A 72089-nucleotide genomic window follows, 5' to 3' on the forward strand; every position below is an offset into this window, starting at 1 on the left:
AGTCTGGGCATTATGTTGTCTGTTTTATGAATTCCCAAGCTGAATATGAAAATTTATCTTTCATTATCTGAAAAATTAGCTTGAGCTTTCCCAATGTTCCTTCCCATTTATGACAGAACTAATAATATCTGTATACCGAACTGTAGATTTTACAAGTAGCATGATTCTAATTGGCAAGTAAAATATAATGAAAAAAATCTGTTCATTTCTTGGTATTGCTCATAACTTGGCTTTCTTGAATAAAAATGTTCATATTTTATTTAATCTGATTTTTTTTTCAAATGGATGAAACTAAAAAGGAAAAGAGACAGAGATCTCAAGCTGTTGGACTTTGAAATTTTGGCAGAGAATTATTTTTTATGAAAAAAATTGTTGGATGAAAATTCAAAACATCCGCCTCTTTAGCCCTATTCAGGCTTCCATAATGCTGTCTCAGAGAACACAAAACAATGAAGGATCTAGCTTATCTTACTGGGAAAATTATTTGAAATGTTGGTATGCAAGCAGAAAGAATTTTAGCAACCTTTGTATACATCCAAGCCCCTCACTTTCCTTCTTAGACCTTAGTCACTATTATTTCTATGAAACTAACAGAATTATCTTCATTGAAATGCAAATGAGTGCACCAGCAGTAGCCACACTATTTATTTTCCATGTGCTTTGCAAGCCAGAATTCTGAAAGGTTTCAGTCATTTAATACACAAAACCATCAACAAATTTTACTAAAAACAGTCCAGGAGCTTCACATATGCTACTGTAGTTTGTGGAGACCTTGACACTTTCCTGATGCTTGTTTTAAGTTTGTTGAATGCCACTGAGGGTTTTTCCATTTTTTTAATGGATAAAATGATAGTGAGGAAGAATGGAATGTTTAAACTCTTTGTTTCCATTTTTGTTCTTTCAAGTCACATAAAACGTATGGCATAGTTGACATTTGAGCTGTAAGATCAAATGGAAAAGGTTGGCCCTGTTTCGTGTGAGTTGAATTTCATTTTTAGAAGAGCAATTAAATTGTCTTTCCAATCCAGACGACTCTCATTCCCTATCAGCTTGTTGTACTCTTCCGAGAGTAATGAAAATTGAAATGGGATACAGATTATGATAATGGAGCTTAAAAGGAGGGGAAGCAGAAGGAATTTACTCCTCTTCTTTTCTATTTTCTTTCTCTTAATTCTTAAGGTAATTACAAGACTCTGGAGATGCAAACATCTTTATTATCTATGCAAAACGCCATCTGCTGGAAGCATATTTTGCAAACCTGCAGGGCCCGAATAGGATATTTAGTAGAACTGATGCTTTGTTGTACTCTTCCTTTACTCCACTGCCAGACTTTCCTTAGGTATCTCAAGAGCTCTGTTTCTAGGAAACTCAAAGGGAAGTGGGAAGCATCCAGAGATTTGACTTCATCCAAACCCTACTGTCATATTCTCTTTTTACTAGTGTTTTAGAGCACAGTATAATTTCTAGATTAGTAGATCATTTCAGTTATCTCATTAAGAACCTGTCATAGTCTGTTTGTGTGGCTGTAACAGAATACCTGAGCCTGAGTAACTTATAAAGGAAAAAAAGTGTATTTAGCTCAAGGTTCTGCAGGCTGAGAAGTTTAAAGGGCATGGCACTGTCATCTGCTCAGCTTCTGGTGAGGGCTTTTGTGCTAGGGCAAAATATGATAGAAGATCAAAGGGGAAGCAGACACATGGGAAGAGGGACCAGACAGGAGGAGGAACCTTGCTTTATAACAGCCAGAGTGCAACACACACACACACACACACACACATACACACACACACTTTCTCTCTCTCTGTCTCTCTCTCTCTCTCTCTCCTCTCTAATTCATTCCCAAGAGAACTAATACAATCTTGGGAGAGTGCAAGAGAATTCACTACAAAGAGAATGTCACTAAGATATTCATGAGGGATACACTTCCACAGGGCCCTGCCAAATACCTCCACAGGACCCTGCTTTCCAATACCACCATATTGGGAATCACATTTAAACATGAGTTTTGGTGGGAACAAACCATATCCAAACCACAGCAGAACATTTCTTTCAATAATTTGCAAATTATCACAACGTTAATAACTATAAATGCCTAGCCAAAAATCACTCATTCAACAAGCATTTATTAAGCACTTACTATTTGCCAGGCAAATTGCCTAAGTGTTGAGGGTACAGAGAAGAAGTAACACACAGATTCACACATGCATCTGTATGTGCACTGTCTCCTCCCTACCCCACCTCCACCTCCACCCCCATCCCAAATACTCCTCTGTCCAAGAACTCACCAATTAATCAGCAGAGAGTATACAATAATTTCCAGAAATTTACAACCAGACTGATAATAGGTTGTCCTTTTATACTTAGCTCGACTGGTTTTTAGGTAATTGCACTTCTTTTCCACTTAAGTGACCTATATTATCCCTTCCTGCAAACTCTTCCATTTTTTTTCTTTGTTCTCTGAGTGCTTTACCCCCTCACAGTCTCTCTCTCCTCCATGTGCTATCAGTTTTCTTTCTTTTCCTCCTTTCTCTTTTTCATTATTTCATATATTTTTCCATCTTCATCATATATGAAACCACACATTTCTACATCACGCTTGATTAAAATTTGAAAGCCTAATCGGAGTCAACTGTTACTTCTGGTTTATAATTTATCTTTATAGGAATCCTTAAGATTTACCAGATTTGAATTTTGAAGATTTTCCATTTCAGGCAAGGTTCTCTGTCTTCCTTTTGACCAGTCTGGGGAGTATTTTGTCAGGTAGATGACTAGCAGCCCCAAGCCCTCCTGATAAGCATATTACAGACCCAAAGGAATCTCAAGTAGGTAAGATTCTCAGTAATCTGCCAATGTATGTGACAGCCTAGAGTTATTAACATAAATATGTAAAACAAACTTTAAACACTAGAAGCACTCTGATCCAAACAAGTAATAACTTAAGTAAATAAATACATATAAGTAACAATAGTAGAGAACTGAAACCTTCTGTTATAGGTTGGTATGCATATTGAAAATGGTTTTATGTCCTGTGCCTTAACTTAAAAGCAAAAGCAAAGATGAACAAACAAAAAAATTGGATGAAACTTCAAGAACAACCACAAAATTTTAATTTGGGTTTCAAAGCTGAAATGACTAAGTGGCTTCACTTAGTGTTTAGGGCATATTACAAAGAAGGAAAACAGGTGTAAACCTCAGGGACCAAGGAACCACAAATACCATTCCCTGATCTCTGTGCTAGATAAATAAATACATAGATGATTGATAGATAGATAGATAGATAGATAGATAGATAGATACATACATACATACATACATACATAGGTAGATACATAGATACATAGATACATAAGTAGATACATGGATAGATACATAGATACATAGGTAGACACATAGATAGATACACAGATACATAGACAGCTGTTTTGGTAAGAAAAGACTAAGATCAGGGAGATCTCAAGGATACACATTATATTAGTTTGTTACAGCTTCCACAACAAAGTCCCATAAATGGAATGGCTTACACAAAAGCAATGTATTGTCTCAGAGTTCTGGAAATCTGGAAGTGAAAGATGAAGATGTTGGTAGGACTGATTCTTTCCAAGGACTGCAAGGGATGGATTTGTTCCAACCTTTTCTCCTATCATTTGATGATTGACTGGCAATCTTTGACATTCAGCTGATGCTGAATATACTGACTATCCTCACCTCAAAAGTATTACCAATGAGGTCTCTGACTAATGCACCAGCTTATACATGAAAGGTATTAACATCAAGAGCCTAACCTGGGAATTGAAATGTGTTACACATGCACACAACACTTTGCCATTCCCAAATATACACCAGTGTATTAATTATATATGTAATAATTGTTCTTTAGTATAAGCTTGTGAAGTGCAATTAAAAATGATCTCTGTCTTATTTCTTATATCACAGTCATTGCTTACAACTGGCTGATGTTGATCTCATATACCTGCAAAATATCAAGCTTTGTTCTTGGTGCTTCTGAAATACCAACAACTGAGGAATTAAGAAGCAATGCCTTATTTAGTGTTTTTACACTCCCACAGTAGACACTATTTTGCAATTACAGTTTGAAAATATTCTGATGTTAACGAAAAGCTAGCAGCATTTTAATTTAGAAATATCTATAAGTGGAGATAAACTTTTATATCTATATAAAGTTACATATGAATAATATATATTATAATTATATATCATATATGTATACATATAATATATGAAATTATGTTATATGTTATGTAATATATAATATGTAATTTATACATAGAATATGTATATTCTATCAATAGCTTTATTTACTTTTACTTTTTAAAAAAATTACCCTCTTTTTATCATAAAGAAATACAGAAATGATAATAGAGCAGGTGAAAAAAATATACCTTTACAAGAATCATGAGGAGTAGGTAGCTGATAGCAAATATTTACTGTGTTCTAGGGGTAGCTCTAATGGATTTTCTTACATTTGGAAAGTCACTTTCTACCTAACACATGCTTTATGGTTAGAGCTAATTATAGTTGATAGAGTTCTATGACAAGCAATAGGTTAATGTCCATTATTATCTAGATAGCAATCAATATTAACCTGAAAGGCTGGTTAATGCTAAGTGTTTAAAATGCACAAAATATTCCGGTGGATGTGGGAACACACCTTCTCAATGTTAAATGTGCCTTTTCTAATTGACTTAAGCAAACAAAATGTGAAAACAAAATATTCAAATATTAACAGGAAAGCTTCCTTGAGGTATAATGTTGGACATAAGCCCGTTACAGTACAGTAATTTCTACAGATGCAAAGATCTCTTCCCTTCCTTTTAAATGAGTTGTGTTCCAAGATTTTATCTGAAAACAAAGTATCTAGAACTTTGGATATTTTATCTCTATAAAAAAAGTTTTAAGTAACTAAATTTTGAGGTATCCAAACCCTCATTTAATCATAATGGGCCTAAAATGTATAACAAGTGACCACCTATATTACAGCCAGAATTTTTACTTTAGCCTTTCTGTGGTTATATTAACATGAACAATTTATAGGCCTTTCTGAATGACTGAAAGAGTTTTCAGTATTTATAGATTGTGAGGATCTGATGATGTGTAAGGAAACGTCTTGCCAGTCCTCAGCCAGGTAGGGCCAGACAGAGCAAATAGTAACTCTGGTCTCAGGTAGAAAACATAGGCCCATTCTCTCATTCACTCTTTCATTCATTCGGTGTTGAAGGAATGTTTTCTATTTTCTGGACACACTGATAAACACAGATGATACAAAACAAACAAGCAAGCAAATAAATGAAATACATAGATCTATGTTTTTCCTGAAGTTGCTGAGAATCAGAAGTAAGATAGAGCATTATGAACAATTACAGCATCACTTGCTAAGGATGGATGAAAAATGCACCCAGGACTAAAGGCAACATTGGGAAGGATCACCTTATCTAGCCTGGAAGTAGAGAAAAACAGGCAATGCAAATAAGGAAAGTGATTTTTGAGCCAAATCTTGGATAGCTGAACCCCAGAGAGATTGTATAGTAAAGTTTCATGGGAAAGAATAATATTTTTAAGTTGAATTAGTCAGTCGAAGTTATTTAAATTATTTCTGCCATGCCTCTCTGAAGAATACCTGACCATTGATTTGTGTATTTGTGTAATCCTTTACAGTATGTTTTTAATCCAACTTCATTCTTGACTTTTCATTATTTTAATGGCTTTGTAGAAGTTATAACTCTCAACTTCCCTTACCGTTTTCATATAGAGTAATTTTCAACATGCAATTTCACATCCTCTCACACTAGACCAGAGATGATGGTAATAGTAAACAAGTCTGAACAAATGAAGACCACATGAAAAATACTGTGGCTTTGACAAGCTGCAATATTAGCTTCCATTTTATAACTTTTTCTATAAATTTTTTGTGTGGTAGTCAATATTGAGGTTGAGAACATGAAATTATGTACAGATGTTGTCATCACCTATTGTTGATGGGGCAGAGTTTTGATAATTTTGCTAAGGATATTTATATTTCATTAGTCCTCTATAAAACTTTATATTCCCTGTATCTATTTCTTGTTCTAATTCTATATTTACCCGCTAAATAGTTGAAAAATAAGGAGTATATTATAAAATATTTTCCATTAATTTAATGAGTGGTAAATATATACAGGCAATTAGACATAGTAGAGAAAAACGTAAGTGAGAGTTTAAACCATTGATCTATCCCTGTTCCCTGGTCAGTTCCTACAACACATACACACAGATTTTATCTCATGCTCACAAACAGACTTTGGACAATGTTATCATTTGTAAAATGGGAAAAGGGCTAGCTTCATGGGCAAGTGAACAGTATGGTTACATAGGGCCCAGAGCTTAGTACTTTGGATTTAATGCTCTTTGGTTCTCATCTTGAAACCCATATTGATTTTATCTTTAAATTCTTGTGTAGCAAGTTGAGCTTTTTGGGAAATGGAGTATGCTTTGAGTGCTTGGAGTCTCATTCCTGCACTGCTTCACCTCACGCAGCCTCTCTGAATCTGGGAGAGTTTCTCAGATGCCTCCTTCATGCTCAGCCTCTTTTTCTCTGTCTTTTTCTGTGGTTGTTGCCACCCTCCACCTGGGGAGGAAACCGGAGGGAGGCCTATATTCCGTTGCTGTTCTCCACTCTCATTGGGAACATAGACATGGTCACAGGGCAAGGAGGCATTGGACATGAGCTCCACAGTATTTTGGAACAGAGCTAAGTTGTGGCCATCCAATCCATTGGCTGGTAGCCACACTGTACATTCAGTAGGTGAGTCAACAGAAGTCTCTTACCCACCCTTATCCAGATACTAAGTGCATCCCAACAGGAGTTGTAATTTTTTGGGAGTCATGCATCCACCATTCATTGGGGCGGCTGGTCACTGGAAAATGGACATTGACTTGCACATCCCAGCTGAGGTCCTATGTCTTAATTTTGCTCTGGAATCTACACATTATGTAGCAGGCCTTGAATGGAAATTGTGCAAACCTTAAACTGCAGTAGGAATTAAATAAGATCCATGCATTGGGCTTAGCATAAGGTCTGGCATAAAATAAAATAAGTTCTCAATAAAGTTGTTATTCTTCTCAAGCCCCATTTCTTTTCTTGTTTGCTCTCATTGGCTAAATTAACTGGATCTGTATTGATGAATTAAGATCTCTTAATCCAATCCACCTTAATTCATTCTCATTGAGAACCATGACCGTTAGCTCTTCAAAAGGAAATGGCATTATTTATGGGATTCATTTAATACTTAAGTAATGTTCTTGCAATGGAGGCATGTATCCACAGTATGGATATGACAGTTAATGAATAAGATGTTGTTCCTCTTAGAGCAGATTTTTCTTGTTCCTAGACTGGCATATTCCAACACTTTTGCAAAAGAGAAAGGCAAGGAATTGAATCAAGTCTCAGTGCAACCAACCAAATAAGCAGGTAGCACACCACAGCAGCTTCTGTTCATGGTGATACTTAGTTTTCTCATGCTCCATTGTCTAGCCAATAAAAGCAGTGCCTACTTTTCATCCTTATATCACTTCTATGATGTTACATTAGAAACACAGGCTAACTTGTGATTAGTTTAATGTCTCTGAAAATAAAATAAGTGGACTGTTAATTAATATCAGCTCGTTTATCTTGCTTAAGAAGCTACATACATTAAACTTAGGAAACAGATTATGGTGTTTAGCACTTCAGACTTGTATAAAATAGTTTGTTTTGCTTTATCAATGTACTTAACATTTATAATTATAGTAACCATAAGATCTAAATATTATTCTATTTTTTAAATACAAATGTCTATTTATTATAAACTACTAAAATTCAACTGTAAATGACTGTATTCATCTCTTTTGATAATAAAAATACAAATTTTAAGTAAAAATTTTATGAAATGGTGCTATAGATTAATGTTATAGAACAGCAACATAGCTGACCTCTGAACAATGTGGAGGTTAGAAGTGCTGTCCCTCATAGAGTCAGAAATCTATGTATAACTTTTGATTCCCCAAAAGCTTAACTATTAACAGCCTACATTTGACTGGAAGCCTTACTGATAACATAAACAGTTAATTAACACATATTTTGTATGTAATCAGTATTATGTACTGTATTCTTACATAGGCCAAGGAAAATAAAATGTTATTAAGAAAGTCATAAGGAATAGAAAATATATTTACTAGCTGTTAAGTACAAGTGGATCATCATAAAGGTCTTCATCTTCATGTTCATATTGAATTGGCTAAACAGGAGGAGGAACAGGAGAGTTGGTCTTCCTGTCTCAGGGGTGACAGAGGTGGAAGAAAATGTATGTGTCAGTGGACCAGCGCATTTCAAACCCATGATGTTCAAGGGTCAACTGCACATTATTTTTTTCTAAGAAAAAACTATCAACATTATACTTAAAAACATGGTTAAATGACTTCAGATTTTAAAATATCACAAAAGGATAGGCATCGCAGAATTTTGACAATACCTTAAGTGTTTAAGTAGAGAAAAATCATATGATAATTTAAACAAGTACTACCATATAGAGTTTTAAAAATCAACATTTTTTCCATTTAAGAATAGACAACAGCAAGTTCTAGAATTAATCTGACATAATTCTAATACATACAAATCTCTGCACATTTTATAAACTATTTGAATAATCTATGTATGTGTAATATCTGTCTCATATGGTAGATATTATTAGGGTAAATACTATCTTATTTTAAATAGGATAATTTATAGAGTGGTTTGCACAATGGTTTGAATGTAAGCATTCAACAAGTAGGATGGATTCTATGATTATCCTTCTTAATATTTGTATTGGTGTTATTATTCTCAAGAGGCAACTAAAATTATCTTCATAGATTTAATATTATATGAAGATTTGTCACTTATTGTTGTTTTATTTTAGAATAGATGATTTAACCTGCAATAATTTTCAGATCAACCTAATCATATGCTATTTACTAATAGAATTCTGCAGTAAGAAGTTTTTGGCCTACACAAAGCCATTGGAAAATCTAAACAAGTATGCATTTACTGTGATGAAGGATAGTGTGTATGGATTAAGTTGTTTATTTTTTTCTTATAGCACTTTTCCAGGATTTGCAAAAATATGTTTTGTGTATATGGAAGCTATTATTAGAAATAAATTACAATTTTCTTTTGCTTCTATTACACAGAGGTTTTATTGTTTGTTTTAAAGGAATACAGTGTTTTAACTACTCTATTTTATTATTATTATTATTATTATTATTATTATTATTATTATTATTTGATACAGAATCTCATTCTGTCACCCAGGCTAGAGTGCAGTGGCATGATTCTGATCTCAGCTCAATGCAACCTCCATCTCCCAGGTTCAAGCAATTCTCTCACCTAAGCTTCTCGAGTAGATGGGATGACAGGCCCACACCACCACACCCAGATACTTTTCCTATTTTTAGTAGAGACAGGGTTTGGCCACGTTGGCCAGACTGGTCCTGAACTCCTGGCCTCAAGTGATCCGCCTGCCTCAGCCTCCCAAAATACTGGGATTACAGGTGTGAGCCACTGCATCCTGCTGGGCTAACTACTTTAATAACCAGGACATCCTACTTAAGCAAACCAGGAGGTTCTGACTTTCAATCTAGTATAAGTTTAGTGCCAGGACAAGGGCATAAAACGGACAAAGGCAATGGAAAATACGGTAAAAGGTATAGAAGAAGCAGAAGTAGAAGGAGGAAGAGGAAGGGGAGAAGGGGGAGAGGGAAAGAGAGGGGAAGGAGGAGAAAGAAACAAACTAGCAAGAGAAGAGACACATTAGGAAAATGCATGAGGAAAAGAAGGAACAAAACAAAAAGAAAGTAATTGAATAGAGCAGAAACAACAAAAAGAGAGGATGAAAATTTTTAAGAAAATCAGCCTCTTTATTTTCTAAAATTGTTGCTAATTTTTACTCTTCATTCTCTGTCTTTTACTTCTTTCCCTCTGGCTTGACATAGAACTGCAACACCTCTTCTGACCCCACTACCACTGCCCTCCACCAAACACAAACAGAGACACGCAACACATTTTCATATTTCTTTGAGATTTTCCAAAGCTTTGGTTAATAAGAATCTAGTGGAATGGAGTAAGTATCCTTCCTTTTCTTTCTTTCCAAAATTGTTATATTGTCATTTCAGATCCCAAAATTACTACCTATTTTCATATACTTAAGAAAAATACCCATTAGGAATTGCATAATCATTTGATCATGGCTTTTTAGGCTCATGTCTGTATTTACCTCGATGAGCCACTGATAGTTTACCTCTATGAGCATTTAGGGTTTCTGTTGCCTGGGCTACTCCCGAATAAGTTAAGGATATTTATACATTATTGGTAAGGATGGTACATAATAGTGAATAGGAAAAATATATTCTACATTGTAAGATGTTTTCAAATGTCCACTCATATTAAGTCACTGCATAATATGGCTTGACAGCCAGTTTGGTGGAATTAAAAATGAGAACTGACAATAAAGACATAGAATGCTATTAAGAATGTTTAGAAAACTGAGGTAAAGTTGACCCAAAGTATTGCTTGGTTTGTTTTTGTTTAAGAAACAGTGGTCAAATTCTATTTATTTTCTCTTTTACACAGATTCATGGTTATTGTATTTTCCTTAAAAAGCAACAGATGAACAGAGCAAACAACTGTAGTGGATACCTCTATATAAGACTATTCTTGCATGAAATATGAACTCTCACAGCAGGAAAAGTTGTCACAGATGAGAGGAAAAAATCTGAGTTAAAAATAATTTTATACAAATATATTTTCATCTATTCAACTCTGAAAACTTTCAATTTCAGTAATAAATGAAAACTAGACAATTTTGCAAACTGTGACTTTATACATTGTGATAATGGGTAATTTACACTTCTGTAACCTGAAAGTTTTGCTGGCATTTTTTTTTTTTTTTTCTCACAGTTTTCTATTTCTGATATAACTAACAAGTTTGGTCTGCTGAAGAGCAATGTTGTTAGCCTATCTAATTGTGTTTGCTATAAGATTTGTTTCAAGTTTAATAATTATAAAAATACCATTTTTAGATCAAGGTAATGCAAAGCATTTATGGTCTACTACTCAATGTTTGCATTCACAAGTGCTCGTATTATAATGATATAGCTGGTAAGAAGTGAGATGGAAAAAAAAATTTTAGCTATGAACACTAGTTTAATAATTTAGTTGCTATACATTGTATTTTAAAAGTGAGAAACATTGGTAAAAAAATTGTAGATGTGCTTAATGCTTATTAAAAATGCATCTATTTATACACACCAGAAGGGAGAAATCCCTCAACTCTAGTATAAAGACATTGTATGCAGTATTATTTTTAATGTATTCATAAAAATAAATACATTCCTATTGGCTCAGGGACTCTAAGGAATAGTGGATAAATAATAATTTTTTTTTTTTTTTTTTTTTTTTTTTGAGACGGAGTCTCGCTCTGCCGCCCAGGCTGGAGTGCAGTGGCCGGATCTCAGCTCACTGCAGGCTCCGCCTCCCGGGTTCACGCCATTCTCCTGCCTCAGCCTCCCCAGTAGCTGGGACTACAGGCGCCCGCCACCTCGCCCGGCTAGTTTTTTGTATTTTTTAGTAGAGACGGGGTTTCACCGTGTCAGCCAGGATGGTCTCGATCTCCTGACCTCGTGATCCGCCCGCCTCGGCCTCCCAAAGTGCTGGGATTACAGGCTTGAGCCACCGCGCCCGGCCAATAATAAATTTTATATTACTATTTCACATCTGCAGAGAACCTTAAAAATTGTTGTGTTCAATATATACATTTTTATTGACGATATAAATGAAAATTGGAAGCTTAAAAAATCTCTTAGGAAAAAGGATAGTTTTAGAATCCATGTTGTTTAGATTTTAGTCTAAGTTTTTCTGCATTATATAAAAATTATATTGAGTATGCAGAAGTGTGTGTCTGTGTGTGTGTATATGTGTGTGTGCATGTGGGCGTGAATATGCTTGTATCTGAGCTCCCATTCAGTACCCAAATTCTGTGATTGATTTCTGCACACCAACGACTGGAGACAATAACAAAAGGAAAATACTTTTCAGCCTTGCGTGTTTATGTTCTATGTAGGAAGACATTGATAGGGAAATATTTCACCAACCTCTTTTCCCGGTGAGGATGGACTCTATGATAACATAGGCTTATACATCTTACTGAAACAGTATGGAAGAAAAGAAAACAGCATCTCAAACAGCTAGTAAAACCCTTCTTCCTCTGGGGATTCTTCCTGCTATTCACAGTGACCTTCTGTATACCATTTTGTTTTTATTTCTTAATATATTTATTTCTTTGCTTTATTTATTTATTTTTGTCCATTGCTTCCTTGTGCCCTTTAGCTTTCTCCCTTCTCATATCTCCCAAGCCTGAGTCTCACACTTCAAAACTGCATGAATTTAATGTCATTTATATTTACCAAAGGAAAACTCCTCATATCAGATAATAGCATGTGGATATATACAAACACATATATAATAGATATTATGTATGATAGCATATGCAATATATATTTTATAATAATATAAAAATGTATATTTTTTACAATGCACCATTCCTGTTCCTATGAAGTTTTAGCCTATTTTATGTCTCTTAGGCAGGTGCAAGATGTATTATTTTAATATAAATTTTAAAATAATTATAACAGGACAGCTGTCGATTAATTTTTTTAGTTTGTAATGACAGCTTGTAATTTATTAATCATTTGATGCAAAATGTTTTCACTGTTTAACTTTCACGAGTATAGCCTAATGGAAAACAACTGGACTCTAGAGTTATACTTGCCTGGGTATTCTTTTTGGTTCCATCAATTACTATGTAAACTTGCATGAGTGGCTTAAAGTATTTGATTCTCAGATTCTGAATCTATGAAATGGGCATAAATTCAGCGAATAGTTTCTAGGATTGCAGTGAAAGCTTGTATAATTAACATATGTAAGACTGTGACATAGTAAGTATAAATGTTAGTAATTTATCATCATTTTAAAAACTTAGATTATGTTAATATTCCTTTGTGTTATACTGCAATTTATCATTCACTACATTTACAAATGAAAAGAATTTTAAAAGTGATATTTAAAAAATTTTAATGCTAGTCTTTTTCATTTAAACTGAGATACTATTTAAGATAAACATGTTAATAGGTATAGAATATGTAAAATTATTTTCCAACCAGTTATTCTGTGTGTATAAACCTTCTTGTTATAATTTTGATTTTTATATTTTTAATTTCTTCATTTTATTAAATTATAGAACACTTAGATCATACTCCTATCCAGATTGTATATAAATATATAGGTCTTTTGCTACATACAAATTACTCATTTTTGTATTTATGAATTGAATCTTTCTGGTTTTGTTCATTATTTTGTTACTTCTGTGTGGCTAACAGCCACAAAATAGTAAAACAAGGGTAGTGAAATATAATTTTAAGTCAATTTAACAATATATTTAAACAATGTAGTAAGGATATTAAGCTCTTGCTAGTTAAAAAGAGATTTGAAGTTACTTGTGATTTTTATGTATGAAAAAAATAGAGGATTAAAGTTCTTTAAAAAATAAATTTTTTAAAAAAATTATTTAATAGTAAATCCAGAACCAATTTAAGGAAACCTTTATCAAAAGCTTTGCTATCCAATTTACTGGGACCTTTCTCCCCAACTTTTTACCCTGAAGGAGTTAACTCTACACAAATGGGCCTCTCATTTCTCCTGGAATTTAAATTACATTTATTTGCTGGTAAGTCAGAAGGGGGTAAATGCAATTAATGCCAGTGATTTCAGCATGAATAGAAATTAACTCGCAAATCTCAGGCTGGAAAAAGAATCTTGACAGACTCATGCCCAAGGCAAATTTTGTAAGAGCAGGTGTGAAGCAATATTTACCTATAAGAACTCATAATCTAATGCTTAGAGAATTTGCAGCAAAATTGGGATAGATGGTTTGAAATACCTCTTTCCTTAAATTACCTTAACTATAAACCTTTACATGCTGTTGAGGGTTTGATTTATTGAAGTGTTCTTTTGGAGAATATATATATAGGTTTTCTTACACTTCTTCATTTCTTTTTTCACCTGAGAGATAAATGAAGATGTCTATCAGACCTCCCTTCACTTCTTTCTAATTTATTATTTTCTGGATATACCTTTGATTAAGTAGTTACAGCTTGTGGCACAGCTTTGAATTTGGGTTTTTAACTTTCAAGTGGTACCTCAGTTTGTTATTAGTGCAATGTTAGTGGGTAAACAAAATGAAGCAACATTTTTTTCTTCTTACTTTTAATTTTCTCTCTGTATATAGTTAAATATGTCAAATGCAGTATTCTTGCCATATGTATTTAACTTCAAGACTTGTTTTATATGCACATTTTATTTTGCATCATAGTAACAACCTTAACCGTTTTTATAATAAATATATGACTATTATGAACAATTCAAACAACATAAGAACAACACGTAGAATGTTATAAATTACCAAGACCAAGGCTCCCTGTTTATAAATATCCAGTGCATTTGGTGAACATTATACCAGATATTTCTTTATTCCTATTAACAGAATATTCTGTCTAATTATTTTGTAAATGGATTCAGACTACATATTATGGTATCTTTTTCTTATTCTCATTTCTAATTCACTCCAATCCAAGGTTGTATACACTGTATCTCTTAGAGGGAAAGGTAGTAGGTGACTTTGCTCATAAAAACCACTAGAAGATGACATTTATGTTGAGTAAGGTTTATCAAATTCACTGCCTAATTAAAATACTAAAGCCTAAAAATTTTGAGGTGACAAAAGTAACACAGCTCCCATAAGATACATATTGCACTTTAAAATATTTTATTCTAAAAACTAAATTTAAAAATTAAAGGTAATTAAACAATTTCTTTCAAACCTCTTGGGTGGTGAAAAGTAAGAAAATGTAGGTACAGGTGAGATAGATACAGAGAAAACTTAGTTTACTGTTTGGATTTTTTATTTGTTTGTGTGCTTGCTTGTTTTTAATATCTGTTACATTATTTGTATTTTTAAGTCTGCCTTTACCAAGACCCTATACATAAGAAAGAATATCCAGAAGCCTATGCAAAGACTGTTTCCAAAAGCAGTAGCTCTCTCAGTTTTTCTTCTTTATTAGTAAAAATCAAATAGTTTCTGGCCAGAATAGAATCTACTTAATAAATATGTCACCTCAATCACTAAATTTATGTTATATTAACAGAAAAATAGAACTAACCCCCCTGAAAAAAAATTACCACAGGTTTTGTGTGTGTTATGTCATAGGCCTTTAAACATAAGCATCCAAGAGTCAGGTTTTCAAACCCATTGCCCGCTAAATAAGATTTCAAGGGCCAATGGAGCATTTTGAAAACTCCTTAAGCTGCTCCACTTTCTTAAGCACAGGCTTTCTCACAATCATTATTCCCCTTTCATCTCCTTCCTAAATGGAGATCTGTGTTGGTTAACTCCCAAAGCCCTGGGCACATGATAGTCCATTATTATATACATGTGGTTGAATTTCTTACATCATGACTACTATGAAGATGTGACCTTAATCTGACAAGGAGCTTTATACTGTTTAGTTGAATTAAATTTCACCTTTTCCTCTTGGACAGAGAAGGCATTAATCTCATCTCGAGTACTAACTCAGATATATTGGTGGTGGTCTCCTACAGTAGAATATTTTGATACTCTTTTCATAGCTAAATGGAAAGAATTCTGTGATCAATTTTAAATGTGTACTATGCTAAGAAAAGGTTAACAGAAATATACTTGCCTTCTGTTCACATCCCTTTTTCAAGATCTGAGCTTTGGGAGTACAAACCACTCATTAACTTGCTTAGAGCTTTGGAGGAGGGGGAGGCTGGGTTGGGTTTCTAATTTTCTTTCAGGTCTCAGAGGCTAGTCTCTGTGTAATGTGTGTGTTTGTGTGTTTGTACCTGTGCGTATGTGTTGGCCTGGAAGAGGCCAGTAAAATGTAATGCCTATGCTAGATGTGCCAATAACAAAGTGTAACTTAAATCTAAATCATTTTAGCATGTTTCACAAGTAAATACAACTTCTGTAGAAATTTGGGGTAAAGCAAAGTAAAATCTGGTGGAAAGCTAGTTTCAGTGCCAGTTGAGCACTTAATTGAAATAAGGAACAAGAGAGTCAAGTAAATGACAATGAAACAATTCTACACTATATTGTAATCAGTACTGTCCTAATTGCAGGATTACAGTTGCAGGCCAATAACAATAAAGAGGAAAAACCATATAATGAATATGTTCTGGATTTTCATTTTTTGACTAGTGGAGGAATGAATTGAAAGCTACCACTAGAGTGAACATCCCCATGGAAGACAGAAATCGAATATATGAAAGACTCCTATCCCTCTAATGAACAGAGTGTTGGAGAATTTTGCTATTGAAATAGAAAGAGATAGAAGTGTTGCACTTGCATGTCAAATCACTGCTTTTCAGGATTCGGGAAATAGGAAACCACAGTTGAAGTGAATGTATTCTGTATATTTCCAACACTATCAAAAAATTCAAGAGAGCTCTATTGTGAACAGAAGTAAGTTAGGTGTTAGAATAAATTTTATAAGTCTCTACAACTTTTGTGGATTTATAGGAGAAACATCATTATATGAATTTTTAGTATTCTCTTAATATTGACCCAATCAAAAATCATAGGTGATATGGGTATACTATTTAATACTAGACAGCAGATATCTAATAGTTGATACACAATATAAATTTAGAGCATGTAAGTTAACCATAGTTAATTGATCTTTTGAATTCATTTTAGTTTTAATGGTATATATAAAGACTGTATATTAGCTGTATGGACAGATTAATAAAAAATAATAAAGTGAACCCCACCTGTATCTATACCCCAGATTAAGAAATAGAATATCCATATTTTTGAAGCTCTCTATCCCCTTCTGTCCTTCTACCTGCACTCCTTCCCTAAGGCTGAACCTGCAGTGAGGCCAGGGAAGCTCACTCTCAGGCCCCAAACCTTAAGGGGATGCCAAAAACTCAGGAATCAGAATAAATAATATTTTAATGCAATATGTTAAAATAATTCAAATCAACTTAGAAATCAATAATGAAAAAGATATCAACATTTTAAATAAAGACAGTGTTAGTAAAAGGAAAAATCAAAAGGGAAAAATCAATAATGCTAATTCCATATTTAAAAATTTTCCTAAAATTGGTATTAATTATGCTTTCACTTTTCTTTAGAAAAAGTTTCTCAATCTTGCCACTATTAATATTTAGGCCTAAAACGTGTTGTGAAGGTCTGTCCTCTGAATTATAGGCCGTTTAGCAGCATCCCCAGCCTCTATTTTGTTTTTGAATCTTATAAATAGTATCATAGTATATGTTTTTATGTAATTTTGTTTTTACTTCAAATTATACTTAAGAATGTTGATCTACTTCGAATTAAACAAATATATCTCAATTTAATTAAGCATTCCAGTATTGACAGACAACTGGATTGTTTCCAGTGTTTGTTACAAATAAGACTATTTTGAACATTCTTACATATTTATTGATATGCATATGCAAAACTCTCCTCTGGCATATATCCAAGTGTTTAATTCCTGGGTAAGATGGTGTGTCTGTGTTGTAAATAACTACATAATATCAAATTATTTTCCAAAGTTGACAGGCCAGTTTTCATTCTCACTGGTATGTAGGAGGGTCACTTATTGTTCTGTATTAATTAACTTAATGTTGTCTGACTATGAAATTATGTCAACCTGATACATATTAAAATGTGTCTCACTAGGTTAAATTTACATTCCTCTGATATCTAACAAAACTGAATATCTTTTCATATTTTAGTACCTATCTTTGTTTCTTCTTTTGTAAAATGTCCAATGTATTGTTTAATCCATTCATTCAGTTTATCATTCTTTATTCCTAGAAGTGTTTTGCTTTCTTTTCCTCCAGATCCGTCAGTCAATTCTTAGAGTCTCTTGTTTCATTGTATATCTTAGTCTGTGTAGGTCTGACTCCTTAATGTTTTATTTTTCTGACTTTTATTTATGGTACCTTATTTTCTCATCCATTTCATAAATTTGTTGGTAATAAGAACTATCTTAGAGATGTTTTCAGGATTAAATAAGAGGATATATGATAAATAACAAGATTATGATTACATAGTAAGTAATTAATTAATGTCGCTTTTGTTTTTTTCCATCTACCTTTCTCAATTCCACCACCAAAATATAGGCCTTCTATCATATATTCTATCTTATTATTATATGTGTATATTTAACATATTTTAATGTGTTAATGTACATATTTCTAAAAATTGTGTTTGTTCATCTTCTATAAGATTTCTGGTTTAATGAGTACAATTTACAGTTTTACTTATTTGAAATTGCTAAAAAGTTTCCGAAAAATGATGAAGTTAAAGTAGAAATGCTTCATGCATGGGGGTATCTTAAAATCTTATTTTCACTTACATTTCATGCACTGTCTATATCTAAACCCTTTGCTGCAGATCTATCTTAACATTTTGAGACAGAAAATATTGTGCTTTGAGGCAAGATAACATTTTCGGAAGAACACAGGATACATTTTAAGACTAGAGTATGGAATCAGCTTCTACTTCATTGTGCAATGTAAGATTCCACCTGTCTGAAATATCTCATCCAGCACTTGTCCATTTCCCCAGAGATGTCCAAAACCCAAACTTCAACAGACATTCCTAGAGTAAAATAACCAAGATGTGTGAATCCCCTTAGAGGATTCAGGGCCCATTCATGTACAATGTGAGAGCATCCAGACCAGTCTTGTCTCAAGAGTAAAAGACCCAGTTTAATATATTAGCTACATGTTGGCAAAGAGACCAATAGAAAAAGTGTAACGGAGAAAATCTTTGCACAGAAATTTTGCATTCTGGCATCTATCTGAATTGTGATTCTTCATAAAATGCTGGACTGAAGGATTGCATAGAGGCAGGCCTTGTGTTAGGTAATAAACATGTTTTTGTACAGCAACACCTATAGCCAATTTCCCTATATGCAAGCAACATTTCCAGTAAGAATTAATAGTTGGCTGGGTGCAATAGTTCATGGGTGTATTCCTAGCACTTTGGGAGGCTGAGGCAGGTGGATCACCTGAGGTCAGGAGTATGAGATCAACCTGGCCAACATGGTGAAACCCCGTCTCTATTAAAATACAAAAAATAAAATAAAATAAAATAATTAGCTAGCCTTGGTAATCCCAGCTACTCAGGAAGCAGAGGCAGGAAAATCACTTGAACCCAGGAGGTGGAGGTTGCAGTCAGCCAACATTGCGCCATTGCACTCCAGCCTGGGCGACAAGAGCAAAACTCCATCTCAAAAACAAACCAACCAACCAACCAACCAACCAAACAGAATTAATTGCAAATGAAGAAGGGAGTGGATGTCACTGACACTTGTAGATGGGAATTTCCATATTTTTCTAGCCTTTAACAGTATAATTTCCACATTTAAATAGAATGATTACATCTGATGTAAAAATTAAAGCAAAGCATACTAGTAAAATTCCTTCAAATTTAAATATAAGAATTAACATGTAAAATATCCTTCTTTTACATATATGAGAGGCTTATTGGAAGATTTGATGAAGATATGCCTTTACAGCCATTGATAGATAATCGTGGGGTTAAAGTGATCGAAATAGGGAAGGAGGGATCTAGCAGCCAGAATTGTTTCTTACCAGCAATATGCTGTAAATCTTAACCATCAAGACAGGAATGAAAACAGGTTCTGAAGCTTGTATCATCTCAGTAAATATTTCATAAATTATAAATGAATAAGAAAACTAAGGATGATAATATAAGAAGTCTTATGTATACGGAAAGAGAAGTTACACCCTTGTATTTTGGTAAGAACAAAAGTGTTATTTGTTATGCCCAGGACTCATAGGCAGATGTTCGATAAATAATGTAACATCTAAAATAAGGGGAAATAAACTTATATTCTTTTCAAGTGAAATAAAGAAAATCAACATTAAGCATTTTTGTTAGAAATATGCAATCTGGTTTAGTGAATAACCTCCAACACTTTAGGGGTTTAACATAATGAAAGATTATATCTTGCTCTCTTAACAATCCTGTTAGCAGGTGGATATCTTTAGACGTGTTATCCAAACTTCCCCATTCGTGGTTATTCCATTTCTTAGGACCTGAAGTCCTCTGCATCCACCTGGCAGATAGTGAAGGACAGAACATGAAGGAGGCAGAGATGCTTCTTATAAGCCTTGGTCTGGAAAGGACATATGCCATTTGTACACAACGTTTGATTCATCTCTGAAGCATTCCCTGATTATCCTGGGCCACAACAATCCTTATTCTCTCAGGATTTCAAGAGAAGTTTGTTATAACTCTATTTTATAATGTTTTGACTTGCTTACTCTGCCATCTAGTGAATACAATACAGAAATCCAAGTAAAAACAAATCTATTTTGTTAAAAAAGTAGAAATGAAAAGAAAACTGTTTTGTTAAAAATAAAAGTACATTTTTCATGATACAATAAACTTATATCTCTATGCTTCTAAAGGCTTATCATTACTTGAAAACTTGTGTAGCTTTAACCTATATTTTTTGTTATACATTTAATAGCTTTTTAAAAGCCAAACAATGATATAAAGGGTAACTATTGGAAAATGGTAGATTAAGGTTATGTTGTGCAAAATTCTAGTAATAACTTCATTGCATTTCTGAAAGAACTGTCTGAGATAAATAGCACTGTCATGCACATCTGCTGGAATTCCTTAATAATCTCAGACGTGCAATCACTCAAGCTTTGTGGGAAAGAAAGAGTAGGTTACAAAAGTAGGCTCCTTGATTCTGTAGGTGAAACCTTGTAGGACTCCGGCAAGTTCAGCTGTGAAATCACTGTCTGCCTCTTGACAATACAGTAACAAGATTGTAAAATGTTTTGAACAGAGGCTCTCAATGTTGACCTGGTTTATGGGGAAAAGATTAAATCACACATCCAGAAAATGATTAGGGATTACAAATACTTATTTTTACACAGATAATGAATGATAGTATATCTAATTATGCTTTTGAGTAAATATTTGGAGAGTTTAAACTATAAGATTTCATTCTTATTATGATTAGTAGTGAAACACTCCTGTTGGAATAAAGGAATCGCTATGAAAATGAATAATGCAATCAAATGAAATTTCATCTTTAATATTGTCTTCAAGCTAACTTAATCATATGGAACATACATATTCTGCTCTTTTGGTCTAACAGCCTTCTTTTCTTCATAATTTACTTACTATATAAGACTTTTGGCTTTACGTTTATGCTTAGCTGCTACAAAAATGATAAATTAAGATGCCTTGATATCAATTTCTATGAGTTCCATTTTTTATGGTCTCCTTCTTTCATCCTACTCTTTCTTTTTCTTTCAAAAACATTATGTTTATATTCATCTAAGAAGGCTACTTGATTTATGGCTTATGGTCATATTAAATGAGTGTCAGGGCTTTGAGAAAATCTCTGAAGTTGTCACTGAGAGAATGGTACATATAAATTGAACAATGTGTGCTAGATAAAATTGAAAAGGTCATTCCACTGGTTACTGTCCTCCAAGACATTTTTATTCTTCTTGAACAACATCTACTCAAATTTTATCCAACATTCAATCGTATGGACAAAATTGACCTGCTATATCTTGTTTAAAAAATGTTCTATGCATTTAAGGGGTACAAGTGCAGTTTTGTTACATGAACATTTTGCATAGTGGTAAAGTCTGAGTTTTTAGTGCAACCATCACCTGATTAATGTACATTGTACCGAGGGGGCAGAGCAAGATGGCCGAATAGGAACAGCTCCAGTCTCCAACTCCCAGCGCGAGCGACACAGAAGACCGGTGATTTCTGCATTTTCAACTGAGGTACTGGGTTCATCTCACTGGGGAGTGCTGGACGATCGGTGCTGGTCAGCTGCTGCAGCCCGACCAGCGAGAGCTGAAGCAGGGCGAGGCATCGCCTCACCTGGGAAGTGCAAGGGGGAAGGGAATCCCTTTTCCTAGCCAGGGGAACTGAGACACACAACACCTGGAAAATCGGGTAACTCCCACCCCAATACTGTGCTTTAAGCAATCAGGCACACCAGGAGATCATATCCCACACCTGGCCGGGAGGGTCCCACGCCCACGGAGCCTCCCTCATTGCTAGCACAGCAGTCTGCAATATCGCAGCAAGGCAGCAACGAGGCTGGGGGAGGGGCGCCCGCCATTGCTGAGGCTTAAGTAGGTAAACAAAGCTGCTGGGAAGCTCGAACTGGGTGGAGCTCACAGCAGCTCAAGGAAACCTGCCTGTCTCTGTAGACTCCACCTCTGGGGACAGGGCACAGTAAAAATAACAAAAACAGCAGAAACCTCTGCAGACGCAAACGACTCTGTCTGATAGCTTTGAAGAGAGCAGTGGATCTCCCAACACGGAGGTTGAGATCTGAGAAGGGACAGACTCCTTGCTCAAGTGGGTCCCTGACCCCTGAGTAGCCTAACTGGGAGACATCCCCCACTAGGGGCAGTCTGACACCCCACACCTCACAGGGTGGAGTACATCCCTGAGAGGAAGCTTCCAAAGCAAGAATCAGACAGGTACACTCGCTGTTCAGAAATATTCTATCTTCTGCAGCCTCTGCTTCTGATACCCAGGCAAACAGGGTCTGGAGTGGACGTCAAGCAATCTCCAACAGACCTACAGCTGAGGGTCCTGACTGTTAGAAGGAAAACTATCAAACAGGAAGGACACCTACACCAAAACCCCATCAGTACATCACCATCATCAAAGACCAGAGGCAGATAAAACCACAAAGATGGGGAAAAAGCAGGGCAGAAAAGCTGGAAATTCAAAAAATAAGAGCGCATCTCCCCCAGCAAAGGAGCGCAGCTCATCGCCAGCAACGAATCAAAGCTGGACGGAGAATGACTTTGACGAGATGAGAGAAGAAGGCTTCATCCATCAAACTTCTCAGAGCTAAAGGAGGAATTACGTACCCAGCGCAAAGAAACTAAAAATCTTGAAAAAAAAGTGGAAGAATTGAAGGCTAGAGTAATTAATGCAGAGAAGGTCAGAAACGAAATGAAAGAGATGAAAACCATGACATGAGAAATACGTGACAAATGCACAAGCTTCAGTAACCGACTCGATCAACTGGAAGAAAGAGTATCTGCGATTGAGGATCAAATGAATGAAATGAAGCGAGAAGAGAAACCAAAAGAAAAAAGAAGAAAAAGAAATGAACAAAGCCTGCAAGAAGTATGGGATTATGTAAAAAGACCAAATCTACGTCTGATTGGGGTGCCTGAAGGTGAGGGGGAAGATGGAACCAAGTTGGAAAACACTCTTCAGGATATCATCCAGGAGAACTTCCCCAACCTAGTAGGTCAGGCCAACATTCAAATCCAGGAAATACAGAGAACGCCACAAAGATACTGCTCGAGAAGAGCAACTCCAAGACACATAATTGCCAGATTCACCAAAGTTGAAATGAAGGAAAAAATCTTAAGGGCAGCCAGAGAGAAAGGTCGGGTTACCCACAAAGGGAAGCCCATCAGACTAACAGCAGATCTCTCGGCAGAAACTCTACAAGCCAGAAGAGAGTGGGGGCCAATATTCAACATTCTTAAAGAAAAGAATTTTAAACCCAGAATTTCATATCCAGCCAAACTAAGTTTCGTAAGTGAAGGAGAAATAAAATCCTTTACAGATAAGCAAATGCTTAGAGATTTTGTCACCACTAGGCCTGCCTTATAAGAGACCCTGAAGGAAGCACTAAACATGGAAAGGAACAACTGGTACCAGCCATTGCAAAAACATGCCAAAATGTAAAGACCATCGAGGCTAGGAAGAAACTGCATCAACTAACGAGCAAAATAACCAGTTAATATCATAATGGCAGGATCAAGTTCACACATAACAATATTAACCTTAAAGGTAAATGGACTAAATGCTCCAATTAAAAGACATAGACTGGCAAACTGGATAAAGAGTCAAGACCCATCAGTCTGCTGTATTCAGGAGAACCATCTCACACGCAGAGACATACATAGGTTCAAAATAAAGGGATGGAGGAAGATTTACCAAGCAAATGGAGAACAAAAAAAAGCAGGGGTTGCAATACTAGTCTCTGATAAAACAGACTTTAAACCATCAAAGATCAAAAGAGACAAAGAAGGCCATTACATAATGGTAAAGGGATCAATTCAACAGGAAGAGCTAACTATCCTAAATATATATGCACCCAATACAGGAGCACCCAGATTCATAAAGCAAGTCCTTAGAGACTTACAAAGAGACTTAGACTCCCATACAATAATAATGGGAGACTTCAACACTCCACTGTCAACATTAGACAGATCAACGAGACAGAAAGTTAACAAGGATATCCAGGAATTGAACTCATCTCTGCAGCAAGCAGACCTAATAGACATCTATAGAACTCTCCACCCCAAATCAACAGAATATACATTCTTCTCAGCACCACATCGTACTTACTCCAAAATCGACCATGTAATTGGAAGTAAAGCACTCCTCAGCAAATGTACAAGAACAGAAATTATAACAAACTGTCTCTCAGACCACAGTGCAATCAAACTAGAACTCAGGACTAAGAAACTCAATCAAAACCGCTCAACTACATGGAAACTGAACAACCTGCTCCTGAATGACTACTGGGTACATAACGAAATGAAGGCAGAAATAAAGATGTTCTTTGAAACCAATGAGAACAAAGATACAACATACCAGAATCTCTGGGACACATTGAAAGCAGTGTGTAGAGGGAAATTTATAGCACTAAATGCCCACAAGAGAAAGCAGGAAAGATCTAAAATTGACACTCTAACATCGCAATTAAAAGAACTAGAGAAGCAAGAGCAAACACATTCGAAAGCTAGCAGAAGGCAAGAAATAACTAAGATCAGAGCAGAACTGAAGGAGATAGAGACACAAAAAACCCTCCAAAAAATCAATGAATCCAGGAGTTGGTTTTTTGAAAAGATCAACAAAATTGACAGACCACTAGCCAGACTAATAAAGAAGAAAAGAGAGAAGAATCAAATCGATGCAATTAAAAATGATGAAGGGGATATCACCACCGACCCCACAGAAATACAAACTACCATCAGAGAATACTATAAACACCTCTACGCAAATAAACTGGAAAATCTAGAAGAAATGGATAATTTCCTGGACACTTACACTCTTCCAAGACTAAACCAGGAAGAAGTTGAATCCCTGAATAGACCAATAGCAGGCTCTGAAATTGAGGCAATAATTAATAGCCTACCAACCAAAAAAAGTCCAGGACCAGATGGATTCACAACTGAATTCTACCAGAGGTACAAGGAGGAGTTGGTACCATTCCTTCTGAAACTATTCCAATCAATAGAAAAAGAGGGAATCCTCCCAAACTCATTTTAAGAGGCCAACATCATCCTGATACCAAAGCCTGGCAGGGACACAACAAAAAAAGAGAATTTTAGACCAATATCCCTGATGAACATCGATGCAAAAATCCTCAATAAAATACTGGCAAACCGGATTCAGCAACACATCAAAAAGCTTATCCACCATGATCAAGTGGGCTTCATCCCTGGGATGCAAGGCTGGTTCAACATTCGCAAATCAATAAACATAATCCAGCATATAACAGAACCAAAGACAAGAACCATATGACTATCTCAATAGATGCAGAAAAGGCTTTTGACAAAATTCAACAGCCCTTCATGCTAAAAACGCTCAATAAATTCGGTATTGATGGAACGTACCTCAAAATAATAAGAGGTATTTATGACAAATCCACAGCCAATATCATACTGAATGGGCAAAAACTGGAAAAATTCCCTTTGAAAACTGGCACAAGACAGGGATGCCCAATCTCACCACTCCTATTCAACATAGTGTTGGAAGTTCTGGCTAGGGCAATTAGGCAAGAGAAAGAAATCAAGGGTATTCAGTTAGGAAAAGAAGAAGTCAAATTGTCCCTCTTTGCAGATGACATGATTGTATATTTAGAAAACCCCATTGTCTCAGCCCACAATCTCCTTAAGCTGATAAGCAACTTCAGCAAAGTCTCAGGATACAAAATTAATGTGCAAAAATCACAAGCATTCTTATACACCAGTAACAGACAACCAGAGAGCCAAATAGGGAATGAACTTCCATTCACAATTGCTTCAAACAGAATAAAATACCTAGGAATCCAACTTAAAAGGGATGTAAAGGACCTCTTCAAGGAGAACTACAAACCACTGCTCAGTGAAATAAAAGAGGACACAAACAAATGGAAGAACATACCATGCTCATGGATAGGAAGAATCAATATCATGAAAATGGCCATACTGCCCAAGGTAATTTATAGATTCAATGCCATCCCCATCAAGCTACCAATGAGTTTCTTCACAGAATTGGAAAAAACTGCTTTAAAGTTCATATGGAACCAAAAAAGAGCCCGCATCTCCAAGACAATCCTAAGTCAAAAGAACAAAGCTGGAGGCATCACGCTACCTGACTTCAAACTATACTACAAGGCTACAGTAACCAAAACAGCATGGTACTGGTACCAAAACAGAGATATAGACCAATGGAACAGAACAGAGTCCTCAGAAATAATACCACACATCTACAGCCATCTGATCTTTGACAAACCTGAGAGAAACAAGAAATGAGGAAAGGATTCCCTATTTAATAAATGGTGCTGGGAAAATTGGCTAGCCATAAGTAGAAAGCTGAAACTGGATCCTTTCCTTACTCCTTATACGAAAATTAATTCAAGATGGATTAGAGACTTAAATGTTAGACCTAATACCATAAAAATCCTAGAGGAAAACCTAGGTAGTACCATTCAGGACATAGGCATGGGCAAAGACTTCATGTCTAAAACACCAAAAGCAACGGCAGCAAAAGCCAAAATTGACAAATGGGATCTCATTAAACTAAAGAGCTTCTGCACAGCAAAAGAAACTACCATCAGAGTGAACAGGCAACCTACAGAATGGGAGAAAATTTTTGCAATCTACTCATCTGACAAAGGGCTAATATCCAGAACCTACAAAGAACTCAAACAAATTTACAAGAAAAAAACAACCCCATCAAAAAGTGGGCAAAGGATATGAACAGACATTTCTCAAAAGAAGACATTCATACAGCCAACAGACACATGAAAAAATGCTCATCATCACTGGCCATCAGAGAAATGCAAATCAAAACCACAATGAGATACCATCTCACACCAGTTAGAATGACGATCATTAAAAAGTCAGGAAACAACAGGTGCTGGAGAGGATGTGGAGAAATAGGAACACTTTTACACTGTTGGTGGGATTGTAAACTAGTTCAACCATTATGGAAAACAGTATGGCGATTCCTCAAGGATCTAGAACTAGATGTACCATATGACCCAGCCATCCCATTACTGGGTGTATACCCAAAGGATTATAAATTATGCTGCTATAAAGACACATGCACACGTATGTTTATTGTGGCACTATTCACAATAGCAAAGACTTGGAATCAACCCAAATGTCCATCAGTGGCAGACTGGATTAAGAAAATGTGGCACATATACACCATGGAATACTATGCAGCCATCAAAAAAGGATGAGTTTGTGTCCTTTGTAGGGACATGGATGCAGCTGGAAACCATCATTCTTAGCAAACTATCACAAGAACAGAAAACCAAACACTGCATGTTCTCACTCATAGGTGGGAACTGAACAATGAGATCACTTGGACTCGGGAAGGGGAACATCACACACTGGGGCCTATCATGGGGAGGGGGGAGGGGGGAGGGATTGCATTGGGAGTTATACCTGATGTAAATGACGAGTTGATGGGTGCTGACGAGTTGATGGGTGCAGCACACCAACATGGCACAAGTATACATATGTAACAAACCTGCACGTTATGCACATGTACCCTAGAACTTAAAGTATAATAATAATAAATAAATTAAAAAAAAAAGAAGAGCAACAGAAGAAATACATAATCCTGTAAAAAAAAAATGTACATTATACCCATAAAGAATTTCTCATCCCTTAGCCCCCTCTTCTTTCTATCCTTCCAATTTCCCAGTGCCTATTATTCTACACTCTGTGTCCATGCTTACACATTGTTTAGCTTTCACTTCTAAGTAAGAATACATGGTTTTTGACCTTCAGTTTCTGAGTTGTTTCCCTTAAGATAGTAGCCTCTAAAGCCATCCATATTGGGGTAAAAGACATTATTTCATTTCTTTTTAGGGCTCATTGTATCTTTAACGAGTTCCTCTGCTGTGTTCCAGAGCACCTCTGTTGGCAGAGATGGAGCAGCAGATGATCTGGTGGGGATTTACCATTCAGTGTATTTATCGAGTGACACACGCTGACGTGATCATGTTGTACCCCCCAGCTTCAACCATGGTCTTCTACTCAAGAACTACAGCTCCCAGATTACTTCTAGATGACCAGCTAAATATTTTGAATTTAGAAAATCATTTGAAACAGTAGTGTAGCGTAAGTCATACCTGAAATTTTTCACAGATTTGTCCTCAGACACATTTGCCCTTGAAGATGGATTATTTTTCTTTGTTTTAGAATTTTAGGTTTTTCCTTTCAAAGAGTTCTTCAGGCACTTAATCAACAGCTTTTATTTCTGTTACTATGAACTTCTATTTCTTCCACAGATGGCATTACAATAAAACTAAAGGAAATAAAGAAATTAATTGCTTACCCCAAGGCATCTGCTGTTTTGATTTTTTACTTTTACCATTCTCCCCCTTTTTCCCAAGATACATTAAATATTAAGGTAATTGTTTCATACATTAATTTAAAAATCATACTGTGTCTTTCAAGTGTATTTTGTCATTTATGTATTTACACACAAATATGTACCCTTTTTCTCATTTATCTGTTTGCCATTGTGTATAGGTAAATTTTATGGAATGACCTACTTTGTTTAGCATCAGCTCTGAACTTGCAAACCTGGAAAGAAGCATCACAACTGTTCAAGCACAGTAAGAAGTAGTTTGATTATATATATATATATATATATATATATATATATATGAAGTTGTTTGATTTTATATGTATAAACATTTTATATATATAAACATTTTAAATATAAATAAACATTTTATATATATATAAAATCAAACAACTTCTTGTATTACATATATGGAAATATATATAAACATATATAAAGTATATATAAAAATATATACAAAAAACATATATATGTGTGTGTGTATATATATATATGTACACACACACACACAGATTACATGTTAACATTGAGAGTTTCTAAATATCCTTGTGTCATGACATGAGTCACTTTATTGAGGCCTTATAACTAGTGGAAATTGATGACAAATGTACAAGGAGCCCCCTCCTTGGCATTCTTTCCCGTACCCCAAGAGCTACAAAATATTGGTGTTGTCTTCTAAGTGGTTGATGCAGTGTCTACCAGATGTTACCTTAGCTATAATTCATGGATAATTGCTAATTGTTTCCATCTTTTCTGGATACCTATGAAAATGCCTTAATTGTGTTTTCATACTATTATCTCTCCATCTCTTCTCACTTTTGTCTGAGCTCTCCAACATTTTTTTCTCTCCTCTGTATGGCTTTGAGAAGCAATATACATAGATGGAATTCACCAATGGGTATTACTCTCTTAAATGTAATTGGTGAATCTGAATAATGTAAGTTACTTTATATTTTTCACAATTGTATTTTAATAGCTAGCATAAAGGTCACATGAATTGGTAATTCAGTTGAAATTTTTTTTTAATTTGTAGAAATGAATAGTTTTCCTTATTTTTTACTATGTTTTTTTCAGAAATGAACTTTTCCACCTTTTAAAATTATTTCTTTTAGTATAAATTTACAGGAAGGGACTATAATAACCTGAAAATTTGAATGTTACATTGATTCTTGGTACTGATTGTTACATTGGTTTCTAGGAATATCGTACTTATTTGTCCTAATCAAAACAAAAGGACAGATTTACATTATTTCTGGCCTTTAATGTTCTCATATTTGGAAGGAATACACTTGGAGATCATTTTTTAAAGTTTTCCTTTTTTGATCACTGATGTAGAAAATGTTTTTTCTCATTTAGTTCTAATTCCATTTCTGCATTATGTATTTTTGCTCATCATCTTTAAAGGACTTTTGTCTGTTTGTTTTCCATTTGAGATAAGTAAGAATATTGAAAAATACGAGATCAAAGGCCCTGTGTGCCAATGCACAATAAAATCCAAAGAAAATCGTGTAAAAAAATAAAGTCAGGTAGAAAAGTTGTAACAACTTAAAAAAAAAAAAAAAACACGTAGGAACTAAGGATCAACTGTCAATCAATGTTATTGGAATCCAGTTCTATGCGAGAACATGGGAGCACAAGAGGAGGGGAAAAAAACAAGTTTGAATTGATTGGACTTCCCTAATGGCCCATTATAAAATTTTCTAAATGAAGAAATTTGATTGCCACCAATCTGAGCAGAAGTATAATTTAAAACATGAGATGGATTGGTCATCAGAGTGTCTTAGAAGAAACCATTTACATTTTGTTTTTCATTTTCAAAAATTTACTGTTATATAGATTTGCTGTAAACCGTGGATTAGTGGATTTGTGTTTTCATAGGTTATTCTCTGCCTATATATTTTACTTCTTTCCAAATCCTTGCTGTTATTATGGACTCTTTGGAAAACTTGATTCTATACTTAAAGCAGTGCTGTCTATCTTCTTGGCATATTGTATGCAATAAAAATTCATAAATAACATTGTAGTCATACAGTTTCCAGTGGAAAAAAAATCACGAACTGCAGCATTCATAAAACTTAAACATGGAAGCCATATTATTTCTTAGAAAAGCAGGTAAAACCAAACCAAGTAGTATTCAAAGTTTAAAAAACTGAACTCTTAGCTCTTTATATCATTTTTGTTTTCTTACCTTTTCTACTCCATAAGGTGTCTGTTGCATAATAAATAAATGGTCTGGTAGGATAAAAGCTCTCTAAATTCTTCACAGCTGGTGCAATGTGCCTCAGTGCCTTGTCATCACCTGCTCACACTTAATTAATAAGCATCTGTTTCATTTTTATATTTACTCCAGATAGTGGCTTAATTTTATATTCCTGTTTTTCTACTTATTTCTAGTAATAAATGGATATTTTCTCTTTTTTATTCCTTCCCAAACAGCTTATATTGACAGAAATTCAGGGCATGTTTTTTAAAACAAAATGGGGGAGCAGACTACCAAGGATTTAGAGTTCTAGAAAATAAAAGATGAAATCACTTCTGGATAAAACTGCAGTGAATTTGGTTGCATTTTATGTGTTCAGAGTTTCTGTTCCTGTTCAAGCGGTTTTAGTCTTATACCTCGCTACCAGATGCAGAATATCAAACATAGAGTTTATGATAAATTACAAGATAACACAAGTGTTTCCCAGAGAAGACTTTAACAGCAAAGTCCTCATTAAATAGGTTTTGTTGTTGTTACTCCTGAGAACCAGAAACTTGACAGCCTAGAGCTATATTTAGGTTTATGATTGACAACTTCTGATTCTCTATTTATGTTGTGGATATGCAGGTCTAGTGGGGACAATGTTAATAATACAAAACTTCTCCAAAGAAACAATTCTGAATGTGTGGGAATTGATGCACTCCTAAATGTAGTAACATAGGTAAATTACTTTTTTCCTTTTTTTAAATGAGTTTTTTTTTTTTCTGTTGTTGTGGTTGTTGTTTTGCTTCCATATGAGAAGATATAACAGTTTTTGATAGTGTTTCCTACTTCCAGGATATTTTTTGACATTTATACCCACTTTTACACAATTATTCATGGGTTGTGAGTTATTTAATTAAATATATGTATATATATAATTTTTGTAACAGTATGAAAGAGAACAAGATATAAATGACAAGTTTGTTGCTCTTTATCAAAATATTAATTTGTAATAGAATATTTTAAAAACTACAAGCATACATTCTGAGTCAAGCAGTGTTTTAATGGGACTAATATTTTTGTTAGAATATAATTACTATTTAGTTACATAATAAAAATTTTTATTCGTGAATTATATCATATATTTTAGAAAGAATTAACACCAGTTCTACTCAAAATATTTTTAGATAATAGTGGGGAAAGAGTGAACCCTTTCTAGTTCTTTTTATGATGCCAGTAATACCGTAATATCAATAAATACGTGATAAATACATTAGAAGAAAATGAAATTACAGACCAATGTCTCTCATGAACATAAATGTAAAAAAGAATTAACTGTTGATATATACAAAACCGTAAAGCTCAAAAACGTTATGCTGAATGAAAGAGATCAGACAAAAAATGCATTATCTCCAACTCTGTAAAAGTTCAAGAAAAGAAAACAAATCTAAAGTGGGAAAAATTAGATGTGTAGTTTCTTATGGAGTGAGGAAAAGAGGTGGTCTTTCACCAGGAAGCGGTATAAAAGAACTGTTTGGGAAGCTGGGTATATTCTATATCTTGTTTGAAGTGATTATATATATATATATATACACACACACACAGATTATATATATATATATACAGATTATAGATATAGATAAGATATATAGATATAGATGATGAATACAATAAAATTTATCAGGTTATATACTTAAGTTTGGTGCATTATTTCCCTCTGTATACATTTGAACTCAGTTTTGCAAAGTGAATTTTTATGATGTTCATAATTGAAGAATATGCAAATCTGATAATTTTTACATTGTGATGATATGCTCCAGTATTTATTAGTATGTGTTTTCTTGGCTTCCGGTCTAAGTTAATCTCACCAATTTTTCTATTCCTATTACCTTTTTCAAAATCTATGTAGCTACTAATGATTTATAAGTCTGTGTGTCCATTGTATAACTTTCTGCTATGATCAGGACCTATATATACCAAACTGTGAATGGATAACACCATCTGTATATCACAAATATAATTCAAACTATGTATTTTAAACTAAGGTTATTATCTTTGCCTTATAAAACTTTTTCCCTGTCTCCACCTTAGTTGAGATATAATTCTCCATGGCTACCAATAAGAACATTTAGAACTGTTCCTGTATCTTCACTTTCTTTATCTGACACATCCAGTAGTTTTTCAAAGTTATGAACATCAAAAACAGATAGTCTTAATTCTTTTCTTCCTATTCTAATTGGTTTGACTTTCTTAAGGACTGTTTCAGTAGCTTGATATATACTGTTGGTAGTGGGGTTTCATCAAAGGTATGTCTATTGGGAGGGAAGTGGCTTTGCTTGATTACTCCAGATGACTACCTAGCACCCTCAGAAAAGAAAGCAGAGATTCTTTGGTATGAGATATGACACTAACCCTTTATGGTTTAGCATTTACGTACATCCCCAGCACCATTTGCTACTACTTGACCTTCATAGAAACTAAGCCCCTTTGAGTTTCCCAGACATGCTGTGATATTTCATTCCTCTTTGATTTCATGAGTGCTATTTCTCCTTACAGGAATGTTGTTCTCCTCTTATCTACTTGCAAGCTCCTACTTTTTCTTTGAGATACAATTAAAGCTTCATATGCTCTGTAATGCCCTCCTTGGTACCTCTGAGTTTCTAATACATTTTTTTTTTTTTTTTACATAAAGCTATTAGTGGAATTGTTGATTTATATATTGGACTCCCCTACTAGATTAAAAGCTCATTGTGAGCAGGGCTGTATCTGATTCATCTTGGCTTTTACAGTGCTTAAGATAGAAAAGGTATATGCCGTTTAATCAACAGCTTTGCAATAAATGAAAAATTGAACCCAAAGTGAATAATGCAGTTAACCCTATTTTTAAAGTTATAGTATCACATTTCATTTAAAATTATTGTAAAATAGTTGAATTACTTTAAAATTCTAGATATATATTATTTCAAATCAATTACCAATGACTGTATTGCCATTAATTATGCTGATGAAACAGGTTGGGCATGGTGGCTCATGCCTGTAATCGCAGCACTTTGGGGCCAAGGCAGGCGGATCATTTGAGGCCAGGAGTTCAAGACCAGCCTGATCAACATAGTGAAACACTGTCTTTACTAAACACATAAAAAATTAGTCTGGCGTGGTGGCTTACACCTGTGATCTCAGCTACTCCAGAGGCTGTGGCAGGAGAATCACTTGAATCCAGAAGGTGGAGTTTGCAGTGAGCCGAGATCAGGCCAGTGCACTCCAGCCTGGGCAACAGAGTAAGACTGTGTCTCAGGAAAAAAATAAAAATAAAAAAGAAGAAGAATTGTGGTTACAAAAAGGAATCTTTCACAACTTTATTAAATTAATATATCTGACCTCTTCAAATTCTCTGTTCATTTATGTTACATAAATTTAAAGTTTTGTTGTTGTTGTTTTTTTTTTTTTGCAGTTGAGAAAAAAATTCTGAAATAAAACTTTAAAGATAAATCCTGCATCAAAGATGAGAAAAATTCAATACTAAAATATTATAAACTTGATAAAACTTGTAGTTACTTCTGAGAATTTATAAATAAATACGCATATACATAGATAAAGCATATGGCTGACAGCTACTTTAAAACAAGTACAAAGCTTCTCAAAAATAATGCAAAGTTTTGCAGAGCTTGTTATAGTAAAAATAGAATTATAGCATTCAAAGTACTAGTTTGTACTTAAATGTTCCTTATGAAAAATCATCATAGAATAAAGGAATTATATTTCATTTGGCACTTCACAGACTATAGCGTTAGTAACTAATAATTTTAGAAACAAATCCTAGACTTGTTGAGTACCTGGATGCATTTGCTACTTTGGGACCTAAAAAGTGTGTTTAGATTTGACATCTAGAGATTGCTTCTAATTTGAAAATATATTTTCTGATAAAATTACATGTATTAGATATTAATTTTGATGAATATACACTTTATTCTCAGATTGCAGACATTTTTTGCAATCAAATCTTCCTCTAGTAAGACAGTTTAGACCAGTCATATTTTTTTTAGATCATTATCAATCCTGCCTTTGTCATAGTTATACACATTACTAAGCTTGAAAAAATTGAGTCTCAATGTATGAATCAGAACAAATGATATGTTCTTTGTATTTATTGTACCAAAACTATCATCTCGATGTATCTGCTTATTCAACAAATATTTAATGCTAGCCAACTAGATGATGGAGATTCCATTCACTGGAAACAGCCATGAATGAGGTCCTTCCCCCTCAGATGGGATTGATAAAACTTAGCGTTGAACATCTGGTCTTTTATGTATTTAGAAGATTTTTCAAAATCAATAAAGCTATTCTCTAGTATTATAAACTGTCATGGTGTGGAATGGATACTCTGATACAGAGTTGACCAAAACTGAGTTGGTTTTTTCAGAACACACAGAAGCAAGCAAACCCAAAGAGATTTTCATGTGGAGGGGGAAATCTGACAGCCTGCTGTACACACTGAAAAATGGAGTAATTGGGAAAGGCAAGGAAGAACATTCGAATCTCATAGAGGTCAATGCCTTCAAAATTAAGGCATGGGGAGGTTACCAGGAGAGCACCTAGAAAGCCAGAGATTTAGCAGCAATGGCACAAGCTGGCAGATTGGAAAACAAAAATTAGAAGCTGTTTTCTTTTTTCACTTTTGGGGAGTGGGGGAGGAGGAACATGCATCTGATTCACAGATTCTACCATCAAATCCTAACAAAATCGAGGCAGGGAAAGAAATGATAGGATTTAGCTTCAACTTTGCCCTTGCAAATTTGTTTTCTCCAATCTTTATAATTTATGGGTTAGCAAAATCATGGTGTGATCTAATAACTTAAGATGAACTCATTTGTTTTAATTATATGTTATTACCAGACTAGACTGAGACATTTGTAATATAGAATGGTTTTGTATCTGTCACAGGCATTTACAAAAGCAATTTTTTTTCCATTTTAGGTATGTGCATGCACTAAAGATAATTCTTACTAGAGAGAAGCAGAATTGTCCCAATTAAAGATCTGTATTTCTTAGAATAGTGGAATAAATGATGGCATCCTGGATCCATAGAGCTTATCTAGCCCCTTATCTGTGAGCAGATGGCTATGAACAGAAGTCATTCTAAAACCACAAAATGACCAGAATGACTAATAAATCTTCTAAAATATAGATGCCTTACCCTTAACATTGAAGTCTCTGCTTCAAAATGTGGGTGTGGCCTTTTCATCAATGATACTTTACAAAACCCCTATAAAATGTCCTGGGGGGTAGCCAAAGTTGACAAACTGTAGTATAAAATACCTCTGACAGCTGGTATTAACTAGTGTTAGGTTTATTTTCTTCTGAACCCCAGGAAAGCTAGTTATTTTTAAGCAACTTTCAATTTAAACACCAATGATTTATTGAGTGCTTCCTGTGTGCTAGCCACCAAGCTGTCAGGTAAAAACCAATAGCACATAGATACTTCCTTCCAGAAACTCACAATCCACATAAAAAAATAAAAGAGAAGATGGTAAACAGGAACTGATTTCTCGGGAACTCACTTGGATTGAAATCCACAGTGTCCCTCCACTCCGATACATCAAGAGAATTACAAGTATATCTAACTATAATCTATATCTCTATCTGTATCTATGTCTATATACCTTAGTTTAAACTGCTATAACAGAATACTGTTGTCTGGGTGGCTTTAATGTCAGAAATTATTTCTCATAGTTCTGCAGGTTAGTGGTCCAAGATCAAGGTACCCACAGATTCAGTGTCTGGTAAGGGCCTGCTTCCTGGTTAGCACCTGCTACCTTGTCCATCTTTTCCTTGTATCCTCACATTGGCAGAGAACAGCGAGGAGGATGGAGATCAAGCTCTTTCTATCTCTTTTAAGTTTTAGGTTAGGCCACTTGTGAAAGATCAAACTGCATCATACATTGACTTATAATTAACACATATTAACTCTTCACTGGTGCGTTCATATATATCCATAGGAATTTTTATAAGTAGGCATCCAGGTGCTATGGCATTTGAAGTCCCTCTCAAAACAGCCCTTTTAACTCCCTAAATGACAATTTAAATCATAAAACATAGGACAATTCGAAGAAATGCACATGTTGAAAAAAAAATGCAAATAATCATGACAGCTAAATAAAAAGATGCAAAGTTATTTTTTTCATTTTATTTAGTATCCTGTCTAATGCCAGCCCTGTACTTACAACAGCATTTGGAAGTGGGAAAAGCACCTTAGACTGAGGTTATCTCGATGCAATTCCCACCGAAAGCTAGAATCTGTTCAATAACACGACAGGCAGAGGGTCAGTAGCCTCTGTTTAAAACTCCTGGTTGTGGGGAGGCTCCTGCTTTCCAAGAAATCTGAGGATGCTATGACTGTATTATTAGAATGTTATTTTTGTTATAAGCCAAAACTCTCTTTGTGTAAGCTCTCTTTTGGAGGTTAAGGTTTCATTCTCGAGAGCAGCATACATTTTACTAAATTCCTTTGAATATAAAAGCACTGTAGAAATTTGAGGGCAGCTACCATTTTCTTCATTGAGCTTCTCTTTCTCAGCCTAAACAGCCTCTGTTTGAAAACATATAATTTTCTTACTGTTCTTATTTCTTTCATCTGAATGATCATCAGCTGGTCAAAACATATTGAAAAATGTGTTGCCCAATAATTGAAATCAATAATTCAGAAGTGGTCTGATCTGTGTAGAAAACTTGGAGAACATAGAAAAACACAGTGGGAAAAAAAAAGTTTACTGAAAACTCTACCACCCCAATTTAACAACTGTTAAGATTTCTTATTTCAACAATAAGATTTTGATGTATTTTCAATGTATTTGTTTTTTAAAATGTTATCTATAGTTGACAAATCATAATTGCATGCATTCACAGGACACAGTGTGATGCTTAGTGGAATGATTAAATCAAGATAATGAACATATCTAGCACCTTGCATTATTCACAGTACCTAAGATATGAAAGCAAAATAAATGTCTATCGAGAGATAAAACAGATAAAGAAAATTCATATATATATACACACACACACACATATGCGCACACATAATTAATGGAATATTTTTCAGTCTTTAAAAAGAAGACAATTAAATATACTCCTATGCATACATAGCACATTACATTTTATCCTAAAATGACATTATATTACAAAATCATTTGTAACTTGTTTTATTCATTTAGCAAGAACCATATTTTAAACATTTACCAATGTTGAAGGACTTTAAGTATACCAATTTATATTTGGATAGGTTTTTGTCAACTTTTGAAAACCACTTTTTTACCGTTATAACTAACGCTATAACTAACACATTTGTACATATTTCTTTTTTCTTTTTTTTTTTTTTTTTGAGACGGAGTCTGGCTCTGTCGCCCAGGCTGGAGTGCAGTGGCGCGATCTCGGCTCACTGCAAGCTCCGCCTCCCGGGTTTACGCCATTCTCCTGCCTCAGCCTCCCGAGTAGCTGGGACTACAGGCGCCCGCCACCTCGCCAGGCTAGTTTTTCGTATTTTTTAGTAGAGACGGGGTTTCACCGTGTTAGCCAGGATGGTCTCGATCTCCTGACCTCATGATCCGCCCGTCTCGGCCTCCCAAAGTGCTGGGATTACAGGCTTGAGCCACCGCGCCTGGCCTGTACATATTTCTTTTAAGTGACTTTATCTTATCAGATTTTCTAAATCAAAGTTTCACACCTTTATGGCTTTTTATACTATGTTCATTCAAAGTGTTCCATGTTGAAATTGTTTCCTACACAGAAGCATAAGAGTATGTATTTTTTTCTTTCGATCATTACAGTCTTTTCCAAGCAAGAGTCAGATGCGCCATTTTCTCTACCATTTTTATAACTCCAAACATTTTGTAACTCCAAGGCTATGATCATCTGATATTTGCCCTTTTTATTCCTCACTGTTATATGTTCTTAGCCATGCCACCTGAGCTTAGTTCTCTGAAGATTCCAGGCTGTTTTTCAACTCTTTTCCATATACATTGTGTTGATTCTCACTAGAACTGCCTTTCTGCTCCTCCTCAAGTAGTCTCACCCTATTAACTCGAATGGTCTCAGGGCATAAATCATCATTGGATATAATTATTCATTATGCTTTAGAATAATTGTGATTTCTCCTCTCTATCCAGTTAGCTGTTTGAGTACATAAGCTGTGTCTTTTATTTCTAGGTGCCAATGACTCATGATTAATAAATGCAAACTTGTTTTTATTTACCAAAATTAGAAAGGAAGGTTACTTAGTTTCCTGGTTCTTCTTAGTATTTTACAACCATCCTTTGCAAATATGCTAGATGTTTGCAACTGACATTAATTTATATTTACTTTTTTCTCAGGTAAATTTCTACCAATAAATTGAGCAAATAAGTAGTATCTTAGCTGTAACATTCTGCAAATGTTTTTCATCCCCTTCCTCTGCATGACTGTAACTGGTTACTTCTAAGTCCTTTCTGCAATAACTCCCCTTGGGAATGTGTCTTTGTGATTCTGCTTATTTACCTTCTTGAGAAACTCTATGAATCTGTTTCCTTTGTTGTAATGTTACTAGATAGCCATGAAAGGTAGTCAGTCACATGGTCTTCTCCTTCTTAAATGATGTAAACATCTAGCATTTGGTTTTTCAACTGCACTATTAACATTTTGGCCTAGATAATTCTTTTTTCTTGGGGATTGTCTTATGCCTTGTTTAATGTTTAGCAACATTCCTGGCCTCTATAAACTGTCAATAGCATCTTCCTTCTCTCCTCCACAGTTGTGACAATAAAAAAAGTCTTACACATATTACCAAACTTGCCCTGGGTGGAAAAAAATTTCCCAGTTGAGAACCACTTATCTACATGTTACCAGTCAGCCTATCAGTCTAAGGGAAACCGAGTTAAAAAATAGATGGATAGATACATAGAAACACAATTTTTCTTGGTCTCTTTGTTAATTAGCATTATGTCAAAGAGGTGAATTACCGAAACACTTAAGAGGGAAGTTAAAGAAAACATGAGTCTTTCAAGGGTTCAGAAGGACATACTACATGTCACAGAATGTGTTTATCACTAATATTACGTGATATAAAATTTTTACACATCCATGTAGAAGAAAAACAATAAAAAATCTTAGTACGCTAGGATAAATAATTGTATTTTAACTCTAACTTAAACTAATCTTTGAAATATATTTGTTATTTCCTCAGTATGAAGGATGTGTGTGTGTGTATGTGTGTGCGCCCGTGTGCTTGTGTGAAGTGGTAGTAATGTTGGTATTGCCTCTATCTTTTTACTTTAATGATATCAATGTTTATAGTTTCAATGGAAAGACAGGAGATCAAAAACAGGAACCAATGTGCAAAATGATCTGGTGGATCCAGGCTTTGGAATCAGACTTGAGTGGGTTGGAAATTCAGATTTGCTCCTTACTGGCTTTGTGTCTTAAGGCCAGCTATTTAATATATATTCTTAAGTGATAAATATTATATTACCCACATCTGAGAAATGACAATAATACAATATTTTACTGCCTAGGTGATTAAGAGAAATATATAAGATGACCTGTACAGAGCCCTCACCAATTTCTTGACACATACGGGGTTCTCACTGTTTCTAATTCCTGGTCTCTGTTTTGATTAGAAAATAAAGCAATAGTGCCTGATGCCTAAAGTTTTCATGATAGAATAAAGAAGAGAGGTGGGCAAGTATCATGTGAGTAATGTCAAACCTCCCATAAACATTGATCTGTCAATACTGATTGTGGACAAGTTTCTGCTATCATTATCCACAGGTCATTTGTAGGGGTGGGAATAGTGAAAATCTGATTTCTCACTGTTAATTGTCATATGATAGAAAGAACTAACTATACACTAAGTAATTATGGTAAGAAATAGAATGCCTTAGACCATATATTGATTTTTAACAAATATATGAGGAAATATACATTATAAAATAAATAAGAACCAGTTCAAATAGATCAGATTGTGAGCACTGCATCCACTCCTAAGAAGTGCCACAATGTGATCTCTCTTCTATACCATGAAAGAGGATTTGAAAGTCTGAAGAAAAGAAAAAAAGAATTTGGAAAGAATTAGGGAAAAGAAAATTCTGTGTAGGTATCTTATGCCAATGTAAGGGATTGTCTTCTCATAACTCTGTGAACATCATTTAGCAAAATTTGAACCATTTAAAGTTTAAAAGGACAATTCTGAAAAATAGTGACCCTAAGCCTCTTTGACATGTGTCTTTTTATTGTCAACTTGTATAAAATGAGCAATTAAATATTTATCTCATTTCATACATTTACAACGATAATATTCAAGCCAATTTTGGAAAGAAACATATGATAAAATAAATTATCACTGGGGATAATGGATTCATTTTTCTATCTTGGAGAACTAAAAAGACTTATTAATCTACTGCAGAATAGGAATAATATTAAATAAACCTTTTCAGTTGTTTATCTGCTTCCAAAGTTTTGATTAACCACCATCAGTAAAAATGAAATTTCATTTTATCCTTTCAATGTTACCTTTGTCCTTGCCTCTAACAGTTCTGTAATGGATCCTGCTTCTCATTTTTTCCAATTATGCCCATAATGCTAATGCCTTCAGGCATCAAATGTCCTGTGAATGTTTTTTTGACTCACCTTTTCAGGCAATCATTACAACTTTCAGCTTCTATTACTGTACTTCATTTGTTACTGCTGCTCATACTTGGCCATTGGTTGTAAGATGCTGCTTAACTCCATCTTCCTTTTGGGCACTATCATTCATGCCTGACCACTACTCCTGTTTTTCACAGCATATACTCTGACCTGTCAGTATTACTATGCTTGAAATTATCATACTGTGCCTATTCTTTCCCCTCAACTATATAGTGATACATTTCTGTGAGATGCATTCTTGTTGTTAGTTCTTCTTATAGGTGCAATTTGCATGAGGTTCATCCTTCCAAATATTTTTCTTTTTAAGGAAAATAATGGGAATCATTATACATACAATATGAAAGTGCTAATGTTAATGTAAGACATATATTAAAAGAAAGTTTTATTCTTCTATTTAACAGAGAAGTTTTTACAAAACTGTTTGAATAGAAGAAACAATTTTAAAGAATTAAATTATCTCTAGATAGGAAATAATTTCAATGTTTAAAAAAGTTTTGAAGTTAGGAAGCATGACTTATACTTCATAGAAGTTTTAATCATTAACATTCTGAGATGCCATCAACCTTATCTGAATGCTATTTTTAGCTCTTTGCTTAAGGATCTGAGTGCTTTTTCTTGCTCTACTGACTTCTCTGTTCTCTTTCTCCTCTATAACTGCCTTACAGACCCATCCCTCCCATGGCCTACCAAGCCTCCGAATAAAAATTCTTCTCTATAAACTGCATGTCTCAGCCTTCCCCCATCAGCATTCAGGCCTCTACTTTTCCTTAAGCTTCCGACACTGCCTACTGGTGAAATACATTTTTTGATTCTTTTATCTCTCTGTGCGTAATTGTGTTATATAAGACCACAGACCCTTTCAAAGGGCTGATTTCTTCAATGTAATCTACAGTCAAAATGTACCTCTTATTTCTTACAGAGATATAGTTCCTTGTAATAAGTAAAGCATGAATTTGTTAAGAGGAAAAATATGATAAAATTATATAGAGAGTAATGCCTCCTGTTGCATTGCTCAAGCAAAGTTTTTAATGTCCTGTAAGAGAAAGGAATGTAATTATATTAAAGGGAATGATCTCACATTTCTATTCTGTTGGAATCCATTCATATCCTCTGTATACACGGTTGCTATCATTTCTTAAACTCAATTTAATTCCTACCCAGTTTTCTCATTGACTAAATTTATAATTAGATTCTCTGTCTTACCCAAAGTAAAAGTAAGTTATCATAAACAGAATGCATCAAAAGAGGAAAGGTCAGGCCAGAGCTAAAAGGGAGTGGCGGGGTTGGGGGGTGCGGCAGAGTGGCAGTCTTTCAACTTCAAACTCTTGACTGTTTGGCAACACGATACAGTTTTATTTGTACTCCTGTGCATCTTAGTTCATTCAGGTGCCTATAACAAAATAGCATAAATTAGGGGGCTTATAAAGAACAGAAATTTATTTCTCAGAGTTCTGGAGCCTGAAAATCTGAGATCATCGTGCCAGCATGGTCAGGTTCTGATGAGGGCCCTATTCTTTGTTCCTAGAGAACCATTTTCTCACTGTAACCTCACTTAGCAGAAGGGTAAGTGAAAATGCTTTTCATTTATAAAAACACTATTCCTATATATAATGGAGGCGCCCGTATGGCCTAATTACTTCCTAAGGGCCCCAACTCTTAACACTATCACCTTACGAGTTAGGATGCTGACACATAAATTCTGGGGGGACGCAAACATTCAGTCCACTGCACTATGTTTTTTTGTTTTATGTATATTTTAACCGTGATGTAACTATGCCTACCATGATGTATTATATTCACATTGTGGGGTTGAATTATTCTCATTTTTTTTCATATGCATTTTCCCTTGAAGGCAATTCCTTTAAATATAGTAGAATTTTAATACTAATTTGTCACCTTACTATAATGAATTAACATTTACTGTCTTTTTTTATAGGAAGTGATAAGGCATTAAAAGAATATCCAGAGTCTACATAGAGAGGTGTTACATAACATTTTGTCTTTTGAGGGATGTTTGGGTGACCTAAGATTGTAATTTAAGAGTCATAGTAGTGGAAACTAATACTTCTGGCACTTGATTTGTGCCAGATGTTTTCAAAGCACTTTACATATATTGACAAATTTAATATTCAAATGAAAATGTTATGAGTGAAGTCCTCTTAGTAGCGACATCAAAGATCTTGTAACTGATCATATGTCGATCTCCACACTGGGTTAACGAAACTCAGAGGGAAATGGTGATCCTCAGCTAAATAATGTAGCAAGATATTATACTTTATGTCATATTATTAAAGCATTATTGATGTACAACAAAGTTCATGCTTTTTAGATATATAGTTCAATGATTTTTGATAAATGTACATAGTCTTACATTTCTATAAGTGTATAGAAAGAACTACCACAATCTAGTTATGAAATATTTTCATCCACCATAGAGTTCTTTCTTGCCTTCCTATAGTTAATCTCCCTCCTCCACTTCCAGTCCTTGGAAACCACTGATTTCATTTTTGTCACTGATTTGCCTTTTCAACAAAGCAGTACAAATAGAATCATACAAGTTACAGTTTTTTGTGTCTGGCTACTTTTACTTACTGCTTTGCATAATGCTTTTGTAATTCATCCATGTTGGTGGATACATCAAGTTTGTCTCTTTTTATTTCTGACTAGAATCTTGTATGGAATCTAGCTTCATTTTGATAATTAAATTATGTCTGGCTTCATCTCCTCCACCCTTCCCCAGTGCTTCTTTACTGCTTTATTTTTAAAAAATCTTATTTGGTACCATATCTATCTTTGCAAATGACTTTGAATTATTTTTGGTGCAGGTAAGAAATAGATGGTTGGATGACAGAGGGATACATTATACCTTGTACTAAAGTTGACCTGGGATTACAGGCGTGAGCCACTGCATCTGGCCTATTTCCCTTTTAAGCAAATATCTGTGTAGTTGGTCTGAGAATAGTCTGATGTGAAAGACCTTGGCTCCCAGAAACTGGTACATGATACTTCTCACATCTCATTGGCCAGAAAACAGTCACATGAACATGTAACAGCAAACAGGCTAGGAAATGCAATCTTGATTATGAAAGACCATTTAACCATCTAAAATTGGGGTCTCTAACAAAACAGAAGAGGGCAAAGTATTTTGAGAAAAACTAACTGCAGTCTCTAAATATGTAGGCTCAATTATTATCTTCCTTTTCCAAATGAGGAAAGTGAGGCTTAGAGATGTTAAGACTCATGCCTGGCATTGTACAATATTCCCTTCAGTTTTTATTCATTCTGTTACAAAGGCTTGTTGAAAGGTCAAGACCAGCCTGGCCAACATAGTGAAACCCCGTATCTACTAAAAATAAAATAAAAACAAACAAAAAACAACAAAAAAAACCAGATATGGTGGCGGGTGCCTGTAGTCCCAGCTACTTGGGAGGCTGAGGCAGGAGAATTGCTTGAACCCAGGAAGCAGAGGTTGCAGTGAACTGAGACCACACCACTGCACTCCAGCCTGAGCAAGACTCTGTCTCAAAAAAATAAATAAATAAATAAATGAAAGTCCTTGTTATTTTTTTCTTCTGTAAGTCACTGCCGAACTTAAGTCTAACTAATATAACATCTCATTAGAGTTGTGGCTGTGAAAGGAAATGATCCTTAAAAAGTACAGAAGAGTGTTTGAAATACTGTAAGCCTTTAGTAAATGTCAGCTGTTATAATCAATGGAACTAGAAAAATTATTAAGATATAGAAAAATATTTTCACATTCTCTTTAATGTTCAAGTTCTTTGAACATTTTAACCAATGTAATTGTGTAGGAAATATCTTTAGATTTAGTTTTACATAGGATAAATAATTTATAGTGCTTCTATTAGCAAATGTGATATGGCTGAAGTGGGTATGAGGTAGGTTCATGTGTTAACAGACTGAACCAGAATAGGATAATTCAAACATGTAACAGTTGTATGATCTTGCAAAGAATTTAACATCTTTCAGTCTGATTCCTGATCAATAAACAATTCTGACTTTATAATTATATAATCTCTAATAGCCATTCTGCCAATTATAAAATATGAATGTGTATAGCTATATATATGTATACACACACACACGTATGTATATATTAGATATATAATATATAATATATATTTTATATATATATATAATATGCTCAGCAAATGGTAGTTAATTAGGTTTCTGTGGATTAATTTATTTGATATTTTCTAAAATGGGAGTTAACTAGGGTAAATTCTGATAAGGGACAGTCCAGATTAAAGAGCATAAAGTGAGAAGTACAATGGGAAGAGGCATCAATGATAAGCTAAGTGTCGAAAAATTATATTGGTGACTGATTTTATTCCTCCAAAATTGTCTTTCATCTGAACATTGCTTTGAATACTGAGTATGTATTTGTATGTTATCATTTATTTTAGAAGTATTTTGGAGGAAGAGGTGGACATAAATAGGTGAACAGGAGAATTTTCAGCTTGTCTTTCTTTGTTCTAACTTTAAGCACAGCAATAGTTGATCACTTTAACAATTATAATGGAACGTGTTTTGGAGCATCTGACAAAGCATGTGATTCTGTGTTTCTTTAATTTAATTTTTAAAATTTTACATTTTTTCTTCGTCAGTGCCCTATGAGTGCCAAGTTATTTATTATTTAAAGTAGTTTAAAGATATATTACTTTTTGTATCTGAAATATTCAATTGCTTTCCTAAAACTCCTTCCAGATACCATGCCTGTTACCCAAAATAGGAGAACCTTTGCTACAAGAAGAAGTGCTAATAGAATCTTACAAAGAAATTCTGTAGCAGGTTATTGGCATCCTGAAAAGAATCTTTTTGAATGTATTCAGAAACACTGTATCTTGACATTTTAAAACTGGGAACAACCCTCATTCCTGTATCCGTTCACAAAACACTGCCAATACTCAAAGGTGTTGGTTCCCTCCCACCCCCGCGTTTACATTTGTTTGCCTTTTGACAATTACTCTGTTCCCATGCTAGTACTTTATTTAACTCTGAACCTCTCATGGGTAATCTGCAAGTCTGTACTTCTTTACTAGATCCTACTCTCTACCTCCTTCATCCCAGCCGAACCACACACAGACACTTTAGATTTTAAACACAATCTAGGAGGGATGTCTGAGTAGAATTTTTTTCCCCAGGTCAAGTTTAAAAAGTCATAAATAAAGTAAAAAATTTCAGGAAAAGAACCTGGAAATGTAACTTATGTAAAACCTTATGTAAACTACATAAAAGTTTAAAAAGAAAAAAAAGATAAAATGACAGTAAGAGAGTCTCTAAAGACCAGAGATTATTTAACGGGGGAGGGGGTTGATAAAGGAGGGAGTGGGAAATTGAAAAATCTGGAAATTAACAAAGCTAATTTTGGCTGAACATACCTGCTGAAGAAGAAACAAAATTGGCCTATACCGTAATAAGGGAAATTTGGATTTTATATAAGGGAAAGGGAAAATACTTAAATACTAGAAAAGGATTTTCATGATGATTTTGGAATTCAGTTCATAGAGCTCTTGAGAAATAAGGTAGATGTCTCCCTGCTTAGGAAGCTTTAGGCTGTTATCCTTCTTAGAATCATAAGTGTAGACTCACACGTCCCTATTGTACCATTTTGCTCTTGTGATTCTGAAATCCTCATTAACATTGGTTTCAGGCTTATTTCTGTCTACTGAGATCCACAGAAAGTGGTTATCTTTCTCTAGTTGAGCTATTCCTTTCCAAGCATGTGTTTTCATAATCTGAGAGCAAGGTTAGGATTTGGAAGCTAGTGAGGGATGTAAAAGACCAGGTTCGATGTCTCTGGTCTTCCTATGTAAATCTTACCCAATTTGAGAGCACAGTCATTTGAATAGTGCAGAAAACATTTTTCTCTAAGCAGCATCACTGTCTTCCTATTGAAACCACTAAGTTCTTGGTCTGTGTCTATAAGATATTTTAAGGGAAGGAACGTAGTGATAAAATGTAACAGCCTTTTTTTTTTTTTTTTTTTCCTGGATCATGACCTTGCCAATACTTTGGCTTCTATCCAGTGATACACATTTGGGTTCTGGCCTCCACAACTGTGAAAGAATAAATTTCTGTTGCTTTAAGCTACCAAGTGTGTGGCAATTTGTTACAGCAGCCATGTGAAACTACTACAGAATTTTTATGTAACATCTCAAGCAATTAAGTGAGCTCCGTTTACTCAGTAACACTCCAAAAATCCTCACCTCCTTTCACAGTGCTGTAGATATCTGCCTATGAAAAAACAAAAATGGCACCAGCTTATTCAACCTAAGGGTCATTACTCTTGATACTTTTCACAAAGTTTCTTCTGAAATTCACAAAAGGTTCAGTTACAATAAAATATGTATCACAGGCCTTAGCTAAGGTCATACTCTTAGTTGTTTTATCCATCTTTCTTCAGGTGTTCATTTGATTACCAACAAAACAATTCGTAATAATTCAACCAGTACCTGTGATTTGCTAACTACCATCATCAGCTTTGCGGACACTGTTCAGTGTATCTTGGGAACTTATACTTTGATATTTCTACTAGAAACTAATGAAAAGTAAACATCTAAGTAGTTTTGATGAAGTTATATAGAGTAGAAAAGAACAATAAGCAAATAACTAAGAACAATGTCGTAAATGCTTCCCACTACTGCTACTGCAATTATACATTTAGAAAATACTATGGGAACACTGAGGAAGCCACTAAGTGCCTGGGGAAATCCTAGAAAGATTCTCAGAGGAAGTGGAACGAGAGAGTCACTACGCAACCCTCTGATCAAGTATATTTTGATGGACATTTTGGGGAGAGAGAGCAATACAGACAAAGTATAGGGGCATCTAAAAACTGAGTTTGTATGTGGGATGGTTTTCTATTTTTAGAAAACTAAAGTTTGGAATATGTTGTAGGAATACATAGGAGAGTGGAAATTGCAGGCATTTTTTTTCCTTCTGCTGAGCTCGATTACCCTTACAATTCCTTATTTCAATTTTTAAATGCATAAAATAGCATTAGCCTCTCCAGGAACCCTTTAATTTCTATATTATTAGTAGTAGCTGTAGTAGTAATTAATACTTAAAGCAATGTTCATCGTTTCTATTAGTCTTATAAATTGGTTTTATAAGAAAGAAAAATAAAATAGAATATATATATATTTTTTGTTTTTAAGGAAATTGATTCACTGATACTAATATATTCATCAGAGGTAAAAATTATATTTTAATTTACCTCTAGCTTTTTCTTTCTTTATTATTTCTCCAAATGAGTAAAGCATCATTTCTTTCTTATTCAAATGAGCATAACTTATTAAAAAGTGCCACATAAATTTTCAACCTGATGTTAATAACAGTCTGAGTCCTATTTTTTTTTTTTTTTTTTGTAATTACCAGCACCCAAAAACTTGAGAGGCCAATTATTAGCGAAGTGGTCCAATCTCCTTTGCCAACTTGTCTTACATTGACTAAATAAAGGGATCTCATACTATGTTATTGCTTTTTCTTATTCCTAGTAACAACAGTTAGCTGGTGCCTTAATTAGATTCACATTTACTTAGAGAGGCTGCTGGTCACAGGTAAACCCCATACCCTGTATATTACTTCAGCAGCCTACTTATTTTGTTGCTGGACTCATAAACCTCACATTGTGCGCCCAACTGCATCTTGAGTGGTTTTTCTAAAATGCTGATCTGACCACCACTTTGACTTTTTTTTTTTTTTTTCTTTGAGACAGACTTTCACTCTTGTTGCTAAAGCTAGAATGCAATGTGCAATGGCATAATCTTGGCTCACTGTACCCCCTGTCTCCTAGGTTCAAGCAATTCTCCTGCCTCAGCCTCCCAAGTAGCTGGGATTACAGGCATCCACCATCACACCTGGGTAATTTTTGTATTTTTAGTAGAGATGGGTTTTTGCCATCTTGGCCAGGCTGGTCTCAAACTCCTGACTTCAGGTGATCCACCTGCCTCGGCCTCGCAAAGTACTGGGATTACAGGTGTGAGCCACTGCATCCGGCCCACTTTGACTTTTCTTTCTTCTCTTTCTTCTCTTTCTTCTCTTTCTCTCTTTCTTTTGAAACTGAGTCTCTGACACCCAGGCTGGATTGCTTGAGTGCAGTGGCACAACGGCACGATCTCAAATCTCAGCTCACTGCAACCTCCGCCTCATGGTTCAAGCAATTGTCCTGTTTCAGCCACCCAAGTAGCTGGGATTACAGGCACCCAGCACCACACCCTGCTAATTTTCGTATTTTTAGTAGAGATGGGGTTTCACCATATTGATTAGGCTGATCTCGAACTCCTGACCTCAGGTGATCCACCCCCCCTTGGCCTCCCAAAATGCTGGGATTACAGGCATGACCCACCGCACCTGGCCCCACTTTGACTTTTCTAATCTGTTGGCAGCTTCTCCTAATTCTCAGAGCTCAACTCTTTAACAGAATGTCATTGCTGTTTGGATTCTGGAGTCCTCTTTTTATCTCTTACCTCCATTTTCTGATCTTCCTTGCAGTGAACATCCTCTTGCTTTCTCTTCCATGCTCTGTTTTGTTTCCAGACCTTTATGCATACCCTGCTGTACCTTTAATTCAGAAAACTCTCTCCCATTCCCTCGTTCCTTGCCAAACTAACTCCTACTCCTTCTTTGAGTCTTGGTTTATATATGACTTTTCTAGAAAGAGTTTTTTTTTATTTCTCACAAAATTTAGTGACCCCAGGCAAAGCCAGTTAAATTGCCAACCCCCAAAATCATACAATTATCATGTTAAGCTCTATAAGCTTCTATATTTTCTTATAGTGCCGTATAATTGCCCTTTTAAAATATTTTTTACAACCCTTGTTTCTTTGCTTGCCTTTCTTCATTACTGCTTTCTGTGAGCACAGGATTCATGTTTGTCCTGCTGCTTGTTGTGGAACGTTGCAAAACATGCTACAAATTCCTCCCATGCACACTTCCTTTTGAAAGTGATATTATAATAGCTCTCTGCCAAGGGTGGAATATATTCTCCATCCCATTGACTCTGAGCTGTATTTGTGACTTAATTTAACTTATAAAATGCTGCAGAGATGATAAGGTTGGGCCTTAAGTGGTGTTATCACATTTAATCCCAACTCTTTCTACTCTGATAGCCCCATGTAAGGAATTCTGGGCTAGCTTCCTTGCGGATGAAAGCCCCATGCGTATTGAACTCAGTCAGCACCAACTCCGCATATGTGTATGAGAACATGTTTCCTCCTGCAGCCAGCAGCTGGAGTCACCCTAAAAGTGGCAGCAGGGCAATTCCCACAGTGAAATGCCCCAGACTTTTCCTAGATGGGACCGGTTGGGATTCCAAAGACAGAAGCACTAAACTCCAGGGCGATCAGTCAAAACATTTATTCACAGAATTTACATACAGAGGGAGACTGCCGCAAATCCTCACAATGGACATCAGATGTGCTACCTGGACAGGTAATAGAGTGGCCAAGACACTTCCTATTTCTCAGTCAGGACAGGAAAAAAAAAAAAAAAAAAAAAAAAACCAGTCATGGAAACTGGAAGACCCTACATTTAAGACTACCTAGCCACAGTGAGCCTTCAAATGGTTACAGCAGACTGAGTGACCCCAGGCAAAGCCAGTTAAATTGCCAAGCCCCAGATTCATACAATTATCGTGTTAAGCTCCAAGTTGTGGGGTTGTTGGTTTTGCCTCATAAATAACTGATACGATTGTTGTATTCACAGTGTCTTCTGTAGTCACAGTACTTGGTACATTGTAGTATACAAATTAATCAACCTATTTGCTTCTGGTGAACCTTATGTCTTCATTCTCTAAACAAAACCTACCATGCAGTGCCAATGACATGTGAATACTCATGCACACTCATGACTTCTACTACCGCCTATTGAGATGCATGCTTTCCAAAATATCCTGCCATTTCCAGAGTTGAGAATGACAGTTTTACTTGTAAAAAAAGATATTATTTATCTAAATGTTATAAAAAGTGAAAAAAATATTATTGAAAAAGCTAGTTATTTCTAAGAAGACTAAGTTGAATGATTTGGAAAGTCAAAAAAAGTTTAAAAGTTTCTAAGATGTTATAAATTAAGTCTAGGAATCACAACTATAAAGGATTCAGGTGGAATTCCAAAATTGATGAAGGACTTTTCATTCAGATTACTTTACAAGTAATTTCTCACTCCTAATAATTTATATAGTATTTAAGAATAAACAGAGTGTTAAGATATGCCATCATCATCCTTTCATGAGTTATACTTTAATGCTGATTTCCAATTAATAAATGAATTACAATGTCATCTAGGATATTTGACTTATTGAATGCATATCCATAAAATGAATAAAAATAAGTAGAATTGGAAGCAAAATTGCAAGTTAGAACTGGAAGGAATTTGAAACGCCACATTCAAAACTCTCAGTAACTAGTTGGGACCAGTTGGGATTCCAAAGAATCACTAAACTCCAGTAAACTCTAAAGTACATTTTTGTTGAGAGGTCTTTGTGCAAATGCCTAATTGATGGTAATTTGGAAGCTCCTAATATAATAAAAATCAGGATCCTAACTATATCTAGGCCATGTAGATAATATTGGCTACATCTCAGTTTTTGGTAAACTGCATTTAAGTCCATTGCTGTGCTATATTCTGGTTTAAAAAAGGGTGAGAGAGCTGATTCATCTATTCATCCTATTTCACATGATGCTGTGTTGCATGCTATAAGAGACAGAAAGGTATTTTTTTAAAAAAACAGCATTTTAACCATGAAAGAGATAAAAAAAATCAGACAATCAAATTAAGAACAGTTTTAAAAGAGCATTTATGGATTATTAGCAAGAAGAAAGCTGTATACATTGAATAATACATGTTAGAATTATTCTTATGTTGATTACTTAAAAAGCAAAATACCTTTTTTCTCCTGGTAGGATTAGTGAATAATAGGACTGTTACTGCTCTCAAGAACATTAATCATGGGGGTTTCTAAATATATCAACAACATGAAGTCAATAGGTTTCCTAATTGTGGAGTTATTTAACATGGATGCTAGTATCTTAGAGGATTTTTTTTTTCTGTAGTCTTCCCTAGATGTTAAAATAATCTGATAACTCAATTTTCTGTATCTTATGACAGTAGTCTAGGCTCTGTCATACGGATAAATAATTTATACACTTGAGAATGCCATTTTGAGTAGTGTACTTAATGTTTTCACACTTTAGTGATTCCTAATACTGCATTTTTATAGCATTCAGTGATTTTATTTTTTTCTACTAATGTTATTTATGAGCAAAAAACCTATCTTGGCAAGGCTAGTCATTTTAGAAACCTCACTGGAAACGGTTCAGTGTTAATTCTGTTTAGGGGAGGATTTGTAAAAGATGATAAATGCGTTGTGTTATAATAACCTCATGCTTTCATCTATCATATTGTTAAATCAAATTGCAAGTGTTGCATTAATGTGATAAAATGCTTTTTTCTTACTTTTTCTTTTAGTCATTTAAGAACTGAAATCAAGCCGGGCGCGGTGGCTCACGCCTGTAATCCCAGCACTTTGGGAGGCCTAGGCGGGAGGATCACAAGGTCAGGAGATCGAGACCATCCTGGCTAACACAGTGAAACCCCATCTCTACTAAAAATACAAAAAAAAAAAAAAATTAGCCGGGCGCGGTGGCGGGCGCCTGTAGTCCCAGGTACTCAGGAGGCTGAGGCAGGAGAATGGCGTGAACCCAGGAGGCGGAGCTTGCAGTGAGCCGAGATCGCGCCACTGCACTACAGCCTTGGGGACAGAGCGAGACTCCGTCTCAAAAAAAAAAAAAAAAAAAAAAATAGAACTGAAATCAAATGGGAAAATTAGTCTCAAGTAAACAAGATTGCAAAATATTTAATCTATACAACCATAAATTAAAAACAAAAGATTGATCATATATATTTAAATTTATAAATTATACAGATAATATTAATGCTACGTTGCATATACGTCAACTGTGGGAGAATAATTGACTCTCAGGTTGAGTTTAATTATGTTTAAGTTTTTCAAGTGCCAATCCAAAACTTTGATCCAATAGACTGGATTGTATCAAAAGTTTGTTGACGTTGAGTCCTCTACTTTCATACTCCCCTCAATAAAAAAGAATATTGTTTATTTCTAGCATAACTATCTTCTACCACTGTGCATGTTCTGGTACACAAGTGAAATTGTTAATACTTCCTCTCAAACCTGAGCCATTATTTTGGAGGATAATGTTCAAATGTAGACCAAAAAAAAAAAAAAAAAAAGAAAAAGGCTCTGCTAGAAATCACTCTGGAAACTCTTTCTTTATGCTGCAGGCTTTTTATTAAACGCTTGTCCTCTCCACAAGAAACAGACATGGCAGGTTTTATTATCTACTCCTGCATCATATTATGATAGAATGTTATGATGCTTCACAGGAAACAAGTTAGGTCATAACCCTCACATGTAGATTCCACAAGTAACAACAACAGCGAAAGAAAACTGCTGGTTCTACAGTGAATGTATGTTAAAATATGAATTATAATCTGCAATACAAATAGAAAAAGATGATAACTGACATTTAAAAAGCACAGGTCTTAGAGTCAAATTAACCTGTGTTCTAATCGTTGTCTTGCGCATATTAGCCATGTAACATTAGACAAGTTATCAAGTCTCCCTGGGGTGTTTGTAAAATGCAGATAACAGCCATTCCCTAAGGATTATGTGAGGATTAACTGAGCTAATTAATATATATGAAGTGCCTAGAATACAGTTTATCACAAAGGAGGAAAGATATACATGCTAATTTTCTTTCTCTCTTTTCTTCAGGAGTAGTGACAAGACTCCTCAAAGCAAAAAGCAAATTTCTCATTGTAATGGAAGTTTATGCATCATTCAAAACTGGAAAGTGTCATTGAAATTATTGCTTCACATGTTCAGTGGCTTTTATTTTCTTCTCTTGACCTTGAATATATCCTGGTAGTTGAAAACCCCCTTTTGTACTCTCATTAAATATAGTAAATCTTAGTAAATCAGAGTTCACAAACAGCTGGGACCTCATATAGAAAACAGTTTCAAATTCTGTAAAGATTCACAGTGAGATCATCTTTAATGCTGTTCTGATAACAGTGTGACAAAAGAGCTGGTAGTTTTTTTAAAAAAATATTTTTACACTTTCATGCTGTTGTTTATATTGCATTAATCTCCTTGACTTGGGAAATGTGGTGTCTGATTTTTTACACAAAAGGTTATGAATGTGGCAATGATTTTCACTTTCACAAGCACTGCTGTGGTTATAGACCTTTATTACGTGTGCTTTAAGTCTTCCTGCCCTTCAGGTGTGATGTGTAAAAAGGAATAAAAAACTCACTGCGAATTACAGAGTTTTCTCTGTGTCAAATAGGACATCCAAAGGTTTTACATGCCTTCTATTATTGATCCTCGGAAAACCTCGCATTTACAACTTTGACTGACTGAAGAGATATTGCTTGTTCGCCCCCACGTATTATTTTATAAACCAGAAGAAGAGAGGTAAAAGCAACAAAGAAATGGGGGGAAGGAACTAATAGTATGATAGTTCTTACCAGGGAAAGAGGTGGGCATAATTCCACTATTCATCAAAACCTTTATTTAAATAATAAATTGTTGTCAAAGTATAACATTTACCAAAACATTTACTACATTCTATGCACTGTGCTAGGGCTGGGGATTCACACATCCACGTACCCTAATTCTTGTCTCAGAGTTTTAGTGTCTAGGTTATTGAATTCTAAAATTTATCCTTCCTTCCTTCCTTCCTTCCTTCCTTCCTTCCTTCCTTCCTTCCTTCCTTCCTTCCTTCCTTCCTTCCTTCCTTCCTTCCCTCCTTCCTTTCTTTTTTTGTTGGGGCCTCACTCTGTTGCCCAGGCTGGAGTGCCATGGCTCCATCTTGGCTCACTGAAACCTCTGCCTCCCAGGTTCAAGTGATTCTCATGCCTCAGCCTTCCAAACAGCTGGGATTGCAGGCGCATGCTACCACATCTGGCTAATTTTTCTATTTTTGGTAGAGATGTGGTTTCACCATGTTGGCCAGGCTGGTCTCGAACCCCTGACTTCAAGTAACCTGCCCGCCTCGGCCTCCCAAAATACTGGGTTAACAGGCAAGAGCCACTGCACCCAGTTTAAAATTTATTTTTTATTGAAACCAGTGAATCATCTCATTATCAAAAGGTTTTGGAATTATTCCTACCCTACCTTATGATTCTTTCCTTAATTAGTGGAAAAATATCTTTGAATCTAAGAGATGTACAAGTGAATGTGACCAGATGTGTTAAAATTTTAATATATGAATTTAAAATGTTTGAAGATTCTCAACATTATTGTATGTGAGGGGAAAATGATTCTATTTCCTTATGAACATTCAACCAGAACACAATTATAATAGTTATTTCTCCTTCATGGTTCTCTCTGTCTCTACTTTTTAATATGCATTGGCATTTCATTGTTTGCATACTAGTTTATTCATCACTAAAAAGGCTTTGATTTTCTTGAAGGTTTTTCTTTGACATTTTATTTTATCTGAAAAAAGTAACTTTACAGTTGTTTCTTGTGTCCTCTCTTCGTCCCCTTCACTTACTCTTTCATTTTTCATCTCTCCTCTTTTCCTTTACTTTTTAAATTCCAGCCTTAGATGCTGTCTAGATCCAAGTCCTTGAGAAAAGGCAAAAAAAAAAAAAAAAAAAAAAAAAAAAAGAAGAAAGAAAGAAATTAAATAAATCAAAACACCTGCAACAGCACTTCTTCTCATATTCTCTCTCCTTTAAATAATTACTCATGCTGATCTAGTTATTTGATCTTAAACAATAGTTACACGGACACATTTAAAAAAACATTAACAGTGTCTGCAGTTACTCAACACTGTAATCCTTCAGAGATACACAGTCCTCTTCTTAAGCACTTCCTTTGCACAAAGGATTATAAATATAAATTGCTCATAATCCTAGTTCATGCAACAGTCATCATCCATCCATGCAATACAACCCTTATTATTGTTTTCTTTTCTCCTTCCCTTGTTCCCAATCATAGTCCTCTGTTTTTCTGAGGTACCCATTCTAGTATATTTAGTATATCTCCTCTCCTTTCAGGGATGATAAAATGTGTATTGTTTCTTTAAAATAATGACAAACATAAATTGAGCACTTTACTATGTGCTAGGATCTGATCTAAGAAGTTGTCGTAGTTAAAACCTGTAAAAACTTTAACAAGAAAATAGCATTATTCTTATTCTTATTTAAATTATTATTATCCCCACTTACCTTTTTTTAATGTAGACAGCAAGATATTAAATAATTTAGCCAAGATCAGAAGCCAATATATAGAAAAATACATTACATGAGCCAAGTAACTTGGTTGAGGGCCTGTGTTTCTAATCAAGTATATGGTGTCCTTTAAGTGCTGTCTTCATATTTTAGTGCCTAATAGCCTGTAGGCATGGAATTGTTGGGTGATACACATGCATGCATACCATCATGAAGTATTGCCAGATTATTTCTAGGATGATTGCACTAATTTATAGACCCACGTGAAGTGCATGAGTCCCAACTGCTTCTGTATTTAGAACTTAATATTTTCTTCCTTTACATTTTTTGCCAAACTACTGTTTATAAAGTGAAAATCAAGAGTTTTACTGTCCATTTATTTCTTTCCTAGCATGTTAGAATATATCTTCAAAAGACTTACTTGTCATTTTGGTTTCCCCTTCTGTAGAATTTTTGTATTAATAATATTAAATAAGTAAACAGATGTTAAACACTTAGAGATATTACTGATAAATACTAAGAGCTCTGCATCTGTTGTTGTTGTTATTATGATTGTTATATATGGGAAATCAAATTGAAAAAATTTTTCCAGAGAATTTGGAAGAGTCACTAATTCCCTGTAATTTAGACATTCCAAGTATATTCTCTGATGTTTTTACCCATACATTTATTTTTGTCTGTGATGCACTTTGGTTAAAAATCTCATTTTGATGCAGTAAATGCGTTCCTTTTTGTTTTCTTTTTTGGGGCAGAGTCTCACTGTGCCGCCCAGGCTGGAGCAAGGTGACATGATCTCAGCTCACTGCAACCTCTGCCTCCCGGGTTCAAGTGATTCTCCTGCCTCAGCCCCACGAATAGCTGGGATTACAGGCACTTGCCACCACAACTGAATTTTTTTTTAATTTTTTTTTTTTAATAGAGACGAGGTTTCACCGTGTTAGCCAGGATTGTCTTGATCTCCTGACCTCATGATCCGCCTGTCTCAGACTCCCAAAGTGCTGGGATTACAGGCGTGAGCCACCGCACACGGCCATTCCTTTTTTTAAGTATTTATGATACATAGTCGTATTTAAGAAAGCACTATTCACAATAGCAAAGACTTGGAATCAACCCAAATGTCCATCAGTGACAGATTGGATTAAGAAAATGTGGCACATATACACCATGGAATACTATGCAGCCATAAAAAAGGATGAGTTTGTGTCCTTTGTAGGGACATGGATGCAGCTGGAAACCATCATTCTTAGCAAACTATCACAAGAACAGAAAACCAAACACCGCATGTTCTCACTCATAGGTGGGAACTGAACAATGAGATCACTTGGACTCGGGAAGGGGAACATCACACACCGGGGCCTATCATGGGGAGGGGGGAGGGGGGAGGGTATGCATTGGGAGTTATACCTGATGTAAATGACGAGTTGATGGGTGCAGCACACCAACATGGCACAAGTATACATATGTAACAAACCTGCACGTTATGCACATGTACCCTACAACTGAAAGTATAATAATAATAAATAAATTTTTAAAAAAAGAAAGCTTTTCTATCTCAGAATTCCAAACACAGTATCTTATACTATTTTTTCTTATCAATGTAGGTTTTTCTTTCACGTTTTAGTATTTTATCCATTTGAAGTTAATTTTCATATATGGCATGAGGTCAGTTTTTTTTTTTTTTTCTTCATGTAATGAGAAAATTTTCAAACACCATTTACTAACAGTTCACCTTTTAAAATATATATAGATTATATGTTGTTAGGCCATCACTTACATTACTCCATTTGATAGTAACTGTAGAAGTACAATGCTATCTTAATTACTATGCTTTTTAAATATATCTTAGTGTCTGACAGAATCAATCTCTATTTTTGCTCTTATATCTCAAAATTGTTTTACCAACTGATGATCTTTAACTGAAAAAAAAAATGTTAGTGTTTGTGAAGTCTCTTGAAACACCCTGAGGTTTAGATGTGAATTGCATTTAAGTGATAAGTGAATTTAGGAAAACAGATATTCACAATGTTAAGTCACTTCAACTGTGAACAAAGAATTTCTCTAAATTTGGGGAGTACTTTTATGTGTTCTAATAGAGTTTTAAAATTCTGTATATGCTAGTCATAGCCTTTATTAGGTTAGCATTTTTAATAAGCTTTGTTTTAGTTTCTCTTTGTATTGTAAATGATATCTTACATTTGCTGGTTGAAAATTGCTCATATAAAATTATATTATGGTAAACAAACTCCTATTTTTAGCTCTAAAGATTAGATGGCTATCCTGAATTGTCTATATAAAAATCATAATCATTAATTAACAAATATTTGTTATTTTATCTCTTAATTTTAAACCTATATGAAGCATTTGTTTTTCTTGACTTACAGCATTACCTAGGAACTTCAGTTCTGTGCTAAACAGTAGAAGTGATAGAAGATAATCCTGATGCTATTCTTAATCTTAATAAATTCTAAAGTTTATTCATTGAATATGATATTTACTTGGATTTTTATGGTATTTTTATAGGGTTATGGAAGATTAATTCTAATCCAATTTTCTAATTTTCTTTTCCATCATTAATATTTTTAACTTCATAAAATCATTTTTCTCCAGCATAAATGAGATGATCATGTGACTTTCATCCTTTGACTCATAAATGTAAATGTTTATATTTATACATAATCGAAGGTTGAGTCATCTTTGCATTTCTGGGATAAATCATGCATCATTATGATGACATTTTAAGAATATACTGTTGATTTGGTTAGCTAATCTATTTTTTCATATTTTTAAGTATAGTTCATAAATGAAATTAGCCCATGAGTTTTTTTTTTAATTTCATACTTTATCTGGTTTTGGTATCAAAGTTAAATTATTATCATTAATTTAAAATAGGTGATTTTCATCTTAAAAATTTCTGGAAAATTAGACGGACTCTCTTGAGAAGTTTGTTAGTGTTCATCAATGAAATGATTTACCAGAAATAGAATATTTTATTTAAGTTTTCACTTTTATTTGAGCTGGTGTGGCACAACCCAACTGAACAAGGAGAAGAGTAGTAGGAAAAGAGGTCAGTGATGAAAGGGAGGAGGCTGCAGATCATGTGGGCTGCTTTTACTTTAAGAACTTTGGCTTTCATCCTGTATACATATTGTTTCTTTTACCAATGTATAAGAAACAACTTTGTGCTTTATGTCTTCTTGTTGCCTTACATTTCCCTTTATGTGAAATAAAATACCTATCCTATATATAATTTGATTGGAATATTTTCTGACATTTTAAAAAATATATTTTAAATTTTTAAATATTATATATCTTTTGGAACTGTATGTGTATATTACAGATGAGGTAAGGTTAACCTATGGTTCTGTTTTAAGAAGTTAATTGTTAAGTCTCTATCTTCTGATTAGTCTAGTAATATTTATTCTAATTGCTATCATATGTTGTCATATCTGATTTCTACTTTTTATTTATGACATTTTTCCTTTTTAAGACTTTTCTTTCAGTGAAATAATCTAGATAATCAAATTTAATTTTGCTAGCTAAAGAAAATAGTGTGCTTATTTTTGCAATTATTGTCTAAACCTGAATAATAGTATCATTTTCTAGTCAACTGTAGGCTTACTGCTGAAGAGTGTAGGCTGTTTACCTAGACTGGCTGGGTTGAATACTAACCCTGGGCAAGTTAGTCTCTAATTCAGTACTTCATTTTAAAATAAATAATAATAATAGTAATTTATCTTATTGTGTATTAGTGAGGATTGAATGAGCAAATATAGGTAACACACTTGAAAAGTGCATTGCGTTCAGTAAACCTATAATAAATGTGGGTTATCATATCCCAAAGTCACAATCTTAATATGCTCTTACTTCCCTGTCTGACCCCTTCTCCTCAAAATACTCTTCTTTCCCAGCAATATATAAATACTATATTAGTAAAATTTGAAATCATTATTCTGGCCATTTAGGGATATGTTTTATCATTACTGTTGTTCATTTAGACAAAAGTAAATTTACTAACTCCTTTATTCACTTGTTTTCCATAGCTTATTGAAGTCTTCCAGATTGGCTGCTTTTTATGTTGGCAATATCTTCTAAGAGTTATTTCAAAAAGACTTTTGATATTTGTGCTTTCTAAAACTTTTTATACCAGATACATCTGTTTTCATCTCAAATTTAATTGTTTTCTTTTAAGCTGAAAATAACATTCCTGGCTCAAAGTTCTTTTTCTTCAATATTTAAATGTTATTTGATTGTCTTCTTGCATCCACAGTTGTTGATATGAACAATGTCTAACTCATTCTATGTTTTAGGTGACCTACTTTTACTTTTTGAAAATTATGACCATTAAAATTTTGTTTTAATATTTAGCATTTTACCTATAGCATACCTATATATTATTTTTAATCTCTCTTATTTGATAGTTCATGAACTATTTTTATCATGTTTTGTTGATTTTTTAATTCTAGAAAATTATTGTTCCCCATTCCTGTATTTCCTCACCTGTATTTATTACTTTTGTGTGACTCATAAAAGTACATTTTTACTTATCTATATATCGTAGGTTCAGTTGGGACATTTAATCTCCCAGGGTACATTTGTAAATGTCTGAAAACATCTTTGGTTGTCACAACCTGGGGGTACTCCTGACATCTATTGAGTAGAGGCCAGGATGTTGCTAAACATCCTATAATGCACAGGAAAGCCCCTCACAACACAGTATTATATGGCCCAGAATATCAATAGTACAAAGTCTGAGAAACCCTAATGTACCTGAACTCTTCACTTATTATTTCTTTTTAAATTTCATTATGTAGGAGGCCAGCAATTTGATCTTCCAACTTAATAGTCTGTTCTTTTTCTATGTACATTTTGCTATACTGCTCCTCTGTTGAATTCCATATTTCATCAATTAAATTTTTCATATCCAGTTTTCTCTTTTATCACCTGGAAGGCATTGAAAAATTTTTACTCTTTCCTACTAATTTTGGTTCCTCTAATTTGACTCCTCTCTTCTTTTAAAGCAAATTAATTGAAGTGCTCATATCCCTCAGAAGCTTTGGGGTTTTTTCATGTGATTCTATCTTTTATTTCCTTAACAATATCAACTGCCTGGTCCAGTGACATGTTGGTAGCAAAGGTGGAGAGAAACAATATCCCGGGCCCTAGATTTTATACCTCTAAATGAGTATGGGAACTTAGGGAATATTCTAGCTTCCATTGGCACAATCCTTCCTTGTGCCCCAATCCCATTCCAAGGCAAGTAAATGTCTTTTACAACTTAGAAACTCACAATCTCTCCATTCCAAGCATTCTGGTGGACAGCCAGTCTTTACTATAATTGCTCACTAATGGAGTCCAGAGGGTAAATAAGAGAAGTACAAGCAAAAAAGTGCAAGTAATGATCCACTAGGTGGAGGAAAGTAAAAATTAACAACTAGAAAGTGCTCCTCTAGTTTAGCTCTTACTAGCCACCTATCTCTGGACTGCTCCCATTTTGGTTTGAAATTGGCTATTTCTGGTACCTTATATTTGAGGTAAATAATCTTTTTTTATTATTATTATTATAAAAGGAACTGGATAGTAGATAACAACCACTTTGAAAATGTGCAATAAAGAGAACTACAGACTTGAAATTTACAGGTGAGCCAGTATTTAAATTTGACCCCTCATAGGCAGAGCTAAGAGAAGAAAGAATAATGGCCAAAAGAACATACCCCAATTCAAAAAGAGTTAACAATTAATTATTAAGTCCTACTAATTCTACCCTTTAAACTATATCTCCAATTCATTCACATAATTTCATCCCCATTGACACTAGCCTAATTTGAACCCCTATCATAGTTCACCTCAAATATGAGAAAGCCTCCTAATTCATCTGTTTTTTCCTCTGGTCTTCCTGTCCCGCCTATCTTACCATTTGTTTTCTATGCTGCCACTGCTGTGTTCTTTCCAATAAGCAACTTTCATAGTGTCACTCTTTTTTTGTACAACATTTTAACAACTTTCCTTTGTTCTGAAGTACAAACTCATTATTCTAGCATACAATGCCATTTATTATAGCCCCTTGGTTTTCTGCCTTTTCTACCTGTCCTTGCCCTCTTCACCTGTGCCACTCTGGATTTATTAGGCATCTTCAATTTATCATTCTCTTCCCTGAACTTCCACATTTATATTCTTCTCTTTCAACATTGGCTCCTTACTCACCTTACCTGGCAATTTCCTACTCATCCTTGGACTGAGTTTAAATGCTGGAAGCACTCCACGATGAAACCAAGTATACTACCCCTCTAGAATATTCATCACAATTTGAAGCAACTTTCAGTTCTATTCTTTTATCTCAATGCTTTTTTAAAGTATAAGATTTGTGAAGGCAGGGACTCAGTCTTATTATATCCCATGTAACTAGCATGCTGGTTGTAACATGTGTAGGTTACGTGAATGAGCAAAAAAATGAAACAAACATCAACAACGCTGTAGAAGAGAGCTACCATGCAATAAAGATGCTGTGCTTGCTGTTTGTCTTTTATAAGAATGTGCTTCAGTGAATAAATAGGAAAAACTCATCCCAAGTAATTTCTTGATTAAAAAAACTAGACATTAAGTGTTTATTCCATATCAATAGTGTATTATATTAACTTTTCCATGCACAGTTTTTCTTCTTTGGAACGTAGCACTTACATAGTTTACTCAAGTGGAGCTTGTCTTTTATAGAGATGACTGTGCAGCTCAGAAACATGGTTGCGGATCTCTGGAGGCTACTCCTAAAGTAGTTCACTTCCTAGGCCCCTGTCACCTCAGAGAGATAATTATTTGTATGATTTATGTGCTTGCAAAGAACCTTTGTTCAAGATAACCTTTTCCAATCACTTTTATTATGTAACTGTCAAAGTACCCTGAGATTTGGGATTTATCTCTGCCTGCATGGATCCTCTTTTGGTTTACTTACAGGTCTGATAATTGATTTGATTTTTGATATATAGGTCAAAATGTTGCTTTTTTCTTGTGTTGGTTCTGGACAATTTTATGGATAATCTGAGTGATTCGGTTTAGATTGTTGAAAGGTAAACTCCCTAGAATTTTCTGTTTTTAAAATGTCTAGCTTTTTACATTCTTAAAAGATGATTTAGACTTCTACCAAATTTGGAATAGGAAAAAAAAAGAACACATTAAAAATCTTGAGTTGAGAAATTTTATATAAAAATAGTTATTTGTACAAATAAATGATGTTCAAATAAAATACTGGATTTACATGTAATATTAAAAGGTTAATACAAAGCATTGTGCTATATTGAATAAGAAGTATTTAAAGTAATGTAACAATTTATGCTCCTCAAAGATAAAAAAAAAAAAAAAAAAAAAAAAAAAACCTTTGCTTTTATGGCCATTTTTCCACCAAATAAAAGAAAATATCCCTAACAAATATTATTCACAATACATTGTGTTTCAAAGGAACAATAACAAGCCATTTTAAACTAAATTGCAGTTTAGTTTTATGTCTATTGTTACTATACTTTGCAGTCAAAAGTATAAAAAGATGTTGGAAAATGCTATTAAAAATAACCTTCCTTTATGTTTTATAGTATCCATGTTGAGATTTTTTTAAGTTTTATTTTTGTTCTCTGTTTCTTTCTAATTCCAGACAAAGTTGTGTTATTGTGTTGAGTATAACATTATTTATGACAACCTCATACATCAAGCTATATATGGTCATACTCTTCCACATAGTTTAACTAATTTAATGATTTGCTTTAAATAAAGATTTTTGAAAATTAGAAATTAAATAAAAATAATATTTCAACATACCTCAATATTTAAATATAACAATCTTTGCCACAGGGTAACATTAGTTTGCTAATGAACCTATGACCTGTATATTAAGGGATTGCAAGGTTTTCCATTATGTTCAAAGATAACACATAAAAAATCTTAGGCCATCACTTTGTGTTCAGATAGTTACTGCAGAAAAGTATTTGGTATTCTTAACCATTAGATCTTAAGGTAACCATATTTAATGTTACGTATATTCCATTTTTCTTATGTTTTCAAATTTAGACAAATAATTTATTTGTTTGTTGATAGGATGTAGACTCAAATAATAAGAGCTACCATTCCTTAAGAGCCATGGGTAAGCCAGATGCTTTTTCTTAACATGATTTCTAATCCTCATATTTTCTTTCTGATAATAGTAGTATATTAGTTTTACAAGGGAAGAGACTGAAATTTTGGTGAGGCTATGTGACCTTATCGGATTTAAGAGAGCTAGTAAGTAGCAGTACTATTGCAGGGACAGCATTCTGATAATTTTTGGATTGATCCAGCTTCTTCCATTGAGTAGTTCTTATCTCTCTTAACCCAAAGAGTAATACTTAAGGCTTTGTTGTCAGAGAAAGAAAAATCATTTTTCATCACTAACTTAGCAAATAAGTCTAATCTTCACTACTAATTGGTTTTAAGAAATGTATTTAATAATAGATAATCTCAAGTTAGATATTTTCAAGTAATTTGAAGCATTCATTTTTACTAATCTAATATTTCTGATTATCATTAAGGATTTCTGTATTTGAGAAAAGCTGTAAATATGTCCAATTCCTGAAACAAAAGAAAGTAGAATAACTTTTACATTAAGCATATAGTTTAATTTACTATGGAGTTACTTTTTTATTGTTGGTTCTTAATAAATTATGCCTCTTTTATGGTTTTTCTATCAACATTTGTTGAAATTACCATAGGCATCTGTGGGTGTATATATATATATATACACACACACACACACACACACACACACTTATGATTAGTTAGTTGATTTCACTTTTTCTGGGAAATACATACATAGAACACTTAAAAATGTAAAAAAATAAATTCCAAATCTTTGGAAAGAAAGCTAGAAAAAAAGTCTTTTGTTGATGTGTGATAGTTGGCATAGTACATTTGGTGTTGCTAAAAAGAAATACCTGAAGCTGGGTAATTTATGAATTTAAAAGTTTATTTAGCTCACAGTTCTGATGTCTGGAAAGGTTAAAAATTGGGCCTCTATTTCTGTGGAGGGCCTCACTTTGCTTCCACTCATGGTGGAAGGTGAAGCGGAGCCAGCCTGTGCAGAGATCACCTGGTGAAAGAGGAAGCAAGAGAGAAACAGATGAGTTTCCTGGCTCTTTTTAGCAGCCAACTATCACTGGAATTAACTGGGTGAGAACTCACTCAGCTGCAAGGGAGGACATGAGTTATCCTCCCCCATGACCCAAACACCTCCCATTAGATTCCACCTGCAACACTGGAATCAAATTTCAACCTGAGGTCTAGCAGGACAGACATTCAAACCATAGCAATGACCAAAAATTCAAAATATTTCTGTGAGTGAAATTTTTAACCCTCACCTCTACTACATTAGGCAAATTGTCTTAATTTAGTAAGTGATGCCAAATAAAAGCTAATTACTGCTCAGACATAGAGTTCTAAATAGATTACTTAATTGTATATGCATACACATATGGCTGGCATTTATTTCTGCACACGGTAGGAAAGAATTTTCCTCAAAATTCAGTACAGTAAGTATGACCAACATTATTATAGTACTAAGTCAAACCTTGGCTATCTTAAATTTAACATGCAAGGTTTAACTATTTGTATGAGACTATAAGGCTCAAGGCTTGTTACTACTTCTAATTGTCCTGAGATTCAGTGTTCAATCTAGTATGCTGTGAGAGCATTAGACACAAAAGCGTTTACCTCAAGAATGAGGCCTGATAGCTGCACAAGCACATCCATCCCTATGAGTCTTTGTTGTTTTCTGCTTATCCTTAGGTATGGGATATTCTCTTGTAAAGTACTAAAATCTCTTTCTGTGTGTTAAAAAAATGCTCTGAAAATATTTTGATGCCAATTGTTATTTGGAAATGGTAAGATAAAGGAGAACATTCCTATATAAAAAACATTGACCAATCTGGGAATGTGTGAAAATTTGGAGACATTATCCTCCCAGAACATGAATGACTTCAGCTTTGATGAGATCATAACAGTATATGATAATCTATGGGGGAATTCTGACCCTACATCTTACTAGCTGTGAGTCACTATAGGCAAGTCACTTCAACTTTCCTTAACTCAGTTTGTTGTTCTTTACAATAGTAAAAATAATACCTTAGCCAATTTAATAAGTGTCCTGTACACTCCATTATTTACAATATTTTGTTTTCTAATTTCTTTTCAAAGGATCTTAAAGTTTTTATACCTAACAAAATTTTTAAACACTACTAGGATATGCTAAAGAGCATTCTCCAACACTTCAAAATAAATTCCCCCTTCACAAGTGTATCTAATCACAATAAAATGTTGATATATGATTCTGCCATCTGGAATCATACTCTAATGTTATATTCCAAATAGAGATAAAAATGGCCACATTGTATTCTGTAATATGAACTATTTGTTAGGAAAGTAATACTCACCAATCAATAGCTTCACTTTTACAAGGCAAAAAGGAGACTCCAGTCATATTTATGTGACAATAGAACCTTGGCCTTTTCACTATTAGTTTTATTTAAGTTAACATTTTTATTTAGAAATATGCATGGGTGTCTCCTCTGTAAGTTTCAGCCACCTAGTCAGCAGGTAAGGTTTATCTTTGATTCCATATACATTTCAATTTATTCCTCTTCACATACATACCAGAACCCAATCCTGAATGCTAAGTGGCCCAGGTATCACTAGCAGGCCTGTGATTGGATTTTATCAGCAGATAGCAGAACACAATTGCTCTCTGTATTATAAACTTCCTTGGAAAAGTTTCCAACATCTGTCATAGTCACTTTGTGCTCCTGTTCTCCTAATTCAGTTCAGCATTAAATGAAGTTGAAGAAGAGTCAGCTATGAATAGGTTAACCAGCCACATCAAATGTGAAGGAACTAGAATGGCAGGTCCCACCAAGGTGTGATGTAGTGGCTCGCATGGAGAATTATGGATAGAAAGTGGTTAGATGTTAGAATAGATTCAAATAATATCACTTTCAAGTAATTCAGTAGGTAAGATTTCAACTACTTGATTTGTTAACTTTTATAAATTTGTATTCTTAATAATATAATTGTAATATTTTGTTCACTATCTTTAAGAAGATCAAAATACAATATTATTCTTGGAGGATCTCTGCATATAGGGTGGTGATATTAGTATATGAACATTTATAAGAGATAGCTTATAAATATATTATAGGCTGCAAGAGATTTTGACTTGTCCTTCAGGTGAGATTTTAGCACTGGCAGTCTAACAAAAAAACAGATGATAATTTATACCACTGCCTGTAAACAAAAATCTGCCACTAGAACCAAGTAACTTTTTCAGTTGGTCATCCTTTAGATTTTGATTCCTTAAGAAGACCATCATATGTGTATTTGGTATTCAGTATAAACATATTTTCATTGCTCCATCATTGAAATAAATTTACCAACCAATCTTTGGAACCTGAAATAAATTCTTATGAGGCTGGAATAATATCATTTGGCTCCTTGAAATATTGACCAAGGAAAATATAACACCATGTCTTTTCATACCTAAATAAAAGAATGATTCTGTCCTTTCTACTGCCTACTATTCCTGGATTGGGGGAAAAAAAAAAAAAACCAGCATGATGGGGGTTATTAATCCATTTTTACACTGCTAATAAAGACATACCAAGCCAGGCGCGGTGGCTCATGCCTATAATCCCAGCACTTGGGGAGGCCAAGGCGGGTGGATCACAAGGTCAGGAGATTGAGACCATCCTGGCTAACACGGTGAAACCCTGTCTCTACTTAAAAAAAAATACAAAAATGTAGCCGGGCATGGTGGCGGGCGCCTGTAGTCCCAGCTACTCGGGAGGCTGAGGCAGGAGAATGGCGTGAACTCGGGAGGGGGAGCTTGCAGTGAGGGGAGATTGCACCACTGCACTCCAGCCTGGGAAACAGAGCAAGAGTCTGTCTCAAAAAATAAAAATGAAGACATACCAGAGACTGAGTAATTTATAAAGACAGAGAGTTTTAAGCCACAGTTCTACATGACTGGGGACACCTCAAATCATGTCAGAAGGTGAAAGGCACTTCCTACGTGTCCATGGCAAGAGAGAATGAGAGTCAAGCCAAAGGATTTCCCCTTATAAAACCATCAGATCTCGTGAGACTTACCATGAACCGTATGGAGGAAACCACCCCCATGATTAAATTTTCTCCACCAGGTCCCTCCCACAACATGTGGGAATTATGAGAGCTACAATTCAAGATGAGATTTGGGTGGGGACACAACCAAACCATATCAGTGGGTAAAATGAATGTTTAAGAAGCTGAACAGTACATCTCCCAGGTATAGATATAACTCCCTAAAGACTTAATTCACTTCTGCAGTAAACGGGTCTTTATAAATGTGCATTGTTGCTGTTTGGGGCATTTGACTCATGCATTTCAACAAATATATATAGATTGCCTAATATGTGCTAGGCACCAAATAGTAATGGTGCTAGACTGCAGAAGTAATGATTGCATCTTAGTGAAATTAAGGAAATGGACCTGATGAAAATTGTACTGGGTGGAGAAGAGTAATGAGGGAGTGTTCTTGAATTAGTGTTCAGTCCTAGTATTTAAAAAATATTGCTATGAATGTTTCCCCATCCATAATATCTATTAGTGTGATGATATGCAATTGCTAATCAAAAAGAAACGTAGAAAGGCAACTGGAAGATAATGTGTTGTCAAAAATGATAATATTTGTATTTGGAATAGTACAAGGTGTGCCTACATTGGGTATTTTTACAGTACCTTTAAATAGTTGACCTGTTTTATAATTTTTTCACGTTAGAATTGTTATATGTGGAAGGTACAGCCAGCTCAGTTCTCTGTCATTACAAGAAATGTGGTCCTACTCTTTTGTTTTTATTCATAGGTTTTTTTCTCCCTTCATAGGATTTGGACATCAATACATTAATGGGGATGGGAGTAAGGGGTTAACTATTGTTAGTAACACTGCTGTTTTCAGGATTATCCCTCCATTCTGAAAGATATCTGTATATCGAACCAAGCTGGTTTCGCAAAATTTTTAGGATGAATTATTTTCCAGAAATTACCATTGTTCTGCAACAAACTCCTGACAGGTGGATTGGCTTCTCCAGTCCATAAGACATGACAAATCTTAGAGGGAAACAAACCAAGGATTAAATTCTGTTTGCCCTACTTCTGGATAAAGTAAACATTTTAGATTTAATTTCTAGCGCCATGTCTCATATATACATACATACATATATATATTTCATTATATAATATATATATATTTCATTTTTCAGAAAGAGAACTGAAATTTCTAGTTTGTTTTACTTTTGTCTGATACTCAAATAAAAAGTAAATTTAAACTTATGTAGTTAGTCATTGAATTAGTGAGTGACAGATCTATTTTCTTTTAATAAATACTTTTTTGGCTAAAAACTTTATATTGGAAAATGAAAGATTAAAACATTTTCTTTCTTTCTTTTTTAAATATGGGAAGATACACTGCTGCTTTGGTGTTTTCAGAGAAAGAGAAGCACAAAAGATGCTGTTCTTGTGAATTTTCTGTTAGATCTCTATAGAGGGTTTAAAAGGCAAATGTTAGGAATAAGAGCCCATGCCGAGGCAAGGTATCATAAAGGACACGGCTGATTCCAGGCATGCAGCAGCTGTGAAAACATCATTGTGCTGCAGATAATAGTGTAGATCATTACACAGACATTTTAAGCTGCACTACCTATTATAACGAACATGGGATTTTTAAAAACAAATTAGTAATAGATCTTTTACATCTCATGATCTATGTAAACTTCATGACTTAGTAAATATCTCAATATGGATGAAATAATTGAATAAAATTGTAATGTTAAACTATAGATTTTATTACATTACTATGTAAGATGTTTGATTTATTGTGACAAACACAATGCAATTTTCATATATTTTGTAATACTGTTTTAGAAAATGCCATCACCTGCAAAGACAAATATGTTTCTGAACTTCAGGATGTTCTATACAGTTTTAAAAATATAGCTTCAAGGAAAAACATTTGAATTGCCTCCTTTCACTTCCTACCCTCACTTCCAAGGTTAATGGTCACTGAGGTACAACGAGCTGTGTCCAGACCGTTCAGATTGAAACTTGAGTCACAGTGCACTGCAGACTCCTCACAGGGTTGTGGCTCTTTGCACATTTTGGTCTCTTCTATCACACAGTATCAACGCTTACTGCTATACTGGGAGAAGGTGAATTTGGGCTTTATCTAGCTTCCTGGGAAACAAAATGGATAGCCTTAGAGGCTTTGAAGGTGTGCTAAGGATTAGTATTAAACAGAAAACTTCATAAATCATCCCACTTTAAAACTCCGTACATCCACTTCTAATAAGATATTCCATATATGTATGCATAATACTTTCTTAAAAACTACAGTTCAGAAAAGAGTATTCCATTTCCTAATAGATAAACAGATAATGGAATTCTCTTTCCTGAAGAGGACTGTGGATTGCCTGTACTTTGTGATACGTATATGGGTTTTTATATGCTGAATCCAAATATCTTTGAGTCCTCAAGAAGAATTAGTGAAAGGTAACGTGCACTTTACCATTTCACTATGTTCCTTTGTTTTTAACCTACGGATAATTTATTTAGACATGCATGCGTGAGCCCAAAAATCTCTGGCACCAGATGTAATCTTATATTGCCATGAGTGCTCAAAAATAGGTGAGAATTAGTTGCACTATTAGTAGAGAAGACTCTCTACAAGATTATCTCTTAATTCTCTCTGAAATACGCATCAGGCTCCATACTACCCCATAAGCCTCTGTTAGCCTTAGATTTGTTATGAAAAAGAAGTCTACTTTTATAAGTCTAAGCACTTGTAAACTCAAGTAGATAAATTATGTATATTAGATTTATAGGAATGTTGATTTTGAATGCTTAATAAAAATTCTGAAAGTGAATACTTTGTTTTAACCATCAATTCCATAAATAATTCAAGTGTTTTAAAAGAAAGGTGGTAGAATAATAGTCTTACAGACTTTGCACATGTTGTGGAGTATGGAAAATAGCTGATTATTTTATACCTGCAAGATATAAAACAATTAGCATTAATGATGGAAATAAATCTACTAAAATATTTCAGAAGCTCG

This window comes from Macaca fascicularis, chromosome 15 (assembly GCF_037993035.2).
Source record: "Macaca fascicularis isolate 582-1 chromosome 15, T2T-MFA8v1.1".
NCBI classification, from domain to species: Eukaryota; Metazoa; Chordata; class Mammalia; order Primates; family Cercopithecidae; genus Macaca; species Macaca fascicularis.